The following is a 60958-nucleotide window of genomic DNA, read 5'->3' on the forward strand; positions in this document are numbered from 1 at the left end:
ATAGAATTGAGAACCCAGAAATAAAACCACATAAATATGGACAGATAATTTTTGACAAAGAATCTAAAAATATGCAATGGAGGAAAGACATCCTCTTCAATAAATGGTGCTGGCAGAATTGGATAGCCATGTGAACAGAATGAAACTGGACTGCTATCTGTCACCATGTACCAAAATTAATTCAAAATGGATGAAAGACTTAAGCATAAGACCTGACACAATAAACTGCATAGAAGAAAACACACATACTAAACTTATGGACCTTGTGTTCAAAGAGCATTTCATGAATTTGACTCCATAGGCAATGGAAGTAAAAGCTAAAATAAAGGAATGGGACTATATGAAACTTACAAGCTTCTGCAAAGCAAAAGAAACCATTGACAAAATAAAGAGGCAACAAACTGAATGGGAGAAAGTTTTTGTAAACAGTGCCTCTGATAAGGGGCTAATATCAAAAATATACAAGGAAGCCATGAAACTCAACAACAAAAAAACAAACAACCCATTTAAAAAATGGGCAGAGGACCTGAAGAGACATTTCTCCAAAGAGGACATGCAAATGGCAAGTAGACATATGAAAAAATGCTCAACATCACTAATCATCAGAGAAATGCAAATAAAAACCATAATGAGATATCACCTCAACCCAGTCAGAATGGCTATCATCAACAAGAGAAATAGTAACAAGTGTTGAAGAGGCTGTGGAGAAAAAGGAACCCTCTTGTTGATGCTATCATCAACAAGACAAATAGTAACAAGTGTTGGAGAGGCTGTGGAGAAAAAGGAACCCTCATACACTGTTGGTGGAAATGCAGACTGGTGCAGCCGTTTTGGAAGTCAGTGTGGAGTTTCCTCAAAAAATTACGAATGGAATTACCATATGACCCAGCAATCCGTCTCCTGGGTATCTACCCAAAAAATTTGAAAACATTTATATATAAAAACACTTGTGCTCCAATGTTGATTGCAGCTTTGTTTATGGTGGCCAAGACATGGAAACAACCAAAATGTCCTTCGATAGATGAATGGATAAAGAAGTTGTGGTATATATACACAATGGAATACTATTTGGTGGTAAGAAAAGATGATATAGGAACATTTGTGACAACGTGGATGGATCTTGAGAGTATAATGCTAAGCGAAATAAGTCAGACAGAAAAAGCAGAGAACCATATGATTTCACTTACATGTGGTATATAAACCAAAAACAACAAAAGAACAAGACAAACAAATGAGAATCATAAACTCATAGACACAGACAATAGTTTAGTGGTTACCAGAGGTTAAGGGGGTTTAGGCTGTGAGATGAGGGTAAGGGGGATCAAATACATGGTGATGGAGGAGAACTGCCTCTGGGTGGTGAATACACAATGGGATTTATAGATGATGTGATACAGAATTGTACACCTGAAATCTATGTAATTTTACTAACGATATTCACCCCAATAAATTTTAAAAAATGAATAATATAAATATTTTTTAAAAAGTTAAGAAGTGAAAATCATCTAAAACAAATGTCAAGTAGCAAAACAGGTAAAGATTATGAGCATTTTTCTTTTGCTATGACACCAAATTACCACAAACTTAATAGCTTAAAACAAGACACAGATGTTCTCTTATAGTTCTGGTTTCCATAAATCCAAAACCAGTTTTAGAGATTAGCCAGGAGGATCCAAGATGGCGGAGTAGGTAAACACTGTGCTTACCTCATCCCATGAATACAGCAAAATTACAACTAAATTATAGGACAGTCAATCTGGAGAACCATCTGAAGTCTAGCTGAACAGAAGTTTTGTAGCTAAGGATATAAAGAAGTCACATCAAGACTCATAGGAGGGGCGGAGATGCACAATGAGCTAGCCCCACACCTCTGTGTGGCAGATAAAAACTGGGAGGCATATCTTGGCCACAGAGGTTCCCCAGGAAGGAACAAGAGACCCCAAGCCCCCTCCTTCCACAGCACACACACACACACACACACACACACACACAAACCGGAGTACTGGTGTCGGGAAAAGGAGCTCCCTCAATATCTGGCTGTGAAAAACAGTGGGGATTCCGACCATCTGGGTTGGATGGAAGGCAGCAGGAAACTGAGACATTCTCTTAAAGGGCCTGCTCACAGACTCGCTCACTAGCAGGCACTTACCCTGGGCTCCAACAGAAGGATAGTTACTTGGAGGTACATGAGAGACATACAGGAGGCAGACTGAAGTGTGATGCCTTGGGGTGAGGGCTGGAGAACAGTTGCCATTTTCTCTGTGTGGGGTCCTCTTCGCATGCAGCCAGCAGGCAGGCACCATCTTTCCCATTTGGAGCCCTCCCCCTATGCTTATGGCCAAAAGGAATCTGAATCTTATTGGCCTAGTGAGCTTCGCAGCTCTGTTCCACATCTCCACCCTGCCAACTCACTGAGAACCCGCCACACTCAATTCTGTACCACAAAGGCTTTATCGGCTTTATCCACGGCTGAACCTTTCTGTATCTGGCAACCAGCAGTGGGGTATTGTGCTGAGTGAAGTATGTCAGACAGAGCAAGACAGATGCAATGTGATTTCACTTATAGGTGGAATCTAAAGGACAAAATAAACAAATAAATTAAACAGAAACACACTCATAAATACAGAGGACAATTTGATGGTTGCCAGTTGGGAGGGGTTTGAGGGGGGTAGATGAAAAACAGGAAGTGATTAAGAAGTACAAATTGTTTGTTACAAAGTAGTCATGGGGATGTAAGTTATAGCATAAGAAATGTAGTCAATAATAGTCAATATAGTCAATAATATTGTAATAACTACGTATGGTGTCTGATGGGTACTATATTTATCAGGGTAATAGATGGGAGTCGGTTGGAGGACAGGGTGAAAAAGGTGAATGGATTAAGAAGTACAAATAGATAGCTACAAAATAGTCATGGGGATGTAAAGCAAAGCATAGGAAATTATAGTCAATAATATGGTAATAGCTATGTAAAATGCCAGTTGAGTACTAGACTAGTCGGGAGAATCATGTATTAAATTATACAAATGTCTAACTACTATGCTATACACCTGAAATTAGTACAAAATAATATTGAATATTAAATGTAATTGAAACATTTAAAAGGGGGGGAAGGTGAAGGGAAATAAGAGGTTCAAATTTCCAGGTATAAAACAAATAACTCATGGGGATGTACTGTATAACATGGGGAATATAGTCAACGATATTGTGATAGCATGGTACCGTGTCAGACGGTTGCTGGATTTATCATGGTGATCACTTGTTTAGGTATATAAATGTTGAATGACTATGGTGTACACCTGAAACTGATATAATGTTGTATATTAGCTATATTTTTTCAATAAAAGTCTTTAAAAAAACAGTTTTAGTGAGCTGAAGTCAAGATGTTAGCAGACTGATTCCTTCTGGAGGTTTTAGGGAAGAAATCATTTGTATCTTCTAGAAGCCACCTGCATTCCTTGGCTCGTGACCCTTCCCTTGCATTACTCCAACCTCTTGCTTCCATCATCACATATCCTTCTCTCCTTATAGGCAAATCTTCCTCCATTTCCCTCTCATAAAGACACTTGTGATTGCATTTAGGTCTCACGTGGTAATCCAGGATAATCTCTTTATCTCACCATCCTTAAATTGATCAGGCCTGCAAAGTCCCTTTTGCCATATAAGGTAACATTCACAGGTTCTAGGGTTTAGAAGGGAGATATCTTTCACCGGACCTTTATTCAGCTTACCACTAACCGGCAATTCACAGATGAGGAAACAGGCCATAAAACAAATGAAAAGATGTACAGCCCATTTCTTAATGCAATTGCAAATAACACAAACAAAATTACCATCTCACTCTCATCATAATGTCAAAATTTTTTAAGTCTGCTAATAATATATATTATCAAGGATGTTTACCAAAACGAACTATCATGCTGCTAGTAGTACTATAAATTGATACATCTAATTTGGAGAACAATTTGAAATATTTAGGAAATATGAAGATGTGCAAACCCTTTGGCCAAGCAATTCTACTTTTAGGATATATATTAGAGGTGCACTGAATATTTTGACCAACCATAAAACAGCTGAGTATTAAAAGTCAATATTTAGCCAAAGTTGAATATCCTCATCATAAAATGAAATATTGAAAAATTATTATTTATCTGAAATTCTAACAAAACATATCAAATCATTGTTAAAATTTTGTAATTTAAAAATTTTAGGCAGGCCTGGTCGCTCAGGTTGTTTGACTACCGTGCTCTTAACGCTGAGGTCGCCGGTTCGACTCCCACATGGGCCAGTGAGATGCGCCCTCTACAGCTAAGCTTGCGAACAACAGCTCTCCCTGGAGCTGAGCTGCCGTGAGCAGCCAGAGCTTGGCGTGAGCTGCCCTAGGCTGCTGTGTGCTGTTGTGGACTACTGTGTGCTGCCATGAACGGCTGGCAGCCAGCATGAGCTGCCGTCTGTGAGCGGCCAACTGACGACGGGCAACTGACTGCCTGGTGGTGGGGGGGGAGGAGAGCAAGGCTTATAATACCAGCATGGGCCAGGGAGCTGTGTCCTACACAACTAGACTGAGAAACAACGGCTTGAACCGGAGTGGAGGGGGGATGTGGAAGAAAGGAGAAAAAAAAATTTAATGAATGTCTTTTGGTAAAGTGTTACATATGTGGCATAAAGCGTTATGTAAGACAAAATGATTTAATGAACCTAGGTGATTCAATTTAACTTCATAATAATTATAAAGAATCTGTTAAAATGTTCTGAATTGAAAAATCATTTTTTTAATTATAACATTATAGTGTGTGCCCAAGAATTTCTCAACACTATCAGGTCATAAATTGTTCCTATGATCACTATACTGTATATTTTAAGTACTAAATAAGTCTCACTTTCAGCTGAGGTTTGCAGAGGAACAAGATATGGCTTATTTGTTTTTTCATCATTGGGATGTTAGAGGCCTTTATGTATCCTACATACTTCATCCAACAGCAGCATCATACACATTCTTCTCAAAGTCACATGGAACATTCACCAAGATAGACCACATTCTAGACCATAAAATACAGCTTAACAAATTTAAAAGAATAGAAATCATACAAAGTATTCTCTCAGACCATAATGGAATGAAACTAGAAATCAGTAACAGAAAGACAGCTGGAAAATCCCAAAATACTTGCAGATCAAACACACCTCTAAATAACACATGGGTCAAAAAATCAATGCAATTGGGGTGGCCGGATGGCCCAGTTGGTTAGAGCGTGAGCTCTTAACAACAGGGTTGCTGGTTCGATTCCCACATGCGCCAGTGAGCTGCACCCTCCACAACTAGATTGAAGACAACAAGCTGCTTGCGGGCAGCCGGATGGAGCGCAAGGTCTTAACAAGGTTGCCGCTTCAATTCCCACGTGGGATGGTGGGCTGCACCCCCTGCGACTAGATTGAAAACAGCAACTGGACTTGGAAACTGAGCTGCACCCTCCACAACTAGATTGAAGGACAACAACTTGACTTGGAGCTGATGGATCCTGGAAAAACACACTCTTCCCCAATATTCCCCAATAAAAATTAAAAAAAAAAAATCAACGCAATCCCTATCAAAATCTCAGAAGAATTTTTTGTAAACAATGACAATCTGTTCGTAAAATTTTTATGGAAATGCAGAAGACCAAGAATAGACAAAATGATTTTGAAAAAGAATAAAATTAGAGGACTCACACTTTCCAGTTTCAAAACTGACTATAAGCTACAATAACCAAGACAGCATGGTACTGGCATAAGGATAGACATATAGATGAATGGAAACAAAATAGACAGTCCAAAAATAGACCCTTAACTTTATGGACAATTGATTTTTAACAAAGACACCAAGGCAAATCAATAAGGAAAAGATTCTTTTTCAACAAATGGGACAACTGGCTATCCAATTCATGCAAACAAGATGAATTCAGACCCTTACCTCACAATACATATAAAAAACAGACTTAAATATGAGCTGAAACTATTAAAATTTTATTTAAAAACCATAGGAGGAAATCTTCAAGACCATAGATTAGGAAAATCCTCTTTACATGTCACCAAATGCACAATCTACTTTTAAAATTAGTAAATTAGATTTCCTCAAAATAAAAAATATTTTTGAACTTCACTAGACACCATTAAGAAAAATGAAAACATAAGCCATAGACTGGGAGATAACATTTGCAAATCTTCTAAAAGACTTACATCTAGAATATATAAAGAACTCTTAAACCTGTATAATAAGAAAACAAACAATCCAATTCAACAATGAGCTAAAGAGACGAAGTAGAGACACTTCACCCAAGAGGATATATGGATAGCAAATGTCAATGTCTTCCAGACCAAAGAGTACCAGGAATGCACCTTTAGTTGAACAAGTTTATTACTTCTTATAGCAATGGAGAACGTATACAGTGGGGAACTACAGGGAGTCTCAGTAAGTGAATATTAAAGGGTCTAAAGAAGGTAGTCTAGATTGGGTGCTGTCAGAAAGTTGAGGCACCTCTATGATTGGGTATCACAATAAATCTTATCTATAGGGAAGGCAGACTTACAACAAGTATAAAGCTGTAATTGGTAAAGAAGTAGTAGCAGTTACTCATGATAATCTGAGTAAAGGGGATGTTTGGTATTTTGTGGGTCACAGTGTTTTGTGTGCTTAGATAAAGCTATGAAGTGGCCTCTCTATGTCTTACTTTATCATGGTCCTAGAATAACTGTCTGATGTTTGTGTTCTTTGAGATTGTTTATGTCCAACAGGAGAATAATATAGCCTAGCTAGAAGCACCAGGCAAGCTTCTAACAACACTGAGGCCTAACTGTATTAGACCAGTTCCTAGATGTCAGAGGATGCTTTTATGTTGTTGTTGTCATTGTTTTAGTTTCCCCTTTTGTCCATAAAAATCCTGGATTTTCACCAGATTTTACTGATCAGGATCAGAAGAGTATAGATTAAACATAGTCTATGGTTGAACAAGAGTTAATCCTTTTTTCTCCTTTTGTTGCAGGATGTTATTGAACCACCTGACATAACAATGGCTGTGCGATAGCATTTAAGACTCTGGACAGGATACACCAGTCAAATTGTAAGACAGGTAATTATCAGAAGTAAAATGACTATTGATCCTTGTAACAAATCTCAAAGCCATAGGCCAAAATTCTAAAACCCAGGCCATTAAAACATCCCAGAACCCAGCTGGGTCTCTTTTAGACCTAGCTTTTTCTTTTAGGCAAGTGACAGGCTATTCTACTTGTCCTGTAATATTTATATAGGTATAACAAGAACTATTTGCCAGCAAATTTTCCTTTGGCTAGCCAAGAGGAAATCAAGGACTATATGACTGTCCATGATAACTCTAGATAATGAATTAAACTGGTTTCTAAAATTATTACTGTAGATCACAGATGATCTGCTAGATGGATGGTAGTTGTCAATATCTGAAAATCTCTAACAATTACTCCAAATACACAGAATAAGTTAGTGTGCAATAGACAGGAATAAGCCTAATGTCTACATAACAAGTAATATCCTAATGAAGCACAGATTATATTGGATGTATAAGTACCATTTATTGCAACAGGAGTGAGTTAATTTTCTGTCCAAGTGGGGTTTCTTTGCGGGGGGATGAAAGTATTCTAAAATGTATGATGTAATGGTTGCACAACTCTGTGAATAGACTAAAACCATTCCTAAATTGTAAACCCTTAAGTTGACAAACTGTACAGCATGTGAGTTATATATAAATAAAGCTGTTATTTTAAAATAATAATGAGGTGTTCTATAGGTATTGATATGGATATTCTAAAGGCTGCAGGCAGTTCAGAGAAGTATTATTGAAAAAAAACAAAAAGAGTAAAAGTATCCTACTGTACCATAGGCCAAAAGAAATATTTCATGGTAATTTTTTTATTAAATATAGGCAATAAATGATAGCTATTTGTCTTATTGTATTTACATTCTCCTTTTCTAAAGTCTTAAGTTTATGTATATTAAGAATACACAATATGACCTACAAAATTTAAATATCCAAGAGTTAAAATAAATTGTTGTGACAGAGGACAGAAATATGAAAAACGTATTGTTATATTTTCTCCCACATATTATTTAATTAGTCTTACTATTATTACTAATTGCCACTGTTCACTAGTTCTATTGTTTGGTTTAAATAACAGCATGTGTGTAACATAAAAGTAAATAATAAAGAAAAACATAATTTAAAATGAATAAAAATAAATAAAATGAACATCTATTTTTATATTAAAGCAATAACACACACATGAACAATTATTTATTATATATTATGAGTCTTTTCCTCTGATACAGTTATATCCCAGGTTGCTCTCTAAAAAATGGTCACCCCAATGGTATAGTACCATTCAGGTGGGGGAACAATATATAAAGAAGGTAATATTTGTAAATTACACAGACAAACTGTTAAACAGTGGTGCCTTCTGTGAAAAGAGAAATGAGTGTCTGGAACAAGCCAGAGGTTTTCTTTTGTTTTTTAAATATATTTTTTAAATGAGTACCTTGTGCATGTACTACCTATTCAAAAGGGAGAAAATCATTATTAGTCTTACACAGAGGTTGTCCATGGTGAGTTGGGAAAGGTGCTTACAAAGCACAGGTTCCCACTGGAAACAGTATGTTAAGAACAGGAGGTTCTTGGGGAACTTACCCAAAGTTCAAGATGGGTGCCTGACGGATGACGGATTTAGATGAGTCCGATGAGGTATGCTTGTGTCAAAAACTGAAGGGCCCACTAAGCTCCAGAAACCAGTATGAATTTTTGCATATGTGAGGGAAGCCATTATATAGTTTTAAGGAAAGGAATATAATTATTTGATGACTAAGAAATCCCTCTGGTCTGTGAAGAATGTGGGGGAGCACAATTTTGGGGACCTATTTCTGTAGTCTTGGTGAGTAAAGCTGTTGGCTTGGACTGTTAGCATTTTAGCGCTGGATGGAGATGCAGAGACACAGACTTTGGGAGGTTGCCCTGACAGAACTTGCTGCTAGAGTGAATGTGGATTGTAGGAGAAAGAGCACAGTACTCTTTCTAGCTGACTGCTAGAGTGTCTTTCCTGCGATGGAGAATTCTAGCACATTGGTGGATTGAGGAGGAGTAAGAAAGAGTTCTCTTTGGGACACTTTAAGCCAGAGACAGTTAACTGATGCATGTTTTTCTTAAGTCACTCAGGCTGTTCTGTGGAGAGTGGGGAGGGGAGGGCATCTGGGAGGCAAGTGAGGGCCCTGGGTTGGCCTCAGCAGGGACAGAGAGGAAACTAACTACACAGGGCCAAAGGACAAGGCTGAAGGGGCTCCAGCGGAGAATCTTGCAGGTAGGTGGTCAAAGGTTTCAGCTTTTCATCGGTATGAAATGGGCAACCACGACAGGGCTTCAAATGTGACCATAGCTGACCAAAGGCTTGCTGTGTGGAGAGTAGGATATAGGGTAGAGTCGCCAGATTTAGCCAATAAAAATACAGAATGCCCTGTTAAACTTGAACATCAGATGAACAAATCATTTTGTAGTGTTAAGTATACCCTGTGTACTGCTTGGGATATACTTATGCTAAAAATGTATTCGGTGTTGATCTGATATTCAAATTTAACTGTATGTTCTGCTTTTAACCAGGCAACCCAACCACAGGGGCAGGTGGAGGCAGGGCCCCTGCAGGCATTCCAAGGAGACCGAAAGGGCCAAAGTGGCAGGAGGGGAGGTGTGAGGAGAGGCCCCAGAAAAGACACGGGTGGTCGCTTTGGTGCCCTTTGCCGGAGAACAGCTCTGGAACACACGAGCTTCTCAGCTCTTCCAGGTGTGGGCCAAGGGCTTCTCTGGGAAGCATTTACCCGTATCTTCTAGTCCTCCGGAGCCGGCCGACTCCCCTTCAGCCTCCCTGGGGCCCGGTAGCGGCTGGGAAGAGGCGGCGCGAGGGGTGGCGCGTTAACCCCGCCTTCCGTACCCCGCAGGGGTGGAGCATGAGCGAGGAGCCTGCGAGCAGCCTTCTCTCCCCGGATGACTAGTGGCAGGAGAACATGGAGTCGGGCAAGATGGCGCCTCCCAAGAACGCTCCGAGAGATGCCTTGGTAAGTGCGAAGGATGAGCGGTGGGTCGCGAAGCTCGGCGCAGCCAGAGACCTGAGAGGCAGGCCCAGGCCTAGGGCCTGAGGATGAGCTCGCGTGCTGGCTTGAGACCAGCCGAGGAGGCAGGAAGGAGTGTGAGATTGGGGTGCCCTGGCTCCGGGGCGCTCTCCCGCCATCCTGGCAGCCCCGCCGGAGTGCGCAGGCCAACCGCCCAGGTTTGTCTCCTGGGCCTCGGGTCGCGGCCGCCTCGTTGTGTCGCCTGGTCTGCGAACCCTGACTCTCGCGTCCAGGATTCTGATGCTAGCTTTCCCCATCGCCACATCCAAAAATGACAACCAGCTGTAGCCACCCCTACCTATGCTGGGAAAGCCAACCCGGGCCTCTTCGTCTCCGCCCCCATCCCCCGCGGGAAAAAAAAAAAAGTTTTCAGGAAAGAGGGTACGAAGGGATTTGTTGTGATCCTGACACTCACTTGGGAGGAAAAGGCTGAGTACAAGTTTGGAGCCTGTAGAAGAGGGACCTAGTATCATAAATGTAAATACTACCTTCGGTCCAATCTTGATTTCCAGTACTTAGAGTATACATCTGGCCTTTTTATTTGAATCCACAGGTGATGGCGCAGATCCTGAAGGATATGGGAATCACTGAGTATGAGCCAAGAGTTATAAATCAAATGTTGGAATTTGCTTTCCGTAAGTTGATAACACCAAAAAAATGTTTGCCTAACTTGTGAATTTGAAAAGATCCTTTTATTCTAAGAATATTTTCAACTAAATTACTTTAACAGTTAATATCTTAGAATTCAGCCTAAAGCAGTAAAATGGAGCTCAAGCTAAGGGACAACAGTATTTATACTGTGGTATTTTTTAAAAAATTGATCATATACATAGGACAATTAGGTATTAGAACCAAAACTCTTAAACTTTCTAGAAATTAATGGGACCTTCCATTAAGAAAAGTGGCCATAAATATTAAGCTGTTTCCATATGTTTAAGAAAATAATGTTTTGTTCTTAAAGGATATGTGACTACAATTCTGGATGATGCAAAAATTTATTCGAGCCATGCTAAGAAACCCAATGTAGATGCAGACGATGTGAGACTGGCAATCCAGTGCCGCGCTGACCAGTCCTTTACATCTCCTCCCCCGAGAGATGTGAGCAAACATTTATTTAAAGTTCATTTTATTTATAATTTTTTCATTGTAGTTCTTATCAGTTTTTTTTGTTTTGTTTTAAGTTTTTACTGGATATTGCAAGGCAGAAAAATCAAACCCCTTTACCTCTGATTAAGCCATATGCAGGACCCAGACTGCCTCCTGACAGATACTGCTTAACAGCTCCAAACTATAGGCTGAAGTCCTTAATTAAAAAGGTAAGAATTGTTAGTCAATTTAGTTTTTTATAAAGGTGAGATGTATTAGATAAATTTGTAAAGAACAAATGCCTGTAGATAGTGCATTAGATTAAAGGCTAAGATAATTTACTAGGATATATATATATTTTTAATTTACTACCTCGAAAATACTGTGTCTGCAGTTACCTGCTATGTTAAAATACAAAATATAAGACCTAAAATTTTTAGAGCTAAAAGGAACTTTAGTGTTCATGTAACCCAACGCTTATTTTTCATATCAGGAAAGTGAGCCTAAACTTATCCATGGAGTTAGTAGCAAAGCTAGGGCTGATTCCCAGGTTTCATATCTCCCAATCTTTCCACTTGAACATAGTTTTTTAGTGAAGTTCAATAACAGAGTAAATGATATACCATCAGAAATTAGACTTGCTTTCTGAAATAAGACCTAAGGCTCTCCCATCACTGAAAAAGTGCTCCCCATATTGGGCTCCCTTTGTTGTCTGAAGTTCCAGTATAAGAGAATGTATTTCTTCTTGGGTTAAGATGTTGACTAGTTAAGATTGAAAATGATAAGGAAGTTAGCTGTTATCCCCAAACAAGATTCTACCGTAACCTAAGTACTATACAGAATTCTCTGTGTGTGTATGTGTGCGCGCGCACACTCATCTGTTTATATATATATATATAGATAGATAGATAGATAGATAGATAGATAGATAGATATAGATATATAGATATATAGATATAGATATATATGTGAAAACCCTAGTTTAAATGTTGGATTTGGAACACTAATAGAACAAAAACAGGACATTCTTGCCATGGGTTATCCATTAATAATTAACATCAACAATCCTAATTTCATTTCTATTAAGTTTAGGTGTCAAATCTGAACAACGTTAAAACTAATTTGTTTGTTAAATTCCATAGGGACCTAACCAAGGAAGACTAGTTCCACGGTTAAGTGTTGGTGCTGTTAGTAGCAGACCTACCACTCCTACTATAGGTAAGTGAGAGAGGGAAATGCCTTTTCTGGCTGGTAAAGAAGAAGTGCCTCAGCACTTGATTTTGAACTATAATCCAAGTCAAAAGGTGAGTCAGAAATTCCCATATGTGTGTTGACATTGATACATTATTCATCCTATAGTAAAGCTATACACACACAGTATTTTATCAGATTTCAAAATGAGAAAGCTACAAGGAGTATAGATTTGGACATTACCCAGCATTGTTGCTGGTATAAAGTCTGATACCAAAAACAGGAGTTTAAGCTGTGTTCTTTCTGCCTTCTATACAAATGAAGTTGTCAAACACACTCATGGCAGTAGCCAACTTACCAGAAATTAAAGAAATTTCTGAGTAAATTGGCAAGAGAATTCAGTCAGAAGAAAGTTTAAAATGTACAAAAAGCTTAAGGATATCAAAGAAAAAAAACTGTTTTTTTTTTTAATACTAACCTTTTCAAAAGTAGTATTCATTGCCCTATATTAATCAGTGGGAGCCCCTTCATATGTGCCTTCATCTGTGCCCCTGTCTCCATCCTTCTTTGAGCATTTCTTGCTTTCTGGAACAAGGTATTCCAAATTTATCTTATATATTTTTTCTTATTAAATTTCTTGGGGTGACATTGGTTAGTAAAATTATACAGGTTTCAAATGTACATTTTTACATCACCATATATTTGACCTCCTTTTCCTTCTACCACTCCCCCTTACCCTGTGGTAACTTACATTTTCACCCCAGGCCCAGAATCAGCCATTTCTCCAAAGAGTCCTGGTTCTAGTGGAGAATGGTATTTAGAAACCATTATTTGTGTCTTTTTAATGTCATTGTTTAGATAATAAGGAGAACATAAATAATAGATTTAGATTTCCTGATTTTTTATCCTATGTTCCTGCTGGATGTCTTTTATCGTCATTTTCAGAAAAACAAAACCCTTCTCTTTGACCAGTATTGTTTTTTGGCTCTTGTTGCTTATAACTTGAGTCCTGTAGATGTCATGTAGGCCAGTGTAAGCATTTGATTTTTGAGGTGTGTAGATAATCTCTTCATATTCTTAGGATGTGAATTTACATTCCAGCATTTTTAAACCAGCCTGGTATAGTATTACTTGTATACTTCTAATTACCTGCATGTGACTTTTGTGGACAGAAATTTGCATATATGATTTGTGTAACTTTTGATCATATACTGTTTATCTGTGGATTCATATTACTTAAGTGAATACCAGTATTTTTTTAAACTCTAGGCTATGGTAATCAGTTACACATGTTGGCAAGTTAACCAATTTTAGTTATCAATTGTGATTTTTATTTCTACTTAGATATTTATTATACGTTTTAGAGATTTTTTAAAATCTAGAGTCGAGGGAGCTGCTGAACACTACTATTAAACATAAAAGTTTTTAACTTCAAAAAAATTCAATGAGTTTTATAAAGCATAAGACCTAAGCATCTATTCTGTTCAATTTTAAAACCTAAACTCCCTTCTTACTTGTTAACAATTTCTTAGGGTAATGGCCAAGAAAATGTCTACCTATCGTGAATTTTCTTGACAAAATAAAATACTTATATTTGCTTCATTAACCTTCACCAAATTCTTTGGACCATGTCTTAATACATGGGAAAACTTGCCTAGGGATGGAGATATATTAAAGTATCACCTTTGTAAGAAAAAGCACTACATCCCAGATTCCTGGATACCTTTGGTCTTTCTTTCCCCATGTAAGCTTTCTTCTCCTTTGTCCTTGGAGATGATGATAGTTGTAGTTTCTTTCAGTAACTCTCTCCTCTGGGAAGACTGCTGGTTCCAGGGGGAAGGGATCTATGGAAACGCTGCATCCCCAAAGGAAAAACTAGGAACAGACACATTTCCATAAATGCATTTTTGAGAGCTGCAAAGACGTTAGTATACATACTGAGTCTTTGAGTCTTGCAAAATTCGTTCGTCAAGCAAACATTTGAGTGCCTGTTAGGAGCAAAGCACAAAGGCCATGTGCTCAAGGATAAAAAAAAGGTTAGCTGAGGCTTGTAATTTATCAAACGAGATAAGACACTAATAATGAGGCTCCCATAATGTATTAAAGGAGTTTCAGAAGCAGGCAATCCCTTCTAAATAAATAAAAAAATTTACAAAATGGGGTGGTATTTTGAGTTGTACCTTGGAATAATGTGTGGAATTAACATGGGGGGGGGGCGGGATGGACTAAATTATCTCCAAGATCCCTTCCTGCTTAATAAAATTTCAATATAGAAAAGGAATATGATTTTTTGTGCCCAACTGGGGACCCCAAAGGGTGTATTTGATAAGTCTTTTGTTAGATGCATGTTGATTTAGCTTCATGGGCCTAGTAGACATCTTCTTATTCTCAGCAAGTGAGAGATTAAAAGCGCCACCTAAGAGAATTAATAGAAAACTTGGGTCTTTACTCTGCTAGATTATTTAAACACTCAACTTCATGACGTCATTTAGCTAAAATCCAGTGCCAGTCGCTGTTTGAAGACCTTTACAAGAATTCTGTGAAGTAGATACTGTTGTCCCCATTTGACAGATGAGAAAACTGAGGTACAAAAATTAAATAACTTTCCCAAGGACACTCAGCTAGTACGTGATAAAGTCTGCATTCAGACACAAGCAGGTAGGCTCCAGAGCCTACATTCTTTATCACTATACTATCCTGAAGTTTTAGCATCTAAACTATTAAACTTGTAAACATTTTTTAAGTTTGCTTTTATTTCAGATGATTTTTTTCTCACCTTTCATTAGTTCCCTGTGCTTTGAAGGTAGTTTTTGGTAAGCTAAGGAGGGCAGAATATGAACCAGGATAATAAGTCATCTAACTAATATGATCTGTTAATTACAACTACAGCAACCCCACAAACAGTGTCTGTCCCAAATAAAGTTGCACCTCCAGTGTCAGTGACAAGCCAAAGATTTACGGTGCAGATTCCACCTTCTCAGTCCACACCTGTCAAACCAGGTAATGTGATGGGCAGGCAGGGGGTGGGGGATGTCGTAAGCCGTTCTTTTAAAATATTTTTTCTGAATTTTACAATTTGTGAATAATGTGATTATAGAAGTTTGTGTTCCCATAGCAAGAGTTAAATTGCTTTAATATCATAACAGGAAGGTGGCAGTGATGCTGCAAATCTTCAGGGGGGTGGGTCTATGGCTCCACTAAAATTATATGAAATTTTACATACGTGTAATGTTTGGGGGTGGAGAATATTCAGTGTGATCATCAGATTCTTGAAAAACACTGTGAACCAAAATAAGTTAGGGTCCACAAATCTAAGACATCTTCAGAGAAAAGCACTTAGGATTAAAGCTCAAGAAAATAATACAACTTAGTGTACATCAAATGAAAATTGTACCTTCACTCGCTTCATGGAAAGAGACATATAAAGTTGGAATGATATAAGTAGAATTCTGTTATAGCATAGTTTATTAATGCATATGTTTAGATTTCACATCTGAAACTTAACCACTCACAGTAAACTACTTACATGAAATATTGGCCTATAAGGGAAGCATGATTTCTGACCTTGAACATTAGTATATGCCATGATGAATCCAGTACACTGCTTCCCATGACTAAGTACTAAGTGTGAAATTTTAGGTAAAGTTCAAAAACAAAAAACTAACAGAACTGTAACCTTGTACTAGATACTAATTTAAGTAAAGTATTAAAAAATTTAATTCAACTTTTAATGCAGTATAGTTACCTGAGTTTCTTCTATAATGCAGTTGCACTTCATGCTATTGAAATTATTAGAATTACATTCAGCTTTGTTGAATACTTTTTTACCATATTTCTAATTCTGGGTAATTCATAGTTTGGGGGTGTTTTCTTCTGTTTACAGTTCCCGCAACAACTGCTGTTCAAAATGTTCTGATTAATCCTTCAATGATTGGGCCCAAAAATATTCTTATTACCACCAACATGGTTTCATCACAGAACACAGCCAGTGAATCAAACCCATTGAAGAGAAAACATGAAGATGATGATGACAATGATACTATGTAAGGAATATAGTCTAGTCTAGATGCATTTCAAATGTGTAGTGGTTTTGAGCCCGGTATACTGAAGTAGAACATTCTAGATCTTCTCTAGTTTTATCTTAGAAAACTTAAATGTAGTTGAAATATTTTTCACATTAGTTTCAACTGTTAGATTTCATAAGTAAGGGTGCCAATGTTTTTTCATTAGGCTTCAAGTATAAAAAGTGAAGCTCTTGTTTCTTAATAGTTTCACTAATGTTGAGTCCTACTGTGGCAATTCCATTTTTGGAAGCAGTTTTCTGCCATGTATCACGGACAGCAGCACTTAAGTTTCAGTTTCTACAGCCTGATCAGTGGACTAATCTTTAACAGCATAGTTTCTAATCTACATTTAAATACTTTCTTTTGTAAGGTAATACTCACGTTTATTGTCACCAACTTTTTGACCAAATTTCTCAATTTAGGAAACATTTTTGGAGAGGATGGATTTAGAGGAATTCTAAATCCATTTTGAATGTATTTAACTGGTTTCTTGGTAGTCACTAACCTCCTACCTCCTCAATCCCGTTTCTAGATCCCATTTGTTTTCTGTAGCATCTCTTCCCCATAGGTCTAAGTTTCTCTCCCTTGCTCTTAAATTTAAAAGGCCAAAACTGGAATCTTAAAAATATCATTCCTGATAATACAGCTTAGTGTCATTTTCATATTTTTAAAACTTGCTTTACATGTCGGATGTTCTACAGTTCACTTTAACCTGAAGATTTGCATTTGCTTTTTCCCTCCATACCAGAGCAGTTGAGTTTTATCCCTTCCCTTATATGCCCAGCAAGCTTTACTCTGCTTTTGAGAAGTAGTTTTGGGTCCGTTAACATTCAGTTTCAGTCTTATATTCCAAGTTGACAATGCTACCAGACTTCACATTTCTAAATTTAACATAGATGATGCTATAGCTTAAAATCTGACTTGATAAGTGATAATTATATTTACACTGGACCTAGGCAAAACCACTGAAAAGCAAGTGTTTTCTTCCTTTTAACCACAGGCATATATGCTTTGATCACTACTGCTTGAACCCTCCTCCTATTGGTACAATTCAGATCATTTTTCTGGCTAGTTGCTGAGGATGTCACACTGAAGATAGGATCAAACCTGAAAGTTTTCTAATGGTTTTCCTTCCTCTAGAAAGCCAGCAACAAAAACAAATTAGTGTGATGTGACTTGCACTTAGGTGCACTCTGCATAGGTTTACCACTAATGTTGTAATGTTACTACACACTTTTCTCTTTTTTCCATTTATGCACATCTAAACATCTTACAGTGAAAAATTGCAAAGGTTTCAAAAATATAAACAGGCTTGTGCAGTTTTTGTTTAAATAAGTTTGACATATTCAACATAGGAATATTTGCAAAATTTTCTAAAATGAATATTCATATCATAATTTAGAACTTATAGCCAAGGATCCTCAAAACTTAAAATACAAGTTAAGTTTCATCTTAGGATGGTGCTGATACATCCAACAGAAATTGTCCAGTAACGGAAGAAATGTCTCATCACAGTTTGTTTTTGGATGTTAGGAAAAGGTGGTATCAAACTTATAAAAAGATCTGATCGATGTCATAGGAGAGAAATGTTCATTATATATAGCATAGGATATCATTACTTGAATGTTCTCAGGGAGGCAGCATGTCTAAGGCCTAGGTTCTAGTCCTGGCTCTTATCATTTACCAACTGTGTGACCTTACTTCACCTCTGAGCCTTGTTCTCCTCACTAGTAATAGGAAAATAACACCGACCCTGCCTACCTCACAGGGATGTTGTGAGGGTTTAATTGGTGTATGTGAAAGTTCTTTCAAAATTGTAAAATGCTATATAACTAAGAAATTGTTAACATATTTGTTCCAAGATTATTAATAAAAAAATTGAACTTATAGTTTATCTTTCATTTTTCACTTGAGATTCAAGGAAGATAAACAAGGCCCAGTAATTCTGAGGTCCAAAAAGCAACTAAGATTTTTTAATGAATTATTTATAAATCAGGGACTTGCTTACTTTTGTTTAGAATCAGCTTTTGACTCATCATAGTGAAACAAAATAGAAAATGAAATATGGGTGTAAATCTATTAAAAACATAACATGCTCTGTCTTTGGTGGGAATCTGTAGATATTGAGGTTATAATCCGAGTGTTCACTTACTAGGTCAGCCAGTGAGTGGTTTGCTCTTTCAGATGAAAAGTGCTTTATCTTGCTGACTTCCCTTCCCTAACTACATCCACCTAATCTAACTTCAAGAATGACTTAAGGGTGAGGGACGGACAGGTGGCTCAGTTGGTTAGAGCACAAGCTCTGGGCAACGGGGGCTGCCAGCTCGATTCCCACATGGGCCAGCGAGCTGCACCCTCTGCAACTAGAATAAAGTCAATGAGCTGCCGCCCAGCTCCCTGGTAACCAGATGGCTCAGTTGGTTGGAGCACGGGCTCTCAACCACAAGGTTGCCGGTTTGACTCCCACAAGGGATGGTGGGCTGTTCCCTCTGCAACTAACAACAGCAACTCGACCTGGACCTGGAGCTGAGCTACGCCCTCCACAACTAAGATTGATAGGACAACTTGACTTGGGAAAAGTCCTGGAAGTACACAGTTCACCAATGAAGTCCTGTTCCCCTTCCCCAATAAAATCTTAAAAAAAAAAAAAAAAGTGACTTAAGGCAGCTCTTGTCTTCCAGCTTCCCGGTGAAATTTTTTAAAAGACATACTGGTGGTAATTGGGGTGAGGACATTGTTGTCCGAAGTTCTTCCTTTAACAAGGAGGAAACAAGTATCTTTGAATATAGGAATACAGTCAACATGCAGGAGAATGGAAGATGTAACGCACACTGTGGTCTAAGGAGTCCAGAGTGAAGGGAAATAGGAGGTAGGGAAGAAAACACTAATCAGAACAGCAGGTACAAAGCAGTGTGCAATACACTGCCATACATATTTTAACATATGTATATACACACGTGGCTATGCTTTTCATATGCATTAAGTAGCTCCACAGTGAAGGAAACCGGCCTTAGAGTGGTTCTTCTAAGGAAGGATCCTGGCAGCTAGGGGACTGAGGTAGGAAGGAATCTTATTGTGTAGGGAATCTTACTGACTTTTCTATTATGTGCTAATGGTGAGTTTTGGACATAAAAAGGAAAAGGGAAGCAGAAACCCGAGTTAAAGAGATTTAGTTTATGACATGATTTTTTTTTCTATATGTAGGCATATATTGTCGGGGGGTTAAAAGTGAATGTGCTATACTTGAGACTAAACCTTTGCAATGTTTTATCAATAATTCATAATTCTGTATTAAGTCAGGAAGCACATCCTTGTACTATTCCAGTTTATATGGTCATAAATTATTACATATTATTCCTCTCCACTACGTTGTAAATTCCTTTAGTACATCAGTGCTATCTTACATACCCTCCATTATGTCCTAAGCATATAGCAGGCACTCAAATATTTGGCTCTTTGCATCTCCCCATTCATTCTCTGGATTCATGACCCAAATAAATGGTAAAGACTCGAGAAGCAGAGTCTAGTAGAAAGTATTTAAAAGATACAATCAGGGACTGACGGATGGATGAATTGGCAGTTGTAGAGTCTAAGTGCTAGGTTTATGGGTGTTTACAGTTTTTTTCAGTTCCTCTGTACATTTGAAATAATAAAGTATGGGGAAAGGTTATCAAAAGGGGGGGAAAGTCACCAGTATGCTAAAGTTCTGGCCCAACTGTGACATTCATTTGCTGGATTTATGGGTAGCATCTCTGGGTCTCATCTACAAAAAGATTGGACTAGAATTTGATTCTCAAACCAGGGTATAGCATACCATTAGAGGTGTGCAGAAACATGAAGCATTTTAAAATTAACTACAATTATGGGGACAGAATTAAAATACAAATGAATTTTTAAGAAAAAATGTGAGCCTTAAAATTTTTTGTTTTGTTTAAAGCAGCCACCAAAATTTTCTTTTGCTGTTTTCTCTAGAGTTAAACAAGAAAGTCATATTCTAGAAGTACCACTTCAGGGAGTGAGGCACAATGAAAAAGCACTAGGCTTTGGAATCAAACAAACCTGGACTTGAATCACTGCTGTTACTCACTAGGTCTGTGATCCTGTCCAAGAGCTCAACTATTTCTTTTCTTTATCCATAAAGGTAAAATACAAATCTAGCATGTAAAATGCCCAACAGAGAAATTCTGGTTAAAGATGGCCTTTTGAAATCACACGTTTACCTCTGCTCACTCCTGAAACCCCATTAAAATGACAGGAAAGGGAAAGGAAGGGAAAATTACAAAGACAGTAAAAGAATCAGAATCATTTCTTGGTCTTTGGGCTAAGATCAACGGCAGAATGTCATTAGATTTACAGCAATGACAATGAAGCAAAGCCTTCAAGTCTGAGAAACTGATATATAAGCTGACCTTCTATAAATAGCCAAGCAGGCTAGTATACGGGTTGGATAAAGATATTTTCAGTCACAGTTCTTTAAAATTTTGCTTCCCAGGCATTCTTTCTCAGAAAAGCAAATGAATTCTTGTTTCATAAAAAGGAGAGTAAACCCAGAAAGGGGGAGGTGGGATCCAGGAAAGGGGAGGTCCAACACAGGAGATGAAAAGAATCTTCAAGAGCGTTACCCCAGAGTAACAACTGTATAGCAAACCTAGAGGGCAGCCAGGACGAACTGGAACGGGAGCACAGAGGACTCCAGCAGGGACGTCTCTAATAAAAATGAAAAGACTATCTCACATGTTTGAATATATTAGGAATAAATCAGTGCTAGGTACACAGAAAAACTAAATTTTTTAAACTATCAGTAATTCCAAAGAAAATAAAAAATACGCAAGTAAATGTAATCATAGCATACGATAGAGCTCGGCTGTGAATAGTATTTGCAATCATGGTGTAATCTAATCTAGAATTATGACAAAACAATATTGGGAGAATGAAATAGGGGAATACTGTGGAACAGAGGCTATCAGAGAGCTAAGTATTCCCATGTATGAAATTAATAGATACATATATTTTTAAATCAGGATGTTAACAGCATACACATGCTACTTAGAAACATGAATGTAAATATCAGAAAAAAGCTAGGTCGAAAGTGGTCACCTCCGGGGAGTGGGAATCACAAATGGGAGAAATGGGATGATGGCTGTTTTTGTTATAAGCGTTGTCTTTTTAAATTATCATGTGTAACAGATAAAAATAAAATTTTAAACAAAGTACCTATCACAATGTCTGTCATAAAGTGGGACCTTGATAAAAGAGTAGACATTTACCTAATCCCCCCACTTCCCACCACTGCTGTCCCATTTCTTGCATGCAGAAATGTAGATAACTTGATCCCTTCAAGAGTCTGTTCTCACCCTAACAAAGCATGACAGGAAAAAAAATCCCAGTTTCGATGGATACTTTTATTATTTATTTCATCGATCACCAACTTCATCTCCCTCCCTCCTTACGATTGGAATTTCATCTTATTTCCACACTGAGTAGCGAAACAATGACAAAGCTAATCAGAATAAGCTACTCCAAAAACAGAACTAAGCCAACAGCTTACTTTCCTTCAACAGGCAAATATACATATGTGCACTCTAGAATGTACAATGGTTTAGTCACTAAGAAATTCAAATGGGATCTTGGAGAATGTAGGCAAATCCAGGGTGTGGTAAAGATGAGCTGAGATGCTGTGCAGCTGATTTAAGGTTCCTGGTGCTGCATCTCTTGGCCACTAGTTGAATCTTGCCATGGGGGAAGATTTTAGCTAATACCAAGTAGAGATGCGGAAAACACTAAATTGACTTAGGGGATATGCACAGGAACCAAAAGGCAGGAAAGTACTAAACATTGCTGAGCGCGTCCACCCCAGGAAGGACTTTACCTGTTTTTGAGAGAGCACACAGAGACAGCATTAGTATAGGATCCGCCAAGCCAGACCGGCCACGTTCTGTCTTCTCAGTACCATGTCAGCTCTTCTTGAGGACATATGGCCAGGAGTTAGGTCCTGACATATTGAGGAGTTAGGTCCTGACATATGTCAGTTAACTGACATATTGGGTCCCAGGTCAACTAGACTGTAACCTCTTTGAGAATAAGTCTTCCTGTCTCCCCTCCCCACCTCACATGGATGCCAGGAGCTTTATTTGAAGTTCCTTCACTTGTACTACCCAGCTAAAAATGAGTGCTGATGACACTATCTCCACTCCACTTTACCCACCTCTCACAGAATAACCCCTATCCTCTCCCAAACAAGCCCCAAACCAGGGAAGAACCTCACCTTCCAGGAGCTCTAAACTGGCACCACCACCAGTGCTCACATGGCTGACTTTATCCTCCGTGTTCCATTTGGCACAGCAAGTGGCTGTGTCTCCACCACCTAATGAATGAAAGCCAAGTAAAAAGGGGAAAGAAAAAAAAATGATTGGCACCAAAACTGTAGGATAGTGTGCTCTACAAGCCCAAATGGTAGCTGACGAACCCTCAACTCCATTTCATTAAGAGGCTCCTCCATGAATTATATACCTGTTTAGCTCTCAAGATTTAAACAGTGCCAAGAAACCTAGGAAAAGTTATCATGTCCCTTCTACTTTCCTGATCGGAATTTTGCCACATCCACGGGCATTAGCTTCATACAGGACCCCTTACCTATGATGGTGATGCAGCCCCTGGAAGTGGCTTTCACCACCTCATCCATGAGGGCTTTGGTCCCTCGGGCAAAAGCTTCCCATTCAAATACGCCCACAGGTCCATTCCACACAATCTGCTTAGCCCTGGCAACAGCCTCAGCATACTTCTTGCTGCTCTCAGGACCACAGTCCAAGCCCTATGGGGTAGAGTCAAAGGAGAGGATGAGCTACCAAGAAAAGCTAGTTAGGCAAATACCATCTCCACCAAGACCAGAACTCAAGTCTGAACACCAAAGTTTCTTCTAGAACCAAGATACCCTTCAGTCCTTTAAAAACCTGTTCATACCCTTTATGGAAGATCAAGTCTAAGGGAAAATCTCAAAAGTTATTTGATAAAAACATTATTAGCCACACTATGATGATTGTGAAGAACTAGATCAGTGTTTTCCAGTCAGGGTCAATTCTACCCTTCCCCAGGGAGAACATGGCAATGTCTGGAGACATTTTTGGTTGTCACAACTTGCAGGGGGGTGAGGAGGGTGCTACTGGCACCTAGTAGCCAAAGATGCCTTAAACATCTTACAGTGCAACAACAGCCCTCCACAACAAAATAAAACCTACCTGAGACGTCAATAGTGCCAAGGGTGAGAAACACTGAACTAGATCAGTGCTGCTCAGACTTTGGTGTACATCACAATCACCAGGAGGCCTTGTCTGAGCACAGACTGTTGCGCTCTGCCCCCAGGAACTTGCTTTTTTTTTTTTTTTTTTTTAACAAATATCAAAACGATGCTAATGCTGCTGTTCTTGGAACCACACTTTTGAGAAACACTGAACTAAATAAAACCCACATGATTATCAAAAGGAAAATGAGTAGGCAAACTAGTATGTCAACATGATACAATTTTATACAGCTATTAAAATGGCAATATGTGAAGAACACTACAATCAACTATTGAAATTAAGTCTTTAATATACATACATCTCCCCATTTATAATCAGTATACTTTTACTATCTTAATGTTTTCATAGAAATTTTTCTTACACAGGTTTCTAGGTAGCAACACAATCCAGAACAGCCCAAACCATGAAAGTACATGGCACCGTCCCCAGCAGACAGTTAAGTACTTAATAAACAACAAATAAAGAAGAAAATAATGGTTTTGTCCCCACATTACTAATGAAGACAGCAACAATCTGATACCATTGCTTTCCCCCATGGATTCTCCTCCAAGGAGGGCTCACTGCAACATTTAGAGCTCTCTCACAGAGATCTGTAGGGGTGCTTTTAAAAATGCTTGTTGTGCCAGTCTGGTGGCTCAGGTAGTTGGAGTGCCGTGCTCCTAACGCCAGGGTCACTGGTTCGATTTTCACATGGGCCAGTGAGCTGTGCTCTACAGCTAAGACTGTAAAGAACAGCTCTCCCTGGAGCTGGGCTACTATAAGCAGACAGAGGATGGCTTGGACTACCGTGTGCTGCCATGAGCAACTGGAGACCAGCATGAATGGCCGGCAGCCAGCGAGAGCTGCCCAGATGACTGGCGACCAACTGCCTCAGCCAGGGGGAGTGCAAGGCTCCTAATACCAGCATGGGCCAGGGAGCTGTGTCCTACACAACTAGACTGAGACACAACGGTTTGAACAGGAGTTTGGGGGGGAGGCGGAAGAAGGGGGAAAAATCTTGTTGGTTGGTCGAATGAATGATACCAAATGTTTTTGTTCACTCATACTACCAACCACCCAAATGACTCACCATCCAGCCAGCAGGTATGCCTGAGGCCACAGTGGCTTGGCCAGTCTTGGCATTCTCATCAAACTTGTCAGCAGTGACAAAGTCAACAGGCAAGGTAATTTTCACACCATTCTTCTCAGCTTTGGACATCAGGTCTTTGACAATCTTGGCTCCCTCTTCATCAAACAGAGAAGTGCCAATCTACACAGGGGACCAAGATGGTGAACATCAGCCTCTATACTAAGAACATGATAACCTCACAAAGCAGACAGGAACCAGATATAATACGATATAAAGGAACAATTCCAAGACAAAAGGAAAACAACTTGTCAAAATAAAAATGGGAGCTTTCAGGGCTCATGTCAGAAGCCGGTTTTCTTTTTTTTTAATTTACATAAATTGCTATTTCTCAGAGAGCTATTCCATATCCAATTGGCACTGGTTTCCTACCTCCATGTTGTTGAGCACCTTAAGGAAGGTAAAAGCCATTCCACCACCAATAATCATCTCATTGACTTTGTCTAGCATATTATTGATCAGTTGGATCTTGTCTGCAACTTTCGCTCTAGAAGGGAAAGCAAGAATCATCACCAAATGAACAAACAATGGACTAAGGAAGTAACAGTACACAGAGCCTGAGTTTTTATTTCAAGGCACAGGAACAGAGAAATATCCCACAAAGTGACAAAAGCATTGGCCAACTTTGCCCTATGTTTCTCCAACCCAAAAGGCTAATCCATTTCTAAGAAATCCTGTTATGGTGTGGCTCTAGACCAAGGGCTAAGAAGACCCACTACTGTCTAAAGGAACCACGAATTCCAAATAGGTCTATTTTGCCCTTTCTCCCCACATAAAATTAGAGGGTTAAGATTGCTACTTATACCTGAGGAAGACTGCTAACTGTGGGATTCCCTGAGCCCACTCAGAACTGTCTTAACCCTACAGCAGGGATCAGATTATATACCAAATTAATATATACTGAGCAAAAATACAGATATTGACTCTTAAGTCTATGCTCAATGGCTGAGACATTGGCTTTATGGCATTCATTATTCTATTGGACCACTTGATTCAACACATTTAATGAGCACTTACTCTGTGCCAAAACTGTTCTAGGTCTCTGAGAAACATCAGTTGGCAAAAACAAAGATCCCTACCCCTTTGGAGCTTATATTCTAGTAGAGGGAATTAAGACAATAAATACAGGCATTCTTTCACCTCCCTATGAGAGGAAAAATATCTAAAGAAAAACTAATTTATTTGAAATACAACCTTTAAAATCCCTCATATAAGTAATGCTTACCTTCTATACACAGTCCTATATTACCTAAATCCCACTTAAATGAACAAATCGCCTTGGGCCCTTTTCCTTCTTCATTCAATAAACAAGATGATGGCTAACCTGTGAGAGACCCTATGCTAGGATTTGTGAAATGGAGGTTCAAAATAATAGTGATGTGGGGGAATGGATGATAAGAGACTGTTTATCTCACTTGTAAAGACTGGTCATCACGAAGGGTAAGAATGGATTGACTGTTATACGAGAGGGAGGGAAGAAATAAGTAAGAAGGAAAAAACAGACTCCACCTCTTCTAAAAAATGTGGATATTCTATAGCTAAAATTCCCTACTTCTTCAATAAATTGATGTAATGAAAATAATAAGGAAGAGGGGACTAGTATTGAATAAAAGATACCTAAAAACCAAATGCAAAGCATGGACTTCGTTTGGATCCTTATTCACACTAACCAACTGTAAAAAGACATTTCTGAAATTATCAAAACTTCTGAATACAGACTAAGTATTATTAGATGAAACTGTTAAATTTTGTTAGGTATAACAGGGTTGTTATTTAAAAGAAATCTCCACATCAGTTATGAGGCGCATACAGAAGTATTTTAAGTGAAATTATGATATCTAAGTCTTGCTTTAAAATACTACTGATTAAAAAAGGATCAGAGGAGAGATGAAACAAGATTGGCAAAAAATGTCAACAATTGTTGAAGCAGGGTGATAGGTACCTGGGAGTTTATTATACTATTCTCTCAACTTCAGTGCATGTTTGAGTTTCCACAATAACATTTTTTAAATAAAATGTAAAATTTCCCCCAAAGTTGTTATGGTCTAAGGAGACTACACTGCAAGAAAGGTGGCCAAAAAAACCCTCCACATCAACTTCCTTCCCCAGAACAGCTCTTTCAGGCTGAGTCTAAAACCGAATCATAACCAGTAGGTTACACTCACTCCCATATTCCAGGTCTACAGAAGGTTAGAGAACAAATTCAGCTCAAATCCTAACCTCCAGTGAAGCAAAGATCAGAGTCTGACCTTTATAATCCAGTGCACAAGAGGGGCAATGCTTCCAGGCCACAGATAACCTGTATCCACCTGAATTATTTTTAGGACCCTGAAACTGGGCTCATGAAGTCTGGGAAGAAACTATGCTCCCTGAAATTGATACCCAACTCCAGAGTCAGCTTTCCTAGGGAAATGCTGAGTGTGTTCAGTCCTATGGAAATAAGTAAGGGTCAGGGGCATCCAGCCATAAAGAGGCTGCTACCTAGATACTCATGCCAAGGGACAGGAAGCTATCTGACCCAAGCAGGTCCCTGTCTCTACTCTACCATCTAAAATTTATCCTCTTAGCCTCTTGACCCACAATTTTGAAATTTCTATTTTTAATTAAACCATTAGTATATAATTATCCATATGGTACTTTTCCCCATAGGAGAAAATATTAAATGGTATGTGATCTGAAGAAATGAGTTCCAAAAGATATATTAAATACATATGAAAAGATTTTCATAGTTTTTCCGTGCCAGACTGTATGTATGTAAAAGGCTCAAATGCCTCAAAATTTGTTAGATGAGCACCTATGGGGGATCTTTCCCATTCTTCCCTCCAGAACCATCTTCTATCCTTCTTGGCCCTGTTCTGTCCGAGGAAGCTGACCTGCATAGACTGTATCAAGGGGCTCCCTTGCCCTCTGGCTTGCAGCCAACAGGGGGTGAGAGGGGGTGCATCAGTAGGAGACTGAAGGGAGATTAGAATAGTTATTTCCCTGGCTCACTCCCTGCTAGATGACTATCCCTACATCTCTTGACCAAAGGCTACAGTTCCTATCAGAGGGCCCTGTCCACACAACTACTGTGTCTGGATTCTGCTAACCATTCCCTCCCTTTGTTCCTTTAGGCCTAGAGATGGATGGCTGTTGCCAGTCCCAGATTACTATACTATCCCTTGTGAGTGTCCCTAAAAGCTACGCTTTGTAGATAGTCGCTTTATTAAATTCTGCTCAGATACCCAGTTTGATTGTGCTGACAATAAACCTCTCAACTTATGGCCTACTACCAGGCCAACACACTACTGAAAGCATGATCTTTATACCCGCCCAGGATGGCCAGGAAGGGTCGCTCAGGGCTCTCCAACGCCTTGGCAAAGTAGTTCAGCTCCTTCTTCATCAAAAAACCTCCAGCTTTCTGTGGCAGATTGACTCCCACCATGGAGCTAGAAAAGACCAGAAACATTCACATTTTAGTCCATCCCTACCAATTCCCCCAGTTCCAGAAGCCATCTCCTTATTGCTGAAATACTTTCACTTCAGAAATCCCTAAACTGCAACAAAAACAGGTACAAGGCCAGATTTTGCACTAAAGTGCAGGGTCAAGGGGAACAAGTAAAAAGCAATGACTTTAAGTAGAATTTAATGCACCCAATTATTAGTCTTCAGGCTAGGGTTTAACCCCAATAAATAATCAACCAGTTGATGACAACAGAAGAGGATTCCACAATTTGCTTCCTACTAACAGCAAAAAATTGTGATACTAAAGGTTCACAAAGGGCAAGCTTTACATGAAATATCCAAACTGAGAAAGAGCAACCACTTACTGGAGTTTGACAAATGGCTCCACAATTCTCAACATTTTTAATTTTATTTCCTCTTTGGATCAGGGATACTAAACAAGAGCCACAGTCTAACAGGTAGCTCCAATTAGAGATTGAAGCCAATAGGATCCCAGTAAAATACAGAAATCTACAAAAGCAACCCAGAGCTCGGGCTGCTCGAGGAAATAGAGGACTACAGTGCCCCAGCTCATCATCAAACACAACTCTTGGTACCTGTGGGCCCGGTGAGCAGTGCCAAAAGCATCATTGACATATACATCGCCTAGCTTGGAAAGTGAAGTTCGGAAGGCTTCTATTTTAGCTGGCTCGGCTTTAACCTGCAGAGAAAAACAAAACATGGGAAAACCAACAACAGGAAATGTTGATGGCTGCAAAGACAACTGTAAAAGGATTTCATAGCAAGAGTCCTCTTTAAATATCTCTAAAGACCCTGAGTTGGTAGGACATCGATTTTTACGATTAGCAACGGGATCTGTTCTTTCTTCCAAATATTCTAGGTCTTTTGGTCATTTCTGCATGTTTCTGCTCTCCTTCGCCTTCCCTCAAATTGCAGTCCTAAGATTCCCAAACCATGGCTTAACCTCTAATCCTATGAAGCTAACAACATCCCATTGGCCTCTCCCCAACTCCTAGGAAAATATTTTGATTATTCTTCCCTCTCCTTATCTTGACTCATTTCCTAATTTTAACACATTCTCCTTATAAGTTAGGATTATACTTGATTCAAAATGCTGGCTATCAAGGCCTTTCTGCAAAGGAAAAGAGGCCCTCACACATATTCCTCATGAAAGCAACAAGGGCAGGCTGGGACAGAGAAGGCAGACGGAAACAAGACAAGAGAAAACGACCCCAGAAGCATTTTATATTTATTAAAAGGAGGTATTTTATATGGTCTTTTCTGAAGTTAGGCAGCTGATAAAACAAGAAATAGAACTTTACAAGAAAGAGAGAGAGAAAGAAAAGAAAACAGGGCTTTGAAATGTCAGCTCCCTATCCAGGGACCCAGAGCAAAGGGGAGAGAATGGAGAATGGCAGGATGAACAGAGGCTCCAGAAGGAGACTAAGTGAAGATGCACAGAAAGCTAGATGAAGAGAGACAGGGCACAGAAGAGTGCACAGTATGGAGTAGACGTTCATGTTAGTCACTGCCCACTCGCATTCTCCTATATATCAAGATGAAGGAAGCTGCCACAAAGAACAGGGGCTTTCCTCCAATGACCCAAAGAATGCAGGGTCACTAATGCTGAAACTAAAGATTGTAGAGCCCCCACAATCTCTCTAGAATGGAATAGCATCTGCCACTGGGGACTGGAAGATGATTAATGTAGTAATGAAAACATTGCCCGAATGGCACGAGACCTGGGTACTATGCCCAGCTCTGATACTAATTCACCATGCAAACTTTGCAGGTGTTAAGTATTTTATATTTGTCATGTCATTTAATCCTCAGAAGTCCTTCTGAGGCAAGTATATTATCAACCCCACAGAGTTCAGGTAGCTTGCCAAAATCATACATCTAGTAAGTGGCAGGGCCAAGATTCAAACCCAGGCAGTTTGACTCCTGGGTTTTTGCTTAGTCTCCGTAACTATTGTGTAACCTTTGGCAAGTCTCGCTCTATCCTCGAAATATTCTCATATATTGAAAAGGCATGATTTAAAAAAGACATAATAATCCCTCTGTTTAAAAACTGTTTGAGGAAAAATGGCAAATTGAAAGCTCTTCATGAATTAAGGGGCTATAAAATCAAAACCACAATGAAATATCGTCTCACACCTGCTGGAATGGCTATCATCAACAAGACAAATAATAACAAGTGTTGGAGAGGCTGTGGAGAAAAATGAACCCTCATACACTGTTGGTGGGAATGTAAATTGGTACAGCCACTGTGGAAAACAGTATGGAGGTTCTTCAAAAAATTAAGAATAGAATTACCATATGACCCAGCAATCCCTCCCCTGGGTATCTATCAAAAAAGTCTGAAAACATTTATCTGTAAAGACATATGTACCCCTATGTTCATTGCAGCATCATTTCTGGTGGCCAAGACATGGAAACAACAAAAGTGTCCTCTGACAGATGATTGGATAAAGATGTGGTACATATATACAATGGAATATTATTCGGCCATAAGAAAAGATGAAATACTGCCATTTGTGACAAGATGGATGGATTTTGAGATTATCATGCTAAAAAAAATAATTCAGACAGAAAAAGTCGAGAACCATGACTTCACTGATATGTGGCATATAAAACTGAAAGCAACAAGGAACAAGACAAACAAAGAAACAAAAACTCATAGACACAGACAATAGTTTAGTGGTTACCAGAGGGGAAAACAGGAGTGGGGATGCTAGAAGAGGGGGTCAAATATACGGTGATAGAAGGAGAACTGACTCTGGGTGGTGAACACATATTGAAATATATAGATGATGTTTTATATAAATGTACACTTGAAACCTATATAATTTTATTAACCAATGTCACCCCAATAAATTTAATTTAAAAAGTGCTATAGAAATTAATAATAATCAGAATGCATTTCTCATTTTTGATCTGCCAATAACTAGAAAGAAGATAATGCTCCCAAAAGACCAATGCAGGTACATTGAATAAAGGAAACATTTTATGTCCTCACATTGGTTTTGTTATCCATTTTAAACTCATGACTGGAGCCTGAAATTTTAAGCATTGAAAGCCACTGGAGACTAAATGTAAAGTTAACTAACTAAAAAGTCACAGACTAGCATTGTTGGTTTACCACTTCCTGAATAAAAGGTTTCGCCTCAATTTGCAGGTTGCCGCCTGTCATTTCTAAGCCTTAGAGTCTGTGCAGCTTGAGTTTCAGTCTAAAAGGGCACCAAATTTTAGGCCAGCATGTGACTCCTACTATTATAGTAAGACCATGCCAAAGGCAGGGTAAGGCAAGACCAGGGCTTGCAGCTGCTAAGAAAAGAAACTGCTTGAAAGCAGGCACTCGGATAACCTTAAGAAATGTCAGAAGTACAAGAGACTGAGACACTAGCCTCAGACCATCTTATTCCCCAAGACACTAAAGACCTTAAGATTGGAAAAGTACTCAAAGAATGCCTTCAGCTTCCTTTCTTCTAATAAGGCAAATTCCAAATCATCCTCAAAGAGTCAGCTTTAGCAGTTAGTATTTGAATTCTGGTGGTCAGGTCACAGTAATGTTTTGTAGGTTCTCTTTGTTTGCTTTTTGAAAAATTTTTTTTGGTTCTTTGTGTGTGTGTGTGTGTGTGTGTGTGTGTGTGTGTGTGTGTGTGTGTGTGTGTGTGTTCCTATGGTTGCTTCTGCACAACAGCAGAGTTGAGCAGTTCTAACAGAGACCATATATGGTTGGGACTGACTGTATGGCCCACAAAGCCTAAAATATTTACTGTCTGGCCTTTTACAGAAAAAGTTTGCTTATCTAATGGACTGAGCTATAGAGAAAGCCCAGCAACAGAAGCACTGCCTCTAACTTTAGTCAAATGACTGCCTTTCTGAGACTTAGTTTCTTTATTAAATGATGATACTTGTACTTCCTTATTTTAAAGAAAAATTCGAAGAAAAATGCTTTATACTTAAGAAAAATGCCTTAAATCCAAGGCAATTATTATAACCATCATTTACCAACTACAATCAATTGTCCCAAATAGTCCATTTCCACTTGACTTTAGGAAAGTACTTTTTCCGCTCACACAACTATTTTATAAGAAAATCCCAATCATATGAAATTTAACTAGTTTCAAAAATACCAAGCTCAAGCTTTAATTTCCCTTTTAAATAATACAGATTGTCCTTCCATTAACATACTAGGGCCTGTTGCTTAGAAAAATTGTTCCAGCCTTGACAAACAAAAAATCTACCACTGACTCTGCTTGAGGAATACCTTGTGTAGTGTGGACACTCACCCACACAACTACCTGTGAATGTCTGCTGTCAGTACTTGGGAATCACAGCTTACGCTTCAATAGAATTATCACATACTATCAGAAAAAAAATTCTCATGTATCATAGGCTAGGTGTGGAACAAAGGAACAATTAGAAGTAGCATGTTCTTTGAATATTCTTATACCCAAATGGTGTTCACAAATTTTTCAAAGGTATTTCCTAACCCCTTGAGCATAAAGAGGGCTTCTGAGATGCTGGCAATATTCTATTGCTTGACCTAGGTGATGGCTACACAGGTGTTTCCTTTGATGATTCATCAAGCTGTGTATTTTATATGTATACTTCAAGAAAAGATATCTAAGGAAAAATAAACACGAGCTTCCTCTATTCTTCAATCACAGTCCTTTATAGACTCAGCCCTCCTCATCCCCACTAATGTCAAATTTCACAGATCCTAACCTTGTTCCCAGAAGCATCTTTTCCCTTCCCTTCTTCCTCCACATGAAAGCGAAGGTTCTCCAGCAGGATGACAGACCCAGCAGCTGGGTCAGCACAAGCTTTCTCCACTTCAGGGCCCACACAGTCCTTCAAGAACAAAACATCCCTGGGGAGAGCACAAGATGGAGACACTTGAGCAGTCTGAAAGTTAAGAACCAGTAACAACGTGCTTGACAACATCTGTCACACAGTCCACCAGCAAGAGAGCCTGGCACTCACCTGCCCAGCAGAGATTTAAGTTCTACAGCAACTGGCTCCAAGGAGTACTTGTCAGGCATGGGGAGGCCATCAGGCCGGCCGAGGTGACTCATAAGAACAACTGACTTGGCTCCATTGTCCAAGCAGAATTTGATGCTTGGAATGGCAGCCTTGATCCTGCAACCAAAAAGAGACAGCAGGTACAGCAAGATTATTCCTAGGAATTAGTGGGAAATATTTTATTCATGGCCTCATAAAACATAAGGGCCTTTTCTTCTCCAAATTCCTTCAGATCTACTTTCGGCAACTCAATGATGATCCTCAGACTCCTGTTCAGGGCAAGAAGTTAATTACGATGCCAAACCACCAACTAAGATTGTACATTCTCATGTTCTGCCCTTTGTGCAGGAAAGAGGTAACATAGCTAGCAGGCCTGAAGTTGCTATCTTTTGAAGGACCTGCTTGTAAGGTTGACTGTTGGCTGGTGTCTATAACTTGACTTTTGAAGCGGTCCCTCAGTTCGTTAACTGACAAGGGTCACTCACTATTCCTAGACCACAAACAAGGCCATTTAAGCTGAACACCTACTTTCCTCTGGGTATGTGGAATTTTCGTAGTTGCTAGGTAAAGGACACCTACAGGACCAGCTCCCAATAAAAACCTTGGGGACCTAGTCTCTAATGGGCTTTTCCGGGCAGAAATATTGTACATAATTACTGCATTTTTCATTGCTGGAGAAAGGAGCACACTCAGTGTATCCTCTCGCAGGAGGTAGAGGGCATCAGAAGCCCACGCATGGATTTCTCCAGACTCTACCTGTGTCTTTTCCTCTTGCTCATCCTGTCATGCATCTTTTCACTGTAATAAACTTAACAGTGAGAACTATATGCTGAGTTCTGCAAGTCCTAGCAAATCACCAAACATGTAGATGGTCTTGAGGACCCTGAAACACCCGTCTTATGTCACTGGAAAAAACATAAAATCTCTAAATCTTGAAACCATTAAAGGAAATTTGGGGAGAGTTGTAGTAACTTTTCTGCACTCATTACAGATCCTAACTCACTTTTTTATGTAGGAAAAAATATATATGCATTATAGAGAATATGGTTTACATGATGTATCACATTTACTACATTACAGTATAACCAAAAAATTATTAAACTTCCTTTAAACATTATTTCAAATTTTTGTTACAAGCCTGATACTATCCATTTTTGCCAGTCTTTAAGATAAAAATTGATAACAAAGAAAATCATTTATTTATTCAACAAATATTTATTGAATGCTTCTTTTGTGCCAGGTACTATTCCAGATTCTGAGAATACAACAGTAAATGAAACAGTCTCTGCTCTCATGGAAGCATAATTCTAATGATGGGAGAGACAACAAACAATAAACAACCAAAACATATCTATCTCAGATGGTTATAAGAGCTATGGAGAACAGAAAGCAAGATAGGGGGACAAGAATGATTGGGGAAGAGTGGTGGAGGGGATTTTAGATAGGGTGGCCAGAGAAAGTCTCTCTGATAAGGTGACATTTCAGCAGAATATGGAGTAATAAAAAACCTAGTTATGTTTCTGAAATAGCATATGCTATTTGGCAGATATAAAAACTCATTTATACCAAATAAAGAGAAAACATTTATCAGGTCCAAAGTCTGCCCAATGAAGCCAAGGGGTATCCCTGACTGGCAAGTTTTATTATTTCTAATGCTTCATTTTGTTAATGAACTCCATGGATTTCTGAAAATGAAAAGATCTACTCAGACATGTTTCTCTGCTTTTTATTCATAAAATACCTTGATAGGCATATTTCTGATCTTTTCTGTGTGCTACAGAGAATAATGAAAATCAAGAAGAGTCAGAGGTGCCTTGTACCATTGTACAGCAGAAATGTGCTTGGCAGATTGTCAGGCTCTACTCTGGGGCCCATATCTGAACATGCTCTGGGTCTAGACCTGCACTGTCCAATATGGTAGCTGTCAACCACATGTACCTCTGGAATACTAGAGATGTGACTAGCCCAGATTGAGATGTGCTGTTAAGTGTAAAACACATACTGGATCTCAGAGACTTAATAGCAAAAAAGTTAAATGTCCCTTTGATTGGTGTATTGATTACATATTAAAATCATTATTTTGGACTTACGGGATTAAATACAATATATTTCTAAAATTAAGTTCACCCATTTCTTTTTACTTTTTTAATGTGACAACTAGAAAATTTTAAATTACATGCAGCTCGTATTATATTTACATTAGCCAACATTGGTCTGGAAAGCATCTTTCCAGGTCAAACCCTTCACTTAAAATTTAAAATAAGTGAAGGGACTAAGAAGTACAGATTGGTAGTTATGAATCAGTCAAGGGGCTATAAAGTAAAGCACAGAGAATACAGTCAATAATGTGGTCATAACTGCGTATGGTGCCAGGTGGGTACTAGACCAGTCGGGATCACTTCATAAATTATATAAATGTCTAACCACTATGCTGTACACCCGAAACTAATGTAAAATAATGTTTAATGTCAACTGTAAATGAATAAAAAAGTTAAATCAAAACATTCTTTTACAATCTAGTTAAGGGGCAGCCGGTCAGCTCAGTTGGTTAGAGGGCGGTGCTCTTAACAACAAGGTTGCTGGTTCGATCCCCACATAGGCCACTCTGAGCTGCGCCCTCCACAACTAGATTGAAACAACTAGCGGATGGGTCCTAGAAGAACAAACTTAAATAAATTTTTTTTAAAAAAACAACAATCTAGTCAAAATCAAAAGCAGCACTACCATGTAAAATTTCTGCTTCTGAATCTAGGAGCCAAGACACTTGAAGCAGCCTAAGCAGACTGAAAATACTACTTCTGAAGTCCTTTCCCTTAAATCAAAGTTCTCAAAAACTGATTTTATCTGGGCCATCTGGAATAAGAGCTTGTAACACTACATGTAAGCTTAATAATTATTGGTATTAAAAAATCCTTCTTTTGCAGAGTTCTTCATTTTGCAAGGGAAGCCAAGTAACTTTAAATTCTGACATTTTTTTAAAACGTGCATAACCCCAAATTCTTCAAATTTTCAAAAAACGGGGACAGAAAAAACATTGCTTTAATTTTTTTTTCAATTTCTACATTCTCATAAGAAAACAGAACAGATGGTGGGTTGGTGGAAAGCCAAGATCATATGGCTTAAGTTACCACAGTTCTACAGTAAGAAAGGAAAACCATTTCATCCCTTATACCCACATCCATGCACATAAACCTAGCTCAAGGCTAAGCAGGGACCTTACCTCTGGTTGTTCGTTATCTGGTTGTTCTTCATAGGAACATTGAAGTCCACTCTAAGAAAGAAACACCGTTTCAGGTTCAGAGCCATGATCAATGTATTGTTCCCTCAAAGATTAGAAGCACTTTTAGTGAACCAGTTAAAAAAGTTGGAAGTTAAAAACTCACCTTAAAAATAATAAGCAATATTTGAAGACAAGATAGTGGTTAGTTATGGGGAGGAAGGTGAGAGTGGTGACTAGGATAGGACACCAGAGAGGGCTTTTGGGGTTCTGGTAATGTTCTATTTCTTAACCTGGGTGATTGCACAAATATGCTCATTTTGTGATAATTCTTTGAGCTTATGATTTGTGCCCTCTTCAGTATGTATCTCGTACTTTACAAGAGATTTTTTTTTCTAAATAAGGGGTGACCGATTAGCTCGGTTAGAGCGTGCTGCTGATGACACCAAGGCTGCCGATTCGATCCCCACATGAGCCACTGCGAGCTGCGCCCTCCTTAAAAAAATAATAAAATAAAATAAAAAATAAAATCTAATTTAAATCATAGGAACTAGCCCGAAAGAACTAAGAAGTTAAACCCTGTTCCATCTAAAAAGATTTCTATGTGGGCCTAGCATGACAGTATCTAATAATAGTGGCAGCTGGAGGTATGAGGGGTCATAACGAACACATCTTGATTCTGATTCCTTTGATATTATTTCTGGGTCCTAATGAAGCTAACATCACTCACAAAAAAAAATAATAACTAGAAAAATAAAACACATCAAGAGAACATACTTTTTGGAGAAAGCCTGAGGCCTCGAGACCAGACAGAAACCCAGTGTCCAAGACCAAGTTTACACAGTACCTTTCAAGCAAAACAGCAAAAATAAGATGGCCTCTTTCAAAAAAGCCTGAGAGGAGTGAGTGGAACACATGACCTTGCCCACCAGACAAACAGGTAATTAGAAAGGAAGTGATCAGGATGGCACAAGCAATAATTTACTGCAGTCTCTCCTTTCTTAACCAGCAGATTACTGCTTTACCATTTTTAAAAACGGTAATTTCTTCCCCCTTCTTCTGAACTCCTTGGAACCTCAGCCTACTTCAATCTGACTAAAAACAACGTGTGGTAGCTTTTTGTAAGGTCTAAGTTTTGTATGCTAAGATCCTTTTTAAGTGATTTCTTTCTAAATCTGTAGAATGTGGATAATTGTATCTACTTCACAGTTACTGTGAGAATTAAATGAGTTAGCAATTTGTAAAGTTATTAGAAGAGTATCTGGGCCACAGTTAATACCATGAAAGTGGTAACTATTATTATGTTAATGCTTCTCCAAAATATAATTCTGCGATTTAAAAGGCAGATCTGTTTTATATCCCATTTATAAGGGAAGTCATATGATTCTCCACTTTTTCTGATTTATTTCACTTAGCATGATAATCTCAAGATCCATCCATGTTGTCACAAATGGCAGTATTTCATCTTTTCTTATGGCCATGTAGTATTCCATTGTGTATATGTACCGTATCTACTGCAAGCAACAAAGGAACAAGACAGACAAAGAAACAAAAACTCAAAGACACAGACAACAGTTTAGTGGTTACCAGAGGGTAAGCGGGGGAGGGGTGCTAGAAGAGGGAAAAGGGAGTCAAATATATGGTGATATATTATAGAAATGTACACTTGAAACCTATATAATTTTACTAAAAAAGGCCACCCCCAATAAATTTAATAAATAAAAAAGAAGCCAATCACAAGAGCAAAGAAAGGCAGATCAACCATTACTAATGTTAACCTACAAATAAGAGACTTTTCAAAGTGAGAGGCAATAAGCATTTATAGAGAGCAATAAAAATAGCTATTTGAGACTCACTGACTAAGGCAGAAGTCCAAATTGTATTCCAATTAGGAGACAAAAAGCAACGGAGCTTTTATGAGAAAGGGAAGGGGACCAAGTACATCAATAGAAGGAAGGCATTTCTACCGGTGCAGATAATATGACAAAGTGATGTTAATTCTAAACAATGTTTCTAACTTTCTTTCCAGTAGTCACCAATCATAATAACTGCTTTCTTGTTATCTTTTTTTTTATTAAATTTATTGGGATGACAATTGTTAGTAAATTTACATAGATTTCAGGTGTACAATTCTGTATTACATCGTCTATAAATCCCATTGTGTGTTCACCACCCAGGGTCAGTTCTCCTTCCATCACCATATATTTGATCCCCTTTACCCTCATCACCCACCCTCCACCCCCTTACCCTCTGGTAACCACTAAATTACTGTCTGTGTCTATGAGTTTTTCTTTCTCATTTGTTTGTCTTGTTCTTTTTGGTTTATATACCACATATCAGTGAAATCATAGGGTTCTCTGCTTTTTCTGTCTGACTTATTTCACTTAGCATTATACTCTCAAGATCCATCCATGATCTTTGCAAACAGTTTTTTGGAACAAAATATTGTGTAGGCCCAGTCCAAGGGTTATTCTGCCATTTTAACATTTAAAAGATTTGAGGCATAAAACATGAAAGGCAGTTCCTCTGGCATGGCAGCTCTGGCTCCATTTATACTGCTGTTTACACTAAAAACAGCTAGCAGCACGTGCTACGGGACTACAGGAAAAGGTACGACCTAGTCAAGAAGACTGCTGCCATGCTTGATCATAAAGCTCCATTTCTAGTCCTTCCTCTCGAGGCCTGGCAGACGGTTACAAGATCCTAAGCCTACTAAGAAGACCATCAATATTCTAAATCCCCTAGGCCTATATGGGCATACATCAGAGATAGTTCAAGTTCAGTTCCAGACCACCACAATAAAGCGAGTATCGCAATAAAGAGCCTCACACATATTTTGTTTCCTATTGCATATAAAAGTATGTTTACACTATTCTGTAGTTTATTAAGTGTGCAATAGCATTATATTTTAAAAGACATATAAACCTTATATAAAAAAATACTTCTGATTGATTTAACTTAAGATATCATCCTCAAGGTCCATCCATGTTGTTGCATAGGACAGGATTTCCTTTTTTCTCATGGAAGAATAATATTCCACTTTACATATATACCAAATCTTCTTTATTCATTCATCCATAGATGGACATTTAAGTGGTATCCATATCTTGCCTACTGTGAGTACAGGCATATCTCGGAGATACTGCGGGTTTGGTTCCAAACCAATGCAATAAAGCAAATATCAACAATAAAGTGAGTCTCATGATTTTATTGGTTTTGCAGTACACATAAAAGTTACTTTTACACAATACTGTAGTCTATTAAATGCTCAACAGCATTATATCTAAAAAACAATGCACACATACCTTAATTAAAAAATACTTTATTGCTAAAAAATGCTAACCATAATCCAAGCCTTCAGCAAATTGTAATCTTTTTGCTGGTGGAGGGTGTTCCCTCAATGTTGATAGCTGCTGACTGATCTGGGTGGTGATTGCTCAAGACTGAGGTGCCTGTGGCAATTTCTTAAAATAAGACAACAATGAGGTTTGCCACATTGACTCTTCTTTTCATGAACAATTTCTCTGTAGCATGCAATGCTGTTTGATAGCATTTTACCCACAGAACTCCTTTCAAAATTGGAGTCAACCCTTTCAAATCCTGATGCTACTTCATCAACTAAGTTTATACAACATTTTGAATTATTTGCTGTTGTTTCAACAATCTTCACAGCATCTTCACCAGGAGTAGATTCCATCTAAAGAAATCCCTTTCTTTGCTCATCCATAAGAAGCAACTCCTCATTCATTACAGTTTTATCATGATATCACAGCAATTCAGTCAGTCACAACTTTAGGCTTCACTTCTAATTCTCTTGCCATTTCTACCACAGTTTCCATCTGTAGTTACTTCCTCCACTGAAAGTCTTGAACCCCTCACAGTCATCCACGTGGATTGGAATCAATTTCTTCCTAACTCCTGTTAATGTTGATATTTTGACTTCTTCCCATGAATCACTACTGTTCTTAATAGTATCTGGAATGACGAAAACTTTCCAGGTTTTCAAATGACTTTGCCCAGATCCAGCAAAGGAACCATTATCTATGGCAGCTATAGCCTTACAAAATGTGTTTCTTAAATAATAAACCTTTAAAGTCAATATTACTCCTTGATCCATGGGCTGCAGAATGGACTTTGTGTTAGCAGGCATGAAAACAACATTTATCTCATCTCCATCAGAGCTCTTGGGTGACCAGGTACATTGTCAATGAGTAGTAATATTTTGAAAGGAATCCTCTTTTTTCCCTGAGCAACAACAGTGGGCTTAAAATATTCAGTAAACCATGTTGTAAACAAGTGTGCTGTCCTCCAGGCTTTGTCCTCCAGGCTTTGTTCCATTCACAGAGCACAGGCACAGTAGATTTAGCATAATTCTTAAGGACCCTAGGATTTTCTGAATGGTAAATGAGCACTGGCTTCAACTTCAAGTCACCAGCTGCATTAGTCCCTGACAAGACAGTTACCCTGTCCTTTGAGGCTTTTTTTTTTTAAATTCAGTTTTAGATTTTTTTTTTTAACAGGACTTTATTGGGGGAACAGTGTGTACTTCCAGGACTTTTTTCCAAGTCAAGTTGTCCTTTCAATCTAAGTTGTGGAGGATGCCGTTCAGCTTCATGTTGTTGTCCTTTCAGTCTTAGTTGTGGAGGGCGCAGCTCAGTTCCAGGTCCAGTTGCCGTTGCTAGTTGCAGGGGACACAGCCCACCATCCCTTGTGGAACTCGAAGAATCGAACTGGAAACCTTGTGGTTGAGAGCCCACGCTCCAACCAACTGAGCCATCCGGGAGGCAGCTCAGCTCAAGGTGCCGTGTTCAATCTTAGTTGCAGGGGGCAGAACCCACAATCCCTTGAAGGACTCGAGGAATTGAACTGGCAACCTTGTGGTTGAGAGCCCAGTGGCCCATGTGGGAATCGAACTGGCAGCCTGTGGAGTTAGGAGCATGGAGGTCTAACCGCCTGAGCCACCAGGCCGGCCCCCTTTGAGGCTTTGAAGCCTGGCACTGACCACTCCTCTCTAGCTATTAAAGAAAGTCCTAGCTGGCATCTTCTCCAATATAAGGCTGTTCTGTCTTCATTGCAAAACTGTTGTTCAATGTAGCCACCTTCGTTAATGATCTTAGCTAGATATCCTAGATAACTTGTTGCAACTTCTACATCAGCACTTGCTGCCTCACCTTGCACTATATGTTCTGTTACTTCTTTCCTTAAACCTCATGAACCAACCTTTGCTAGTTCCAAACTTTTCTTCTGCAGCTTCCTCACCTCTTTCAGCCTTCAAAGAATTGAAGAGAGTTAGGCCCTTACTCTGGATTAGGCTTTGGCTTAATGAAATGTGTTGTGGCTGGTCTGATCTTCTATCCAGACCACTACAACTTTCTCCATATCAGCAATAAAACTGTTTTGCTTTCTTATTATTCACGTGGTCACTGGAATGGCACTTTTAATCTCCTTCAAGAACTTTTCCTTTGCATTTACAACTTAGCTAAGTGTTTGGCACAAGAAACCTAGCTTTCGACCTATCTGTTTTTGATATGCATTCCTCACTAAGCTTAATCATTTCTAGCTTTTGAGGTAAAGTGAGAGATGTGCAACTCTTCCTTTCACTTGAACACTTAGAGGCCATTTGTAGAGTTATTAACTGGCCTAATTTCAATATTGTTGTGTCTCAAGGAATAGGGATGCCCAAGGAGAGGGAGAGAGATGGGGAAACGGCTAGTTGGCTGAGCAAGTCAGAACCCACACAATACTTAGTAAGTTTGCTGTCCTATATGGGTATAATTCGTGGCACCCCAAAACAATTACAACAGTAACATCAAAGATCACTGATCACAGATCACCATAACAAATATAATGTTAATGAAAAACTTTGAAAGATTGCAAGAATTACCAAAATGTGATACAGAGACACGAAGTGAACAAATGTTGTTGGAACATGACACCTGCCAACTTTCTCAATGCAGGATTGCATAAACCTTCAATTTGTAACAAAAACGCAATACCCGAGCGATAAAGTGCAATAAAGGGAGGTATGCCTATACTCCAATGTACCTCACTGAAGAGCAGCCTTTCCAAAGGTGGTTTAAGGGAATAATTCTATATTCAAATATTTTAATTAAAGAAAGTCTTCAAAAGTAAAGGCAGTACATAAACTTCTGAAGAAATACACTCTCCTTAGTTTCAGGTTACTCGATTCAGATTCTAACCATTTTCTTTAAATATCCTGAACAAGGCCCTCGCCAGCCTTAAAGTACATTCCAAAGAGGCTACAGTATCCCATTACCACAGGTCATTTTCTCTCCCCTACAGCCTCCCAGAAGGCCTGTGGTCAAAAGGGCAAAGGGCATGAGGCTGAGCATAAGCCACCCCTCACAGTGCTGCTCCCTACCCCCAAGTCCTTACAGGGAGGAAATTCTTTGGGCAGAAACACTCAAGACTCTGTCTCATCTACCTAACCAAACTGCCATGGCATAGCATTCTGATGAGAATTGGACTTGTACTCTCTACTCATTGCCTGTGGATTACCTCCCCTTATCATCTCCTAGACTCTCTACGACAGCTCTGCTTTTAGCCCCTCCCTTCTGTGGACTCTACCATAGAAACTGCTCTTGCCTATCCATTCCACTTGCTCCATTCTACATAAGATCTGCACCCTTTCTTTTCCCTCCCTGAAATACTCCCAAGCTTAACCTTAGGCATGAAGTCAAATATCACTACACACCTATCAGAACGGCTGAAATAAAAACGTAATAAATGCTGGCAAGGATGCAGAGAGTGTGGCAAGGATGATACACTGCTGGTGGGAATGTAAAATTGTGTGACTGCTTTGGAAAACAGTCTGAGAATTCCTCAAAAGATCAAGCATATGACCCAACGATTCTACTCCCAGGTGTTTACCCAACAGAAATGACTGCATATGTCCATACCAAGACTTGTGCACAAATGTTCAATGTTCACATCAGCTTTATTGGTAATAGCCCCAAACTGGAAACCCAGGTGTCCTTCAGTGGGTGAATGGCTAAACAAATGGTGGAAAATCCATACCGTAGAATACTATTCAGCAATACAAGGAATGAACTATTGATGCATTCCACAACTTGAATAAATCTGAGGGCATTATGCTGAGTGAGAAAAAGCCAATCGCAAAAGGTAACACACTGTGTGATTCCACTTATATAACAGTTTTGAAATGACAAAATTTTAAAAACAGAGGACAGATGAGTAGTTACCAGAGGTAACGAATGGAGGGAGAAGGGCCATGACTGAAGCGTAGTATGAAGGAGATCTTGGTGGTGATCAAACAAAACAGTTATTTTGTATTTTGATTGTGATGGGAGTTACACAAATCTACACATGTAATAAAATAGCACAGGACTATATTTTTTTCTAAAGTCAACTTCCTACTTCTGATATTATACTATAATGATGTAGATATAGCCAATGGATAAAACTGGGTAAACACAGGACCTCTCTACTATCTTTGCAACCTCCTGTGAATCTATTACTTCAAAATAAAATGTTAAGGGCTGGCACAGTGGCTCAGGCAGTTGGAGCTCCGTGCAGTTGGAACTCCGAAGGCTGCCTGTTTGATTCCCACATGGGCCAGTGGGCTCTCAACCACAAGGTTGCCGGTTCAACTCCTCAAGTCCCACAAGGGATGGTGGGCTCCGCCCCCTGCAACTAACAATGGCAACTGGATCTTGAGCTGAGCTGTACCCTCCACAACTAAGACTGAAAGGACAACTTGAAACTATGGTACCTTCCACAACGAAGATTGAAAGGACAACAACTTGACTTGGAAAAAAGTCCTGGAACACACTGTTCCCCAATAAAGTCCTGTTCCCCTTCCCCAATTAAAAACAAAATCTTTTAAAAAATACAAAAATAAAAAATAAAATGTTAAAAATATTGATTTAGTTGGAATGTCAAGTCTTGATCACCTGAAATCTCAAGAGTCCCGGCCAGTTCCATTAAAAACTCTCAAAGGAACCATGTCCATCCTTGATTCTTTGTCCCTGACTGGAAAACTGAAGTATTATGGCAGTCATAGAGACTTTTTTTTTTCCCTCTGCTCTCAGTTTTTCCTCTCCGTTTCTCTTCCACATTAAGGTTGCTGCTTAACAAGTTACAACATATTAGAAAAAAAAGCAGTGAAGTTTAAAAAAATGGGGTGGGGGGGAGGAGCAAAAGGGGAGTGCTTCACAGTCAGCAAAGCAGTATGACTGGTAACCTATGAAAGGAAGAAAGGAAATGAAATCGCAAAAGCAAGCAGGAAGCTTACTCAAAGGTAAGGTCAACTGGTGTCCTAAAAAACTAAGGTGGAATCTGGTAATTATTCAGTCAGAGGTTTCTGGCTATCTAAAGTTCCCTCAACAAATCAATTTCCCTTGGCAATCAAAAGCCCGGGCCAGAAGATTCAACCAACAGGGCATCTGCGAGGAGGTAAGTGAAGCAGCCACTACTCAGGAGGCCCCAATTGGGAAACACTGTCAGAACCACAATACAACAGCACTGAAACAAAGAGAAATCTGAGCTGACAAGGCATGGCTGCCTAGGCTTTCCAAAAAGTAATGCTACAATGTTACTCTGTTCAAAGAGACAGATAGTAATCAGGGAACAAAGTAACTTCCTGTCCTCAGGTCAAATAAATAGAATTCATCCAGATTGGGGGGGTGGGGGCGAATTATTGACTACAACCTTCAGCAGACAAAAGGTCTATTTTAACCTGTCCTTGTTCACTATGTCCGAGTATTCATGGGATCTGGCCGGTAGCCAGAGACCCAATTCTAGTCCTGGCTGTGCCACCAATTTGCTAGTTCAGTGACCTTGGACAGGTCATTTTCCATCAGCAAAACAGGACGAGGCAATCATTCCAGGGCTCAGGGTTAATCTGTGTTGAATGAAACTTTGAACTCTTGGGTAGCAAGATATTTCATATTAGGTCCAGAGGGAGAAAAGATAAGCACCTCCTACAGTCCTACTCCCAGCCAGCCCAGTAACCGTATTTTGCTGTGTATAATGCGCTCCCAGGTATAATGTGCACCCACATTTTTGGCCCAAACTTTCAGGGAAAAAAATGTTTCGTTTTAATTTTTTAATTCAAATTTTTATTTGTTTACATTTAGCTACCTGATTTTTGTATTATAAAGAAATGTTAGCATTTTTTAACATATTATGGTAGAAGAAATTTTACGTACCAGTAACGAACTTATGATATTTAAGCATCATAGAAGGTCAATAACTCTTCATCGTTGCAAGCTCGTCTTAAGTTCAACAAAACCAATTATCGTATTCCAGGGTATTATTTTGCATATGGATATCGTTGATTTCTAGAGTTACACTTTTAACTCATTAACATAAATAAAAACATTTACATAGATTTGGAATTAGTACTACCCATGTATAATGTGCATCCTTATTTTTCCCTCACAAGTTTGGGCCAAAAAGTATGCATTATACATGGCAAAATACAGTAACTCCTCAAGCCAGTTTCCCAGGGGAGAGAGTTATAAAGCCCCAAACTGCAATTGTAGGAAGGCCACCAGCCTGATGCCCCACCTTTTGTCTTTCAGATGGTCCATGTACTTGGTAAGGTCAGTAGAGGAGATGGGAGGAAATAATTAAAACCTAAGTTCTAATTGCATTCCAATGTCTGTCTACTTGTCCAGTTTGTCACTGGATATATCCCCTTTCCTTAACATTATCTGAGGGGTAGAAAGGGCCCTTGCCAATACAAGGATGGCTGTAATTCCTACTTTGTCTAGATCATTTGGGAAAATGTGGACACCAGGTGTTTCTCATGGCCATAAACTATTGAGTTCTTCTGACTATTCCCATAGCAAGGCACAGAAGATCACTTGCAAACTAACAGTGGCCATAATGAACTTAGAGGGAAGGGAGAGCTACATGAATTCTTAGGGTGCCCATACAGTTCTCTAATTAATAGTGACTTCATATGTTTAAGCCTAGGGTAAAGAGAGAACCCTTATTGCCTTAAGTGTCTGTTGATATCCAAAAGGTGTCTTCACTTGAACCAGCCCATATCGGGAAAGGGACTGTATCACCATTCACATGCCTCCCCATCCATCAATAACTTCCCAAAAAGGACAAGAATGCACAATGCTATCAAAGCAAGCCTTTATGGCCCCACTAAAAGCACCACCCTTGGATCCTCTCAAGGTATATAACAATCAAATGCATCAGTTACATACCTAACTATCCTTCTGCACTTTGCTCCTGGCATGCACAAATGTACCACACATTACAAAAAGAATAAATGTAAAAGCTCCACACACCTGCCTGGTCATGGCACTGTACACCAGACACTGGACATTAATGAATGCCAACTATAATTTTATGTGTATAATGTGATGGCTCGGTGTGAGGTCGGGGTGGTGGTGGATGGGGGAGGGGGGTTCACGGTGTGAGGGATGTAAAAAAATAAAATAAAATAAAATAAAACTAAAAAAAAAAAAAAAAAAGCTCCACACACCATACTAGCAATTTGGGCAGATAAGGGAGAAATCATGTTGGTTACATGACCAGGGATCCACACGTGCAGAGTAAAAGACTCCAAAGTGCATGGGGAGCCCTCCCCATTTCTAATATCCGGCTTCTCTAGCCACCCCTCAGGGTGAGGGTGGAGAACAGCAAGAATGAGTAGCCACACCCTGCTCTACCATTACCCAGCATGTGTCACAACCCTGCCGGTACAAACCCCACCTCCTGGAGTCCGAGCACACCGTAGGGCAGCAGAGGCCTGTTACATAAGTTCTGCAGGGCCGCCTCCGGTGCGCACCGCCCCACTTCACTCTCCTACCCCAAATGCTTTGGGGGGGGGGTCTACTCCTTAACATCTAAATCAACAGCCTCTGGGAAAAATTTCCTCTTGTGCAGGGACCTTTGAAATGCAGGTCGTTTATCATTTGCCTAGGATGGTAGAAGACGGTAGGGAAGGGAAACTAACAAATGACCTTTCAAGGTCCCTGCCTTGGGGCCTAGGGATTTGCAGGCTAAGCCTCAGGTCCCACATCGCCGACTGGGAGCTGGAGGCGACGGAACCGCAAGGCAGGAATAGGAAAGAGGACAAATTGGGCCCCTGCAATCTGAGCCTTTCCTCGGTGGGTCTGTGCCGAAAGGGAAATTACAGCTCGCTTCCTGGGCTGGGGAAAATGAGGTTAGAAATTGTCAAACCGGACAAAGCCTCAGCCACAATGATGGGCAGCCTTGCCTAGGATGGCCAGGACCCAAAGGGCCGAGCCAAGGGCTAAAAACAACTTTGGGCAGGCGGGGAAGCAAGTCGGCCCTGACCGGAGAGGCTGCGGCAGAGCCCCGAGGGCGTGCGGGCAGATGTGCAGAATTACCTCATAACGACCCGCTTTCCCTTCACGTTCAGCTTGTCCAGAGTCAGCTTGTTAGAGAGCGACATCTTGACAATGTAGCAGCGGCGAGTGGCCGGAGGCTCAGGACAGCGGTCGAGACGGCGACTGACTTGCGCTGGTGCTAGCGTGCAGAATGCCGAGTTCCGCGCGGGCCCCGCCGCCCCGCCCCCAGCCCCGCCCCTTCCCGGCCGCTTCTCCCAGGGCGCCGCGCACAGCAGCCGCTATTGGAGGCATCCCAAAGGCGCCGGTGCGCTGCCATTGCTTCAAGGCGCTGTCCGTCTGTGAGGGAACTGGTGGGACGTGCGGCTAGCATTTGTCACGTCCGGCACGCAGCGAGCCGCTGGGAGTCTTCGTGACTCAGGGCTGGAGCGGGAGGCGGCACTACGGGGCCCCCTGGTGGAGGAGAAGGGAGCCGGATGGCGCCACGGAGTGACACGGCGAGAGTGAGAGGCGAAGGTTGCCGCCTAGGCCCCACGCGCTTAGCAGCTGCAGCGCCCCGCAAAACCACGACAGCCTGGGTAAAAGCGACCCACCCGCACCCTATGGAATTCCGGGCAGCCCTACCAGGGTCGATGCAAATGGCAACTCCTTTTGGAAAATTTCTCTGGCTTCCCAGCTCCCCAAAATGGAATTCTATGCAAGGCTAAGTGGCTTTAATAATCGAGGCCTCTTAAAACTCAGAAAAGGCCCAGGTCCTTTCAACCCCCCCCCCACACCTTTTTTTATAATAAAAAGTGCAATGTAACTATTCTAGTTACGACACTGCTAATGGCAAACACATAAAGCATTTTTCATGCATCAACTAATGCTCACAAAACTCTGAAGTAGGTACTGACATCCTCATTTTACAAATGAAGTAACCGATGCACAAAGAGGCTTAGTGACTTACTTAGGGTTTCAGATCTTGGAAGTGGTGCATTCAAACCTAGGCAGTCGAGATGTAGAGTCCATTCACTTTACTATATAATACATTCACCATTGCTAGGAGCTAGGTATGCGAGTGGCTAACATAACAATAGAGTTTGCTCGAATGAAGTAATTTGAGTCAGAAACAAAAATGTCCCACATATGGCACTCAATGTCCAAGTAAGATGTAGGAAATACTAATTCATAGTGCATTGGTATTAAGACAAAAGTGTTTCTGCCTGAGGATGAGATATAAGTTTAAAGTTGTAAGACACATTAGTTTCTTTCAATCCTGTCACTGTATTTGGGAAGCCTACATGGAGTTACTTCCAAATGAGTCTACATTTGAGTCCCATGTAGGCCTCTTGGCCTCCCCTTGATCAGCTCTGCATACATTTAGCACTTATTTCATTCCACCTAAGGTTATTTTGGAAGTGGGAAGTAATTCCTTTTGATTAAGACAGACTAGCAACCAAAGGTGTCAGCAGAGAGAGCAAAACAAGAAGACAATCTGACAGCATGAACTTAACAATATTTCCCAATTATTGAGCACTTACTGTATGCCAGACACTCCTAAGGGCTGAACATACATGACTCACTCCTCACAATAGTTTTTTGAAGTAAGCACTACTATTATCTGTTTTACGGATAAGAACACTGAAACTTATAAAGATCAGGAGTTTTGGGGAGGCCAGATGGCTCAGTTGGTTAGAGCGTGTGCTCTCAACAACAAGGTTGCCTGTTTGACTCCAACAAGAGGTGGTGGTCTGCGCTCCCCGCAACTAGATTGAAAATGACGACTGGACTTGGAGCTGAGCTGTATCCTCCACAGGTAAGATTGAAAGGACAACACTTGATTTGGAGCTGATGGGTCCTGGAAATACACACTGTTCCCCAATAAAGTCCTGTTCCCCTTCCCAAATAAAATTTAAAAAATTATCAGGAAGTTTTATCTACTACAGATTTGAAATACCGTCAAAGAGGCAAAGATCCTACAGTGGGGAAGGAGTCTGAGACAACACAAAAAGTCCACTGTTGCTGGGAAATAGGGAGGAAAAGATGTTTAAAGTTATACTGACGAGGCAAGGTAAGCAGGGACCAGAACCTTTGGGCCTTAAAAGCATGATAAACACATGGTTTTTATCCTAAGAGCAATGAGAAGCCCATTTGTTGCAGTCTGTTCCCTACCCAACAACCATTCCCTAGCTACCATCTTCTTTGGAAACCTGATTTGATTATTGGGCCTGTGACAAGTACTCAGAGAAGGCAGGCTTATCTCACAGTCTCAAAAGAATCATAATTGACCTAAATTAAGCATGGTAATCCCATTTCCCTTTGTCATGAATTGGTCTGGGAATGGGCATTAACTCAATTTAAGTCAATGATATATAAGAAGTTCACTGACATTTTCTGGGAAGGAATTTGCTCTCTAAAAAAAGCGAGAGCAGCTAGAGGAGCGAGGTCTTTTTGTTTTTGCCCCTACTCCAGATGTTCTTGCTTGGGATGCTGTCCTATGAGAACATTATGTTTGCAATTTATAGTAGTTTTAAAATATGTCCACAAATTGTTTGAGACTCATGCTTTCAAAAGGTGGGGCCTAATTCCCTCCCCTTGAGTGTGGGCTGTACTTACTGCTTCACTTCTGATGAATAGAATGTGGTAGAAACGCTATGCATAACTTCCAAGACTAGCTCATAAAAAATAAAACCTGTGGATTCTCTCTCTCTCTCTCTCTCTCTCTCTCTCTCTCTCTCTCTCTCTCTCTCTCTCTCTCATCACTGACTCTGGGGAATACAGCTGCCATGTCATGAGAACACTCAAACAGCCCGATGGAGAGGACCACATAGTAAGGAACAGCCAGCAAAGGAAGAGCTGAGGCCTCCTGCCAGTAGCCATGTGAGTGAGCCATCTTGGAAATGGATCCTCCAGGCCCATTTAAATGTTCAAATGCCTACAGGCCTGGCCAACATCCTGACTGCAATCAAATGAGAGACCTTGAACCAGAATTACCCAACTTAGCTTTCCCAAATTCTTGACCCACAGAAACTGTGAGATAATAAATGTTCGTTGTTTTAAGGCACCAGATTCTGAGGGGTTTTTGTTATTCAGCAATAGATAACTAATACAGAATTCCAGCAATGATTTTGCCACCATTAGGGTAAATTATCACCAACATGTAGAGTATGGTGAAGCAGAGCTGGAGAATAAGTCTGGGTCCTTGATGACATCAATTATCTACTGAATTAACCAATTATGGCACTGCCCCACTATCCAATTTCTTGACATTGAGATTAATAAAGCCTATAATTTAAACCACATTTCATGGAATATAATAGTCCCCCATTATGTTCCAGACCCCCAGTGAATGCCTGAAACCCTACATATACATACCTATGATAAAATTTAATTTATAAATTAAGCACAGTAAGAGATTAACAATAACTAATAATAAAATAGAACAATTATAACAATATACTGTAATAAAAGTGATGTGAATGTGGTCTCTCTCTCTCTATCTCTGTCTCTGTCTCTGTCTCTCAGCTAACTAGCATGAATTTCCTTTTCCTTCCTCACAATTTCACAAATACAAGATTCATTACTACCATAGACCTTAGCACCCTCAGTATATGTATATTTTTCTTTTTTTAGTAAGTAGCGAACTTTTACCTTTACACTTAAAGGAAGCACTTTATGGCTTCTCTTTGGCATATCCGAATTGCCAGCATCACTTCTCTTGCTTTTCGGAGCCATTATTAAGTAAAATAAGGATTACTTAAACAAAAGCACTGTGATACCATGACAGTCAATCTGATAACTGAGGCAACTGTTAAATTACTAATGGGCAAGGAGAATGTACAGCATGGATAACCTGGACAAATAAATGATTCCTGTCTTGGGTGGGATGTAGCAGGACAGCATGAGTTTTCATCATGATACTCAGAATGGTGCACAATTTAAAACTTAATGAATTGTCTGTTTCTGGAATTTTCCATTTAATATTTTCAGACTGTGATTGGCTGCAGGTAATTAAAACCACAGAAAGTAAAATGGTGGAGGCCTGGGCGCTACTGTATACTGTTGCTTGCAGCTGAAAACATCTTTCTACACTATTGAAGGGATTTAAGCAAGAGTAGTATGATCAAATTTACATTTTTAAAAATTCATTCTTAGGAGAGTGTCACCTCTGCTAATGAGGTAATCTTGGACTACACAATTTGAACTAATTATCCCATTGAGGAATAGTAGAAAAGCTGGACAAAATTACAAACAAACAAACAAACATCTGATTGAGGTATTAGAGAACTATCAAGGGCAGTGAAGCATTATGAAGCCAAGATTCAAGAGGAAAAGGAAACCCATATTCGGGGCTATTTTTCCCCCAGGGAAATCTGCCAATTTCAGAAGAAGCAGCAGAGAGACTGAGCCTAACTTTGGTTAGATTCATAAAGGTAGAGGGGGAAAAATTGGACTTCCCGAAGTCCACTAGGGAGAAGAAGATTTGATAAACCCCATAGGCTTAGGTTGCAACCCTGAAGGGTAATACCTTAGGAATACAGGTGAATAGGAAATATATCAGCCCTTACAAGGAAAGAAGCCCAGCTTCTTATCATCTTAATCCATAATTGAATAAAGTGATCTGGAATTTCTAATACTTCTAGCCTAGCAGCCCACTGACAAGAAACAAATGTTAAGCCTTTCTGGAGGAAGATAATAGTATCAAGAGCCTCAAATTATTACTACACTTTTCATATACATTGTCTAGTATTCAATAAAAAATAACAAAGTATATTGCTTATCTATTGATGTTTACCACAAAATTCAGCACCTTAAAACAAAAACCATCTCAGGTGGGTACTGTTGAATAATTATGATGTACACCGGAAACAAATATAATATTATATGTTAGCTGTGTTTTAATTTAAAAAATCTAAATAAATAAATTTAAAAAAATGAAAACAATCTCAGTTTCTGTGGGTCATGCATTCAAAAACAGCCTAGCTAGGTAGTTGAAGATCAGGGTCATTTATGATGTTGCAGTTATCTGAAGGCTTAACTGGGACTGGAGGATCTACTTCCAAAACGGTGCACTCACATGATTGGTGGCAGGAGGCCTCAATTCCTCACCACATGGGCCTTTCCATAAGGTTGTTTGAATATCCTCATGACATGGTAGCTAGATTCCGTTAGAATAAATGATTCAAGAGAGAGGATAAGGAGGGAGTCACAGTGCCCTTTATGACCTAATCTCAGAAGTCACACACCATCTTTTCAGCTATGTTCTATTCATTAGAAGTAAATGCTAAGGCCAGCCCACACTTGGTGGAAGGGGAATTGGGTTTCACCTCCCGAAGAGAGAAATATAGAGGAATCCATGGACATATATTAAAACCACCACACACACTTTGCCTGAGTCCTAGTTTTGCTAAGGCCTAGACCTGATGATATCCTACAACATACATTCCTTAGCTCATGAAGAGATGAACATAACAACTTTGAAGAATATTAAGGACAGTAGATTTCAGCCAGTTTGGCCACTGCCTAGACTTTTATTCATGTCTTGCCTGTGTTAATATTTTCATGTAATAAAAATTTGACACCCGCTTCCTGGTCTCCTGCTCGTCTTCCTGCTCGTCATCCTCCTTGTCCTGCTCAGCGCAGGGTGGCTTCGACGTCCTTCCCTGGGTTCGGGCAGCTGACGGACACTGAGGACTTCGACAGCTACCAGGGCACAGCTCATGGCCCCCCCGTCGCAGGATGCTGCAATTGGAAGTCCTGCGCACAGGATGGGACATGAATAATGGTGGCATGCAGCATTAGTACAACACTCCATTCATCACTGCAAAGGGCAAATGGGTAACTCTGAAAACCATCCTGGGAGGCAGGAAAGGGAGAAGAAGTGCGAGCCCTTTGAAATCATGATTTAACATTCAGCAAAGGATCTTCCATATTGACCAGCTGACAGAAAAGAGCAATAAAGAAGTAGTAGAAGTTTGGAAGCCATTAGAAAACTTCACACCCTCTTCATTTCGAGAATGGACTTTGGCTGTAGTTACTCAATGATTACAGGTGCAACGTGGACCTAGAACTATGAAAACTATAACATTGGGAAAAGCAATGCCATTTCAGTTGACATAAGGATCAATGGCCTCTGCTTTGCTTTTTAGAAGTCTGGAGCATCTCCTGAAGAGACTAGACTTCTGGACGTCATGGGAATGGAGGCAGTGGGGCGCTCTTTTTGAATCTTACCCGAGATTTTCTGGCAATCGGGACATATAGAACATCGAGGAGTCCTTTGCTAATCATGCAGAACAGCAGGGAGACTCGTGGAGGAATTACCTGAAGGTGCACGCTGATTGCGAGCAGGGGAGGAGGCAGGACAGCGAACTGGAAGTGCGCTACCCACCCCACGGCGGAGCCCAGGCCGGACGGCGACCGCTGTGCGGCTCCCAGGATGGAGCGGAGTCTCGTGGAAGGTTTGCTTTCGGGTGCACAAGTTGGGCAAGCGGGGGAAGAGCTAGGAGGGCGAGAGGAAACGCGCCATGCTCTCCCCACCCCCCATGGTAGAGCCGTGGCTCTGCAGCGTGCCCACAGCAGCAGCAGCAGGCAGCACCTGGGGCTCTAGAGTCCCACGGGAGCACACGATGCAGCAGAGAGTGCAGGGTCCAGGAGGTGGGCTCTTTCCCTGCGCCCCGCAGCTGATCGCTCCTGCTGGCGCGGGCAGCTCATGGGCCCTAGGGCAGACAAAGAACTCAGACGCCACACCTGGGACCCTCACCCCACTTTTCGAATCCTCCCCCTGCCCTTCCAGAGACTTAAACTGACCCCTGAACTGAGGAGTAGTGTCAGATTACAGAGGGGCGTCTGTGTTCAGGCGCTGGGAAGATTGGCAGCCAGCTCTGACCTTTGGAAGAAGATGGGAGGAAGGGATTTTCACTGGACGAGGAGAGAGGAGACTCCCACACCACCAGCCACCACCTTTTCGGGCCTGCGGGAGGAGTGTGACGTGGCTGGCCTGGGAGAGAGAAGACCCCTCCATCCCCAGCCCCCACCCTCTCTGGCTGGCCTGGGGCGGGGCAAGGGCAACCGCGGAAGCACTCCCTGAGTTCAGCAGTAAGGGGCAGACGCAGCTCCCGGCTTTCAGCAGCTTAGAAATCTCCCTCCTGCCCCCTCCCACACACCAACAGAAGGAGGGCCCTAAGACTCAGGAGTACTGAGCACAGGGCTGGTGGAGCTACTCTCAGCATGCATTTCTGCAGGAAAGGACAGAAACTGCACGGTCTCTCTGAAAACTGTCATCCAGACCCCTCAGCCCCTCGCATTTAAATCTACAGTCACAAATTCACTCTGGGCACCAGGTGACCAGCGCTGCCTGCGCAATAGGCAGGGAACTCTTTGGCACAGTAGAGGACAACCTGGAGATTACTTGGTGGGCTTAAGCCAAGACTGGTGCTGCTTCGTGTTTTGCTTTGCTTGGTGTTTTGTTTTGTTTTCTGCTTGTTGTGATTTGCTTTGTTCTGTCTTTATTTCTTTGATATCTTTGCCTATGTTGAGTGGGGATCGTCGGTTGTATTTTACATGTGAATGTACTTGATTTGTTTTCTTTGTTGTTGTTGTTGTTGTACTTGGTAACTTGATTTGTGCTGAAACTGCCCTAACAGGGCCCAGCTTAAGAGGCACAAGATTCAACATATCCAGAAGGCAACTCTGGACCAAACCAGAGTACTACCGGGTTTGACCTACAAGTCGCACACCCAGAGGGAATTCTCTGAAGGCACAAGAGCCCATAGAGGCCAAACCTCATTTAAGTGGCCAGCCCTCACCCAGCAGAACACCCTGCGGTGGGCAGAGCCAAGTCTCACAACTAGACGGCCTAAGAGTTAAACCCACCTACTCACAAGCAAAAAGCAATTAAAGTTCTTCTTGAACAGGACAATATACTAAACACACGAGCCACCTGTGGAGCACATGCAGAGGAGAAGAACGAAGTAGTCCAAGTCAAATATAAAGGACACATACTACATAAGAACACCCAGCAAGAACTAAGAGCTCTAGGGGATCTTCCTAATACATCAAAGCAAACACAGAGAGTCAGTCAGAATGGGGAGACAAAGAAACATGTCCCAAAAAAAGAACAGAAGAAACCTCCACAACTGGAACCAAATGAAGCAGAGGTAACCAACCTGTCAGAGACAGAGTTCAGAACACTGGTGATAAGAATGTTTAAGGAGCTTAGAGAAGACATAAAGAAGGATATAGAAATCATAAAGAACAACCAGTTAGAACTAAAAAAGGATGCAGAAATCTTAACGAACAACCAGCTAGAACTAAAGAACACAATTACCGAAATTAAGAACTCACTTGAAGGAATGACCAGCAGGTTAGATGAAGCACAGGATCGAATCAGCGACTTAGAAGACAAGTTAGCAGAGATCACTCAAACTGAACAACAGAAAGAAAAAAGAATAAAAAACAATGAAGATCGGTTAAGAGACCTCTGGGATAACATCAAGCGCAACAACATGCGCATCATAGGAATACCAGAAGGCGAAGAGAGGAAGCAAGGAATTGAGAACATATTTGAGGTAATAATGTCCGAAAACTTCCCTAACCTGATCAAGGAAACCAACATACAAGCTCAGGAAGTGCAGAGAGTTCCAACCAGGATAAACCCAAACAAGCCCACAGCAAGGCTCATTATAGTTAAAATGGCAAAGCTTAAAGACAAAGAGAGAATCTTAAAAGCAGCAAGAGAAAGGCAGAAGGTTACATACAAAGGAACTCCCATAAGACTATCAAATGACTTTTCTACAGAAACATTGAAGGCCAGGAGGGAGTGGCAGGAGATACTCAAAGTGATGGAACACAAAGGCCTACAACCTAGATTGCTTTATCCAGCAAGGCTATCATTTAAAGTTGATGGAGAGATAAAGAGCTTCCCAGAAAAGAACAAACTGAAAGAATTTATTACAACCAAGCCAGCATTCAAAGAAATACTAAAAGGACTTCTGTAAATAGAAGAAAGATGAAAACAATTTACTACAAATTTAAAAATGGCAATAACTATCTACCTATCAATAATCACTTTAAATGTAAACAGATTAAATGCTCCCATCAAGAGACATAGGGTGGCTGAGTGGATAAGGAAGCAAGACCCTTGTATATGCTGTATACAAGAGACTCATTTCAGATCAAAAGACACACACAGGCTGAAAGTGAAGGGTTGGAGCAACATATTTCATGCAAATGGAAGCGAAAAAAAAAGCTGGAGTTGTAATACTTATATCTGACAAAATAGACTTTAAAATGAAGAACATATTAAAAGACAAAGATGGGCACTATATAATAATAAAGGGATCAATCCGACAAGAGGACATAACCTTAGTAAATATCTATGCACCTAACATAGGCACACCTAAATATATAAAACAGGTACTGATGGACATAAAGACAGAGATCAACAGCAACACTATCATAGTAGGGGACTTCAACACACCTCTGACAACAAGGGACAGGTCCTCCAGACAGAAAATCAATATGGAAATAACAGCCTTAAATGATACTTTGGATCACTTGGATTTAATCGATATTTTCAGAGCAATTCACCCCAATGCTACAGAATACACGTTCTTCTCAAGTGCACATGGAACATTTTCCAAGATAGATCATATGTTAGGCCACAAAACAAGCCTTGATAAATTTAAGAAAATTGAAATTATACCAATTGTCTTCTCTGACCACAGTGCTATGAAATTAGAAATGAACTACAGGAAAAAAAAATCAGGAAGACACACCAATTCATGGAGGGTGAATAACATGTTGCTAAATAATGAATGGGTCAAGCAGCAGATCAAAGAAGAAATCAAAAGATATCTCGAGACAAATGAGAATGAGGACACGACGACCCAAAATCTATGGGATGCTGCGAAAGCAGTCCTAAGAGGGAAGTTCATAGCACTGCAGGCCTACCTAAAGAAACAAGAAACATCACTAATTGACAGTTTATCTTCACCCTTAAGGGATCTGGAAAAAGAACAGCAAAATAAGCCCAAAGGGAGCATAAGGAAGGAGATAATAAGGATCAGAGCAGAAATGAATGAAATAGAAACCAGAAAAACAATACAAAAGATCAATGAATCCAAGAGTTGGTTCTTAGAGAAGATAAGCAAAATTGACAAACCTTTAGCCAGACTCATTTAAAAAAGGAGAGAGAGGACCCAAATTAATAAAATCAGAAATGAAAGAGGATAAGTGACAACAGACACCACAGAAATACAAAAAAATTTAAGAAATTACTATGAGCAACTATATGCCAACAAATTTGACAATCTGGAAGAAATGGACAATTTTCTAGAGGCGCACAACCTTCCAAGGCTAACTCAAGAAGAAAGAGAAAGCCTGAACAGTCTGATTACCACCAGGGAAATTGAATCAGTAATCAATAATCTCCCAACAAACAAAAGCCCTGGACCAGATGGCTTTACAGGTGAATTTTTCAAACCGTTCAAAAAAGAATTATCACCTATTCTCCTCAAGCTCTTCCAAAAAATCCAGAAGGAAGACTCCCAAACACTTTTTATGAAGCCACTATCACCCTGATCCCAAAAGCAGACAAAGACACCACAAAAAAAGAAAACTACAGGCCGATATCTCTAATGAACATAGATGCAAAAATTCTCAACAAAATATTAGCGAACAGAATTCAGCAATACATTAAAAAGATCATACACCATGATCAAGTGGGATTCATCCCTGGTATGCAGGGGTGGTTCAACATCCGCAAATCAATTAATGTGATACACCACATTAACAAAATGAAAAATAAAAATCACATGATCATATCAACAGATGCAGAAAAATCATTTGATAAAATACAGCAACCTTTTATGATAAAAACCCTTAAGAAAGTGGGAATAGAGGGATCATATCTTAACATAATAAAGGCCATATATGACAAACCCACAGCTAACATCATACTCAATGGGGAAAAGCTAAAACCATTCCCCCTAAGATCAGGAACAAGACAAGGTTGCCCACTTTCTCCACTTCTATTCAACATAGTGCTGGAAGTTCTATCCACAGCAATCAGACAAGAGAAAGAAACAAAAGGCATCCAAATTGGAAGGAGGAAGTAAAATTATCATTATATGCAGATGATATGATACTATATATAGAGAACCCTAAAGACGCCACCAAGAAACTATTAGAACTGATAGATGAATTTAGTAAAGTAGCAGGATATAAAATTAATATTCAGAAATCAGTTGCATTTATATATACCAATGATAAAATATCAGAAGGAGAAATTAAGAAAACAATTCCATTTACAATTGCTCCAAAGACTATAAAATATCTGGGAATAAATCTAACCAAAGATGTAAAAGATCTGTACTCAGAAAATTATACGACACTGAAGACAGAAAAGAAAGAAGACATAAATAGATGGAAACACATTTCATGTTCATGGACAGGAAGAATTAATATAGTTAAAATGTCCATACTGCCTAAGGCAATATACATATTCAACGCAATTCCTATCAAACTACCAATGACGTTTTTCACAGAAATAGAACATATAATCCTAAAATTTATATGGGACCATAAAAGACCCCGGATAGCCTCAGCAATCTTGAGAAATAAGAACAAAGTGGGAGGTATAGCGGTACCTGATTTCAAACTATACTACAAGGCTACAGTAATCAAAACAGCATGGTACTGGCATAAAAATAGACACATAGATCAATGGAACAGAATAGAGAGTCCAGAAGTAAATCCATGCCTATATGCCCATCTAATCTATGACAATGGAAGCAAGAACGTACGATGGAGTAAAGACAGCCTGTTCAATAAGTGGTGTTGGGAAACCTGGACAGACACATGCAAGAAAATGAAGCTGGACCACCTCCTTACACCATATACAAAAATAAATTCAAAATGGCTTAAAGACTTAAATGTAAGATCTGAAACCATAAAACATCTAGAAGAAAATATAGGAAGAAACTTCATGGACATTACCCGGAGTAAGATTTTCGGTGATATATCCCCTCGCGCGAGGGAAGTAAGAGAAAAAATAAACATGTGGGATTACATCAAACTAAAAAGGTTTTCCACAGCAAAGGAAACCATCAATAAAACAAAAAGGGATCCTACTGAATGGGAAAAGATATTTGCCAATGATATATCTGATAAGGGATTAATATCACAAATCTATAAAAAACTTACTCAACTCAACTCCAAAGAAACAAACAACCCAATTAAAAAATGGGCAGAGGACTTGAGGAGACATTTTTCTAAAAAGGACATACAGAAGGCAAAAAGACATATGATTTCAATCTTCTTAAATTTGCTGAGGCTAATTTTATGTCACAACATATGGTCTATCCTTGAGAATGTTTCATGTACCCTAGAAAAGAATGTATAGTCTGATATTTTAGGATGAAGTGCTCTATATATGTCAATTATGTCCATTTCATCTAATGTGTCGGTTAGGGCTGCTATTTCATTATTTATTTTGTTTGGATGATCTATCCATAGCTGTCAATATGTATTGAAGTCCCCTAGTATAATTGTGTTTGGGTCAATTTCTCCCTTTAGTTCTGTTAGTAGTTGCTTGATATATTTCGGTGCTCCCTGATTGGGGGCATAAATATTTATGACTCTTATGATTTCTTGTTTTATAGTCCCCTCTATCATTAAGAAATGTCCATCTTTGTCTCTTGTTACCTTTTTCACACTGAAGTCTGTTTCATCTGATATCAGTACGGCTACACCTTATTGTGTCTGGGTACCATTTGCTTGGAGTGTCAATTTCCACCCTTTCACTTTGAGACTATGCTTGTCCTCATAGCTGAGATGTGTCTCTTGTAGACAGAATATGATTGGGTTTAGTTTTTGATCCAATCTGCTACTCTATGCCTTTTTATTGGTGAGTTCAGTCCGTTTACATTTAGGGTGATTATTGTATATGAGGATTTCCTGTCATTCTATCTTTAGTGTTCTGATAAGACTGTCTCCATTGTTTCTTTGCCTTTTTGTTGTGGTCTATTATTTCTGTGTGGTGGTATTCTAT

The 60958-nt window shown here is 39.8% G+C and overlaps 2 protein-coding genes across 4 annotated transcripts; one reads left to right on the plus strand and one right to left on the minus strand.

The window, feature by feature from the left end:
• The first annotated feature begins 9978 nt into the window (after positions 1 to 9978).
• Positions 9979 to 18381, plus strand: TAF9B (TATA-box binding protein associated factor 9b). Of its 2 annotated transcripts, none has more exons than XM_081043431.1 (8): positions 9979 to 10099; positions 10707 to 10788; positions 11115 to 11251; positions 11335 to 11469; positions 12382 to 12457; positions 15320 to 15430; positions 16314 to 16473; positions 17495 to 18381. In XM_081043431.1, the coding sequence occupies exons 1-8, from the start codon at positions 10049 to 10051 to the stop codon at positions 17571 to 17573; spliced, it is 831 nt and encodes a 276-aa protein (XP_080899557.1). In that variant the 5' UTR covers positions 9979 to 10048; the 3' UTR covers positions 17574 to 18381. The 2 variants fall into 2 exon arrangements, with proteins under 2 accessions (XP_080899557.1, XP_080899558.1); XM_081043432.1 differs by having other exon boundaries at positions 11389 to 11469.
• A 3496-nt stretch (positions 18382 to 21877) lies between these two features.
• On the minus strand, positions 21878 to 48178 carry PGK1 (phosphoglycerate kinase 1). Of its 2 annotated transcripts, XM_081043429.1 has the most exons (11): positions 47968 to 48178; positions 36614 to 36664; positions 33355 to 33510; positions 33097 to 33241; positions 28959 to 29062; positions 28227 to 28346; positions 25291 to 25405; positions 24862 to 25041; positions 23128 to 23305; positions 22760 to 22858; positions 21878 to 22363 (listed from the first exon to the last, which is right to left on the minus strand). In XM_081043429.1, exons 1-11 carry the CDS (start codon positions 48030 to 48032, stop codon positions 22323 to 22325), a joined length of 1254 nt encoding a protein of 417 aa, XP_080899555.1. In that variant the 5' UTR covers positions 48033 to 48178; the 3' UTR covers positions 21878 to 22322. The 2 variants fall into 2 exon arrangements, with proteins under 2 accessions (XP_080899555.1, XP_080899556.1); XM_081043430.1 differs by lacking the exon at positions 36614 to 36664 and having other exon boundaries at positions 47968 to 48143.
• Positions 48179 to 60958: the final 12780 nt, after the last annotated feature.

This window comes from Rhinolophus hipposideros (genome assembly GCF_964194185.1).
Source record: "Rhinolophus hipposideros genome assembly, chromosome: X".
Taxonomy (NCBI): Eukaryota; Metazoa; Chordata; class Mammalia; order Chiroptera; family Rhinolophidae; genus Rhinolophus; species Rhinolophus hipposideros.

What these genes read in the sequence shown, in the direction of transcription:
- TAF9B (XM_081043431.1), top strand. Translation starts at nt 10,049, where the DNA reads ATGGAGTCGGGCAAGATGGCGCCTCCCAAGAACGCTCCGAGAGATGCC. An exon ending in AATGTTGGAATTTGCTTTCC is followed by an intron (nt 10,789 to 11,114) that starts GTAAGTTGATAA and finishes TTGTTCTTAAAG; the next exon opens with GATATGTGACTACAATTCTG. An exon ending in GATGATGACAATGATACTAT is followed by an intron (nt 16,474 to 17,494) that starts GTAAGGAATATA and finishes TTTTAACCACAG; the next exon opens with GCATATATGCTTTGATCACT.
- PGK1 (XM_081043429.1), bottom strand. Translation starts at nt 48,032, where the DNA reads ATGTCGCTCTCTAACAAGCTGACTCTGGACAAGCTGAACGTGAAGGGA. An exon ending in CAGATAACGAACAACCAGAG is followed by an intron (nt 33,511 to 36,613) that starts GTAAGGTCCCTG and finishes TTTTGGTTGCAG; the next exon opens with GATCAAGGCTGCCATTCCAA. An exon ending in AAGATGCTTCTGGGAACAAG is followed by an intron (nt 29,063 to 33,096) that starts GTTAGGATCTGT and finishes TTTTCTCTGCAG; the next exon opens with GTTAAAGCCGAGCCAGCTAA.